The sequence below is a fragment of the Triticum urartu genome, chromosome 2, assembly GCF_003073215.2.
Source record: "Triticum urartu cultivar G1812 chromosome 2, Tu2.1, whole genome shotgun sequence".
Classification (NCBI taxonomy): Eukaryota; Viridiplantae; Streptophyta; class Magnoliopsida; order Poales; family Poaceae; genus Triticum; species Triticum urartu.
In genome coordinates this window covers 445,441,310-445,512,968 of record NC_053023.1, presented here as the reverse complement: position 1 = coordinate 445,512,968, position 71,659 = coordinate 445,441,310, and the positions used below count along the sequence as shown (strand labels likewise).

The window sequence follows — 71,659 nt, the reverse complement described above, 5'->3', positions numbered from 1 at the left end:
TGAGTCCAATCAACAATAGTACTACTATTTGTTCTACTAGCTTCATAGGCTTCGCGCATCGGGCGAGTGTTCTTACTGTAGCTGTGAATCCCATCATCCTAGGTCCTCAGATGAGTCCAATCAACTGTAGAAATTGCATTCTGATGTTTGGGTTCAAACTTTCAAAACTGTTGCACTATCTCTACGTCTACGTATACGTAATACAACAAGTTTTAAACTTGAGACCAGCCATCCACCCTCACAAAGAACACTTTCTAACCTAGCACAGACTCCAGGAAATTTGTCCATAGTGTGAGGTGGGCCATATGTTAATGTGTTCGCTGTACACAACCAGCACCTCGAATCCTCGATATATAGTAGGGTGGCATGGGCCAGAACAAGCATTCACGCTATAAGAGGGGCTGAGCAAAAGCGGTAACATAGCCAAACAACGGTTTGCTAGGAAGGTGGGTTAGAGGCTTGACATGGCAATATGGGAGGCATGATATAACAAGTGGTAGGTAGCGCGACATACCGATAGAACGAACAACTAGCAAGCAAAGATAGAAGTGATATCGAGGGTATGGTCATCTTGCCTGCAAAGTTCTCAGAGTTGTCGAAAGCTCGATCCTCGTTAGCGTACTCAACAGGTTCCTCGTTGACGTACTCGTCTCCTGGATCTACCCAAAACAATAACACAAGCAATGGAACAACAATCAATCATGGTGCAATACACAAGCAACATGATGCAATACATGGCATGATATGCGAGATATGATATGCAATGCATATGCGTGCTCCGGAAGGGAAAGAATGATCAAGGCATCAACTTGGAAAACCAAGTATGCTGCTGGAAATATGAGATGATTTAGGTTGAAATCTATATAAAGATCACTGGAAACAGATGCACAGTTTGCAAATGGCAAGCAAAACAAGAATGGTGCGAAACTGTGATTAACAGCAAGATGGCACTTAGAATGCAACAAGAAACTAAGCTACTGCACTCCAACATAGTAACAAAGCATATGGCAGTGATGTACAAGAGATGCTTGACAAAACATGAACACTGAGGTACGGCGAAATCACACTAGAACAGGTTCAAACAAGCATGGCAAAAGTGCAAAAGATATCAGCTTCACAGACTTGGTGAAAAAACTAACATGTCAAAAATAACATCAGGAAGCAATGTTTAGACCAAGCAAACAACATGTTGCAGGAACATATCATAGCAAATAAAGGCATGGCATGATTCTACTAAAAGCATGGAACTAAAGTCCCTTACTGAACATGAGCCAAAAAGGCACAGAAGATATGATGGCATCCATGTAAACATAGCAAGTTTTATTAACAGTTTCAGACTTTGAAGAAAAATAGACCATGGCATAAACAGATTTATGTTAGCAACTTTGCGAGCTCATGCCACTCACCAAAAGGCACTAAATGACAATATAAGCATGCCAACAGCAAGATTACATGTTCATGAAGCTAACCATGGCAAGAGCAAGTTCATAGGATGCATGGATCACTAGTAACAACCACGGCAATATTGATTAACATGTTAACAATCTGCCAGGAACATTTTATAGCAAAAGTAGAGCAAGAAAAAGACATGCTAGAGCACTCCATAATTTCAACCAGGGGCATGGGTGGATAGATCATAACCACATGTTCAAAACATACTTACTAAAGTATCTCAAAACAAGCATGGATCTCAACGTAGCATCAAGTTTACATGGCATGAAAATAACAGCAGGAAAAGGACTTAGCAAAAACCTAAGTCCCTGGAAACAGCAACATTATGAGCCTAGTTTGCATGATTGTTCTAGTCACCACATAGATCACAAAAATACAAGACTTGCACCCTAGAGTATGGATTGTTACATTTTGGTAACTCTTCAAATATACGGGACAATTTTTTCTTTACTACGGACCAAAGCCTAGGCGTGCATAATTAAAGCATGCCAATCCAAGGAAAGGAACCCTTAACGAAACTATTCTCCTTGGAAGATGTTTCTTACACATGTAATATAACATATTTCCTGAACTAAATTTTTTGTCTGTTCGAGCAAAATGACCGGGTTGCCTGGTTTCCGGACATAGTGAATGTTTATTTTTCATTCCACAATAGTATCTGGAAACACTCCACCATTTTGGTTTGGAGGTGAAAGCCGAAAGCCTGTGATGACAAATTTTCCACATGTTTGGCCAAAGATCCAGGTTGGTCACAAAGTACATTAATACATTAAATCAAATACCTATTCCTTATCTATCCCATCTATCAGATTGTCTAACCTACAGTCTTCCTGCGAATATTTTGCAGCTATCATTACTTGGTCATACACCAAGTTCAATGGAATTTCTTTACCGTTTGGTCCCTCTGGTCCTACTCGGGCCATATGATTCAGATCTAGCTTGGTGAAGCATGTTTTCACCATCGCCCGGGCTTCTCGTGCGCCTTCACGGTAGGCGGGCGTCTTCCATAGCTCAAAGCGGCACCAGGCACCTTTGAATAGGTTTGCCAAACCATCCATACTTTCGGGAGGGGTATCGGACGACCATAAAGCCTTGACCATACTCTTCATGGCTTTCCGGGGCCGCGCATGCACCACGGATAGCTCCTTCAGCATGTCGCCTTGAAATCCGGATACTTCTTCTTTCGGTTGACCAGTTAATAGACCTGCAGTAATAGCATCATGACATTCCAAACTATGGACTAGGCATGAGTAACTATGGTGGTTTTTACAAATCATACCGAACATGCTGCCCTTCAACTTTTCATTTTCCTTCCGGGCGGCTGATAGCTGAGCCTTCAAGCTCTCTATCTCTTCGGATTGTTTGTCCTTTTCATCCTCGTGTTTTTTCTTCTCGGACGTACTCGTTGCGGCGCTTTTTCATTTCTGCTAGTTCGGCAGTGACAGCATTCAACTATGTCTGGTTTGTTTTCAACTCCTGGGATAGCGATGCATTCTTTTCCTTAAGAACCTGCAAGATAAATCGATCCTTAAATCGGTTAGTCTCGCTGCTTCAAGTCTCGGGGGCTACGGCATATGTCTATCAAAACTGCACAAACTCTTACCTGTATATCATTTGAGAACAGTTGGGTAACTCTGGCAAGTCTGTCTCGAGCAGCTCGGATATATCCGTCCACCAAACTTAGTGTGATAAATTCCTGTCCAGAAAAAGCAAGAGCACGCATGGCCTCTTTTAGTCAATGGAGATTCATTACGCTCTCCACCTCAGAATTCATGATGGATACGTCATCTGAATCCTCATGAGGCGGTGGAATTAGCATTGCATCAACCCTCGTCCTAGCTGACGAGTCTGGCGTCGGATTGGCTTACATTCGGCTAGTAGAGAATTTTCCCACTGTCTGCCGCATGCTCCTGCTGAGTCAAAGATGGAAGGGAGCTTTAATAATCCGAACTCGTGCCTAGGCATGTATTAAACGAACATGTAAGTGCATCTAGTGCCACCCCTAGTTGGTTTTGGAGTATTGACGACAAACCTAGTTGAGGGACTAATGTGTTTGTGAGAATTGCAGGATAACACAGGTAGAAGTCCCTCATTGATTCGGTTTTCCTACCAGAGATGACCGCTAAAAATGTATGAAGACATTGAAGTCAAAGGTGGTATATGAAGATATTCACATTGAAGACTATGACAAGAGAAGACACCACATGAAGCCTATGGAGCTCGAAGACTTAGATCTTTCGTAGTTCTCTTTCTTTTGTGTTGAGTCATAGGAACCACCGTACTGTTAAGTGGGGTCCAAGAGAACCAGTCAGAATGACTGAAGTGATGCTTAAACAAAACCTATGTCTTCGAGTGAAGACTTTGAGAGCGAATCTTGTCCAGAGTCGGGCAAGTCAGCTTTGCTTGAAGCCCAAGTAAAGTTGCCGTGTGAGTTTGAAATCTGACAGTTGGAACACGTGTCAGTTCTTAGTGACCTAGGGTCATTTCGGACAAATCAGGTCGGGTTGCCAAGTGGCTATAAATAGCCCACCCCCTACAACCATAAACGGTTGGCTGCTCAGATTCAGAGTACGGCTTTTGCCGTTTGAGAGCAACCCACCTCGAAGCCTTTAAGAGAGAATTCCTTGCGAGGATAAAGCCCTAACCACCCAGAGCCAAAGAGAATTAGGCATCACTTAAGTCTTCTTGTCTATGTGATCTGAAGACTTATTACACTTGAGGACTGTGCATCCTCCAGCCGGTTAGGCGTCGCGTTCTGAGCATCCAAGAGACATTGTGGATTGCCGGTGAACGAAGTCTGTGAAGGTTTGGGAGTCTACCTTGAAGACTTACCAGAGTGATTGGGCGAGGTCTGTGTGACCTTAGCTCAAGGGGAATACGGTGAGGACTGGGTGTCCTGAGCTGCGTGTTCAGGACTGGGTGTCCGGGACTGTGTGTCCTAAGGTTTAAATACCTAGCCGCCCTAACCAGACGTATAGTTGTCAAAGCAACTGGAACTGGTCCAACAAATCATTGTCTTCATTGAGTCACTGGTTTCATCTTCCCTTCCCTTTACTTACTGTTACTCCTTGTGAAGTCATTGTATGTTCGCACTATTTTTTGTCTTCACTGAGTGACTGCGTGTTCTGTGTGGCTTCACAATATCTTCCTACCTGATCCTTACTACATTGCTTCTATTAGTCATTGTGCTTTCACTCTATTGAATACTTGACTATGGCTTGCCTAGTGTAGTCTACCTTCCACTGCAGGGTAATAGGTTTATTTCTATCGTTTGTCTTCATAACTTCCATGTTTTGAAGACTTTCATAAAAATCGCCTATTCACCCCCCCTCTAGTCGATATAACGCACTTTCAATTGGTATCAGAGTAAGGTGCTCCCTTGTTCTGTGTGATTCGGTTTAACCACCTGGAGTTTTAGCTATGTCGACTGCAGGGATAATTAAAGTCTCCGTTGCGTGCCCCGTCTTCGATGGAACTGAATATCCCTACTGGAAGAATAAGATGCGCATGCATCTTGAAGCCATTGATGTCGACCTATGGTATGTCGTCAAGAACGACGTTCCCAAGGCTGGAGAAGGTGTCACTGTTGCTGATGTCAAGAAGTTCGTTCAACTAGACTCTACTGCCAAGAATATCATCTGTGGTCATCTGACCAAAGGACAGTATGGCCTTGTGAGTGCTTTGGAAACATCTAAGCTGGTCTGGGACTGGCTCTCCAAGGTCAATTAAGGCGTCTCAACCCAGAGAGATCAGAGAATCAGTGTCCTTCGCAATCTCTTCAACCGCTTCAAGCGAAATGACAATGAGAATGTCCAACTCACATTTGACCGACTCACTGACATCACAAATGAGCTTCAAGCCCTCGACGCTACTGAGATCACCAAACATGAAGTCGTCAAGACACTACAGAGATCACTTGATAGTTCGGTTAACACCCTAGCCCTGATGATTCAAGAATGTCCTTATTTCAATACACTCGATCCGTCTGACATACTTGAGAGGCTCAACACACATGAGTTTCAGCTTTCTGGGAAAAGAGATATCTGTGGTCCAAACTATGGGCGAACTCGTGCCTTGAAGGCAAAAGTTGTCTCCTCATCTGAAGAAGAATCTGACAGTAGTTCAGATGATCCTGAAGACATTGGAAGGGAACTTGCTATGCTTGTGAAGAAGTTCCAAAAATTCACCAAGAAGAAAGGTTTCAGAAAGTCTTCCCGATCAAGCTCAAGGAATGATGAAGCTTCTGGTCACGACTACAAGAAGAAAACATGTCACAAGTGCAAGAAACCTGGCCACTTCATCTCTGAGTGTCCACAGTGGGACAATGAGAACAGAAAGAAGAAGAAGAGCAAGGAATATGACTCTGACGACAAGAAGAAGAAGAAATACTCAAAGTCTTCTTCCAAGTCTTCCTCAAAGTCTTCATCACACAAGAAGAGCTCATCTGGCAAGGCACGTGCGTTTGTTGGCAAGGAAATGGATTCATAGGAGGAGTCCGCTTCTGAGGAGGCGGAGGTGGAGTCTGAGGAGGAGTCCGATTCAGGCGTCGCAAGTCTGGCTACAGCATACGTTGCCAAGTCCATCTTCAGCACTGAAGACAATGACTTCATCACCGACACCGATGCAAATGACAAGGACTACTCCGCTTCTACCTACTGCTTCATGGCACGCGGTGCCAAGGTAAACACACGCACTACTCACTATCAAACATCTAGTGACGATGACTCTGATTGTGGTTCAAAACCCAGCTACAAAACACTTGCTAAAATTGCAACTGAACAACAGAAAGCTATGGAACATATTCAAAAACTGTTAGACAGAAGTGATGATCTGTTAGGTGCTGAAATGACTCGATCTGAATCCTTAATTGAAGACATAAAAAATCTTCACGTTAAGTATGAGGAACTTGAAAGTCATCATGAAACTCTCTCAACAACTCATGAAAAGCTTTCCTATGATTATCTTCAAAGGAAGCAAGATCTTGAGAAACTGAGAGCGGCTCATGAAGATCTTCAAAAGGAAAACGAGTCAGTTCGCGCCAAACAGATCAGTTCCGCTCAGGAAGGATTTGAACCACCATGTCTTAAATGCATTGAGCGTGATAATGCTACTTCTGTTGCTGAATGTTCTACTGCTACTACTGTTGCAATATCTTCAACTGTTGATGTGGTAACTAACCCCTCTACTGAGGATACCACTGCTATTGCTGATGAGAATGCTAGGTTGAAGACATTGCTTGAAACAGGGATGTACAAAAGTCTTAAAGGGCATCAGACACTATGTGATGTCCTCAAAAAGCAGATTCTGAACCGAAACCCGAGGAAAGAGGGTGTTGGGTTCGTAAGGAAAATGAATGCTGATGGCTCTTACTGGAAACCTGAGCAGTACCCCAAAACCACGTGGGTTGCTGCAAAGGAACCTTCAGCAGATCCATCCAATCTATCTGGCTTCACTTGTGCTAACCCCATTATCATTGATGAATCCCTTGATGCAAACTATAAACTGTTTAAGAATCAGAATGGTGAAGTGTTTGCCAGGTACATTGGTACTAACTGCAGGAATGGACCGCCTATGAAGAAGATCTGGGTTCCGAAAAGGTGTCTGGAGAATCTTCCTGTGAATGTCATCATGACACCTCACGTGAAGAAGAAAAACCTCAGACCAAAGGCTTCATACAGACAGAGGACTCACCTGAGTCGCACTAACGCAAATGTTTTGCAGGGAAACCATACTCAGGCATATGAATATGAGAGCGGTTCATCAAACCGCCATGTTCATAAGACCAAGAACTATTCTGCTTATTCTTATGAGTACTATTATCCGCCTGCAAGACTGTTTGCTAGGGCTCCAAAGCCAAAGTTCTCAGATGCTGCACTTAGACTTATTGCTTCTAAGCCACCCTTAAAGATGTGGGTGGCTAAGAAAGCTTAACTCTCTTTTGCAGGGAAAGGTCTCCAGCAGAAAACCAAAATTGTCTAACGCTATTGCTGGGGACCTTAAACATCTTGTAGGGCGCAAGATCAAATGCCCGAATGGTCTTACTATGTACTTCGTTCCTGAATCGCTTGCTACTCTCCCTATTAGTCCTAATCTGGATCTAAGCTTTCATAACCCACTGGTTTGTCAAATGTTTTTGCTTCACAATGCTCTTCGTGAAGCCTATCCCCCTAACTGCACTGTAGGGTACGACACCAGTGTCTTCAGAATGGATTATTGATAGTGGGTGTACAAATCACATGACTGGCAAAAGAAGCCTTCTTATGGACTCAACCTTACGTCCATCCGACAAGAGCCACATCACATTTGCTGACACTGGTAAAAGTAAGGTATTGGGTCTAGGTAGAGTTGCAATCTCAAGGGATCAACACATGGATAAAGTCATGCTTGTTGAATCCCTTGGCTTCAACTTAATGTCTATCTCAATGCTTTGCGATTTAAACATGATCGTAATATTTGGAAAATATCGTTGCCTTGTTCTAATGGAATCTGACAAGTCTCTAGTATTTGAAGGGTATCGAAAAGATGATCTGTACGTGGTAGATTTCTCAGCAGGACCACAGCTTGCCGTATGTCTTCTAGCAAAAGCTTCATAATGCTGGCTCTGGCATCGGAGGCTTGGGCATGCTGGCATGAGGAACCTCCACACCCTGGCAAAGAAGAAGCATGGCATAGGCATCGAGGGCGTCAAGTTCAAGAAAGATCACTTATGCGGTGTCTGTGAGGCAGGAAAGGTGACGAGGGCCAAACATCCCTCGAAGACAATCATGACCACTACTCGACCCTTCGAACTGCTTCACATGGATCTTTTCGGTCCCACTCATTACTCAACTCTTACTACTACTACTTGTCTCTATGGCTTTGTCATTGTTGATGATTATTCTAGATATACTTGGGTGCACATAATCCTTTACAAGACTGAAGTGCAGGATGTCTTCAGACGCTTCGCCAATCGAGCAATGAACAACTATGGCGCCAAGATAAAGCATATCAGAAGTGACAATGGCACTGAATTCAAGAACACTGGCCTTGATACATATCTTGATACCTTGGGCATCACACATGAATTTTCAGCCCCGTACACGCCACAGCAGAATGGGGTCGTCGAACACAAGAACAGAACACTCATTGAGATGGCCAGAACGATGCTAGATGAATACAAGACTCCAAGAAAATTCTGGCCTGAAGCCATTGATACTGCATGCCATACAATCAATCGTGTTTATCTTCACAAGCTTCTGAACAAGACATCTTATGAGCTCCTTACTGGCAAGAAGCCAAATGTCAGTTACTTCAGAGTATTTGGCGCCAGGTGCTGGATCAAGGACCCACATCACACCTCAAAGTTTGCACCAAAAGCACATGAGGGTTTTATGCTTGGATATGGAAAGGATTCGCACTCCTACAGAGTCTTCAATCTCTTTCATTACAAAGTGGTTGAAACAGTGGATGTGTGGTTCGATGAGACCAACGGTTCACAAAGAGAGCAACTGCCAAATGTGCTAGATGAAGTTCCATCCAGTGAATCAATCAAGCTAATGGGAACTGGAGAAATTATACCTTCTGAAGCTCATCCTAAAGAAGAACTTATCATTTCAGAACCTGATCAACATGAAGACAATGCTCAGCCTGAAGACATTCCTTCTAACAACGACAATGATCAGCAAGAGCAAAATCTTCGCCCTGTACATCCTCGCGTTGCCAATGAAGTGCAGATTGAAAGAATAATTGATAGCATCAATGCACCCGGTCCACTCACTCGTTCAAGGGCAACTCAGCTAGCAAATTTCTGTGGGCACTTCGCATTCGTCTCAATAACAGAACCCAAGAAAGTTGAAGAAGCCTTCATGGAACCTGAATGGATTCAAGCTATGCAAGACGAGCTTCAATAGTTTGAGCTGAATAATGTATGGGAACTGGTCAAGCGTCCCGATCCTCGGAAGCACAACATAATAGGCACCAAATGGATATACCGCAACAAGAAAGATGAGCATGGTCAAGTTGTCAGAAACAAAGCTCGTCTCGTTGCTCAAGGATATACTCAAGTGGAAGGCATTGACTTCGATGAAACATTTGCTCCTGTGGCTAGACTTGAAGCCATACGCATACTGCTAGCCTATGCAAATCATCACAACATACTTCTTTATCAAATGGATGTGAAGAGCGCCTTCCTCAATGGCAAGATTGAAGAAGAAGTGTATGTTGCACAACCTCCTGGCTTTGAAGATCCAAAACATCCTGACATGGTATACAAGCTCAACAAGGCACTGTATGGCCTCAAACAAGCCCCTCGGGCCTGGTATGACACACTCAAATACTTCCTGAAGAGCAAAGGCTTCATACCTAGTTCTCTCGACCCCACTCTCTTCACGAAGACATATGATGGTGAACTGTTTGTGTGCCAAATATATGTGGATGACATTATCTTCGGCTGCACAAATCAGAAGTACAGTGAAGAGTTTGGATATATGATGCAAGAGCAATATCAAATGTCTATGATGGGAGAGCTGAAGTTCTTTCTCGGTCTTCAAATATGACAGCAACGCAATGGCATCTTCATATCTCAAGAGAAGTATCTCAAAGATTGCCTGAAGAAGTTCGGTATGCAAGACTGCAAAGGCTTCACGACGCCAATGCCAGCCAAGCATCATCTGGGTCCTAACGACAATGGTAAAGAGTTCGATCAAAAGGTATACCGCTCCATGATTGGTTCTTTACTTTATCTATGTGCATCTAGGCCAGATATTATGCTTAGTGTTTGCATGTGTGCTCGATTTCAAGCGGCACCAAAGGAGTCGCATCACTTAGCTGTGAAGCGAATTCTTCGATATTTGGCTCACACCCCAACCCTAGGATTATGGTATCCAAAGGGCTCAGAGTTTGATCTGGTTGGATTCTCGGATGCTGATTATGCTGGTGATAAAGTTGACCGCAAGTCTACATCAGGCACATGTCACTTTCTGGGACGATCACTTGTATGTTGGTCTTCAAAGAAGCAGAACTGTGTATCTCTCTCCACTGCTGAATCTGAATACATTGCTGCTGGATCTTGCTGCGCTCAACTTCTATGGATGAAGCAAACGCTCAAAGACTATGGAATTCATCTGAAGCAAGTGCCACTCTACTGCGACAACGAAAGCGCCATCAAGATTGCCAACAACCCAGTTCAGCACTCGAAGACAAAGCACATTGAAATTCGTCATCACTTTCTCAAAGATCATGTTGTGAAGGAAGATATTGATATCATACACGTCAACACTGAAGAGCAATTGGCAGATATCTTCACCAAGCCCTTGGATGAGAAGAGATTTTGCAGGTTACGGTGTGAGCTAAATATCCTAGAATCCTCAAATGTCCTGTGATCAGGCACACATCCTAACCCTTATGCATATTGATGACTTAGATGTGCAACACACGAAGTAAAATATATCTTCAATCAATGAAGACATACATTCTAAGTGTGAATACATTAATGTGGAATTTGACTTCGGAGCGCCACGATAATTGTGCGCCGTGTCTGGGTCTAATACTTCCTATACGGTGGGTAACGCCACCACCAAATGTTCTATTTTGAAGTGTTTCACTCATGGTGTTACCTTGCTATGTCTTCACATTTGGTTTGGCTTCAATCTCAACATGTCTTCATGATTATCTTCACTATGTTGATTATATATATATAGTAGTGTTCTGTCCTCTACAGCATTCACTTATAGCTATGTCTTCTTGTTGAATCTTTTGAACTAAGTGAATGTGATCGGACCCTAACCTCTCTATGCTATCTATCTCAAACTCTATCTCTCCAAATCATATGCATTCTATTGAAACTGTCGAATGTCTTCTCTGCGTCCTTGTCAGCAGAAGATACAAAGACAAACCTTAAGTCCACTTTCAATGCTCATTCCTCCACATGAAACCCGGAGAAGTAGGAACGACCACCCGACAATCCAGGCGTGCGTGGGACGTGGAACAAACCCCAAAATTCTGCATGATGGCCACGTGTTCCTCAGATGCGAATCGCCAGGGGCACCTGTGTAATAACGCAGTGCCGCCCCTGTACCTATAAATACACACTTCACGGCGGTCATTATCTCTTCTTCCACTCTCGCACGAACCCTAGCGCCACCGCTAGCCCTCGACAACGCCGGTGACGAAGCGCTTCGCTGCCGCAACCTCTCCGACGCCGTCTTCACGCCGACCGCGGACATCGTCCTCTCCGCCGTCGCCGTAGGTGTCCTCCGTCGCCAAGTTAGGGCACGAAAGATCGAACTGCTCGGCCTCATCTTCCACTCCGTCTAGCAGTTCTTAGTGTGGTAAATAAAACTTCCTTTTTACGGCACCATTGATCCTATGGCTTTGTCACTTTCTACCACAAGGAGTTTCTATTCACACAAGTTAGATCTCTCTCATACTGCATCTCATAACATGCCTAGTATATTCACTTATGCTTCACAAAGTAGTTAGATTCCTCACTTGTACTGATCTCTGGATTCGTACAAATCTGGAACCAACTCCTTATCTATGAGTGAATGTCTTCACATGATGAGGTCAATGTCTTCTAAACTGATTTATATTCAAAATCTTCTGAGAATGCATATGACCTCTTCCCTTTCCCTCGCACCTTAATGCTGTCACGGGTACATGTCCGTGGGAGAATCCCTTGGTTCTCATTGTCTGCATTCATTTGCAGAATTCTTACAGCATCATATAAATTCTCCCGAAGCAAGTTCCTGTTTGTCCAGCAAGCGAAAATCTTTGAAGTCTTTGAACGTGTTGAAGCCTTTCAGTTTAAAGTTCATGGCTTCAGAGAAATCAGCAAGGAAGGGTGGCAGAAAGCGTCATGGAGAAACATGTAGAGATCTGCCAGATGACCTCTCAGAACTGTACAAGACAGATCCTGAAGAGGATTACAATCAGCGCAAGACCCAAATCCAATGGATTCAAAGATATTGGGCAGAACAATGGTTCAAATACCGATTTGTAACCCAGGAATATGCTGAGAAAAATGCCATCAAGAGACCGTGGGGAGACATCCTATACAATAATCTTCAACCCAGGTCCAGAGATGAAGCCATTGAACAAGGCTTCTATCCCTGCATGGTCCATGGGCCACAGCCTGTTGATGCACACCCATCGTCACTACTATGGTGTCGTGACGACATTCTGTTCAAGCGCAACTTCCAGTTTGCCCAGAACTCAGCGAAGCAAAACAAGAAGACATTGGGACTAGACTTCAACCCTGGTCCCTTAGCTCCAAGGGATGATGGCACACGAGATGCAGAACCCAATGTCGTCGGTCCTTTCTACAACCTTGAAGGCCTCATCACCCATATCTTGGTTCAAGGGACTGCAGTGAATGAGCCTGCAGCTGACGCTGAATCAGATGAAGCGCCTGCAGCGCCAAAGCCAAAGAAGTTGAAGAAGCCTAAAGCTTCAAAGCTTGCCCCTTCACCAAAAATCTCACGGGCGAAGCCACTGGCAACTGCACCTCCTGAAGACAGTGTGCAGTCCGAAGATTTATCATGCATCTCCAAGCCCCAGAAGGTCAAGATGCCTCTGCCACACACCGGCCAAGAGCTAACAGCTGCTGCCATTCTGCGCAATGATGCCATTGATCTGTCAAGTGATGAAGATCTTGCAGATGACGCTCTTGAGCAACTCATCAAGAGCAAAGAAGAAGCAGAAATCTTCAATGATCTGCCTCTCTTTGATGTAACAATCATCCACAACTTCATTGATGAATGGTTTGACACGCCAAACATCAGCTTCAACGATCTCCAACTACCCATTGGCCTCAGTGTCGCCTTCCATGGCGCCATTGCTTCAGAGTTAGCTATCGCCCAGCGCATTGTTGAACTGAAGCAGAAGATTGACTTTGAGAAATCTCAGTTCAAGAAGCATATGGCCAAGCTCAGCATGCAAGACGTGAAGAATTTCAAGATTATGCTGCACGAGCTCAAGGAAGCCTTTCTAAAGAAACGTGCAGAAGCTCAGGGTTCTCGTGAGCGCATGAAGGTCCTGGCTGATAGGTGTGTGCAAGCCTACAATGAGGCTGAGAAGCGCAAGGCCCTTGGGCGTCCTGGCATCGACCCCAGGATGGCTGCCAAGAAGCAGAAGAAGCCCGCTATGGCTGAACCTGAAGCACCAAGGCAGGAGGCAGATCCCCTTGTCTTCCCAACTAGCATGACTGGCCCGAAGCCAAAGGTCAGGTCAACCGCTTCAGAACTGAAGAAGACCAGGACTGCTGAGGCTGAAGCAAGGAAGAGAAAACATCCTGAAGCCTCTGCTACTGCCCCCGCCAAGAAGAAAAGAATGACCAAGAAGGAACGGGCTGCTCCCACAGAGCCCTTGATTGTTGAACCCATTTCCATGGTTCACCCCGACGCCGATCCACAAGAACGTCAACTGACTGTCCATGAGCCTGCTTTCACAGAGGCTCATGAAGCTGAAGACTTTCCAGCAGCTGATCCCATCGTTGCTGAAGACATTGGTCATCATGACCATGTTGAAGATGATGCAGCCCTTCCTCAGCTAGAACACCAACAGGTATCATTGCCTGTGCTAACGCACAGCGAACTCATCAGCATTGGTCGTCCACTGACGCCAATTGCACAGGATGCCTCATGGGCGGATCGCCCACAAGAGAATGAAGACCTTGAGGCCCAGCCAACAGCAACTCCACAGGCGTCACCCGCATTGCGCAGGCTTCGCAAAGGTCCAAGGCCTCAAGTCTCTGCTGAAGACAATCCGACTGCATCAGCCGCAGAAGAAGAAGTCCCACAAGTTGCCACTCCCCTGTCCCACCAAGAAGCAGTTCTCGAGGAGAACGTGATCGTGATCGATCCTCCTGCTCATCAAGTGGAGGTTCAACATCTTGAGGCTGCCACCACCAACACCACCGAAGCCACTGACGCTGTTATGGCTGAAGCTAATGTGGAGCCCTCACCAACAAAAGCACCAGAAGTCAGCGAAGCCACTGATCCTGCCACTTCTGTTCCTGAGTCTACTGCCGGTCCCCAGTTCGACTATCATGTTGAGCACAGGCCTCAGGTACAGAAGCCAATCCCAAGATTGCCAAGGTTCCCAGGTCCTGCATCAGCACCTGGCTCCTTCAATATCAATGGCTTCAGAGCAAACAACACATTCTTCAATAGCTCCAGGAACCCCTACTCCAGGGAAAGAATATCATCTGATCGGTTCTGGAGTTATCCGCAGCAAAGCTATTACTCATGCGTTCTTTACAACCAAGGTTGCATCTTCCCACACAAGCGCCTTGACATTGAAGCAATAGCTGGTCTGCCCTGTCTGGAAGAAGCTCTGGATTGCTTCAAAGAGGTTGGACTGCTGCCGTTCGTCACTGACCAAGAGCATTGGAATGAAGAATTGCTGCTCCAATTCTATGCCACACTTCACATCCGCGGGTATAGCAGAGATCCGAAGACTTGGGTCCTGGAGTGGATGACAGGAAACGTTCATCACGAAGCCAAAGCCTTTAACATCATTGAGCTCACTGGTTTGCCCACTCCTGGCGATCTCTACGAGCATGGCTATCAACTTCATAGTGAAGCTATTGAGAGCATCTTTCAGAAGATTGAACCTAATATGAGTCAGATGCTCAGTATGATGAAGCCATTGCCCCAAGATGCTGCTTATCCCACGGAGTTCTTCGTTGAAGACCTTGAGTATCTGCCAAGAACCATTTATCACATCATAAGGCGAACTCTCTGGCCAATCAAAGGACATTCTCCCATGCCAAGCTGGAAGGTGCAATGAAGACTTTGGTCTTCTACATTCTTCATGGAAAATGCTTCAATACACAGGATTTCTTCATTCACCAACTTGCTGCATCTGGCTCTGATCTGTTTGGTTTGAAGTTCTACGCCCCTTGGGTGATGCGGCTGATCAAACTTCACTCCGCTATCTCATATCAGCCCTCGGCCCGCAACCATCGGATCTTTTTGCCTGATGTGGATATGTCTATTGAAGCCATCTATCCTGAGCCTGCCAAGGAACCTCTCAGTCTTCAGAATGCAGAGCATCAAAGTTTCACTCAGAATGTTGAAGGCGTGGAAGCCGTAACTCGTGTGTATCCTTTGGCTAGCACTACACGTGCACTGCATCCTGCTCTCACTGAAGCCACTGACAGTACAACTGCTCCACGGCCCAAGAAGCGCACTCGTGTTCTCAATGACCGAGAGCTTCTTGTGGCTCTTCATCAGAAACAGGATAGGCATCATGACTGGCTAAAGCGTCAGATGCAAAGCCTCTTGGTGGATGTTAATCGCATTCGCAATCTTGCCACCAAGAATGCTTTTGTTGCCCATGAAACCTCTCGCCACACATGGAAAGGGCTAACGCTGATGTGTTCTGAATATGATCTTCAAGAGGATGGCTTCACTGAGCGATTCAAGTTTGACTCCACACCTCCTCGAAGGGCAGTGCTGCGACGAACTCCATCCCTTGAAGACTCTGAGTTCTCTTCCTCTGCTACAACTGTGAATGCCAGAGTGATCGAGGATGAAGACGATGCTACTTCACCGCCACCTCCTTCAGCACGCTTCGACTCTGCTCCAAGCTCTTCAGCACCGCCAAACACCACCAACGACCCTGCTGCTTCACCTACTCCTCATGGGAACGAGTAGATGCTCTATGTCTTCAAACCTTTTTGGCCCTTACTAACAAAAGGGGGAGAAGCATATGAGGTTGATAGTCTTCAAGCGGGTCCATATGGGCGGGAGCTTTATATTTTGCTTCGTGCTTACAACTCTCATTTTGCTACATTTGGTTCTTTGAGTTGTAACACTTAAACTCGATGGTCGTCTGCAATTTATCATCGCAACACAAAAAACCAAATGTAGCAAAACGAGAGTTGTAAGCACGAAGCAAAATATAATGCACCCGCCCATATGGACCCGCTTGAAGACTATCAACCTCATATGCTTCTCCCCCTTTTGTCAGTAAGGGCCAAAAAGGGGGAGAAGCATATGAGGTTGATAGTGGATTGTCATCCACACTTAGATCATTCCGCATGTGCGACGATAAATTCTGCACTTAGATCATTCTGCAGACGTCCATTTTCCATTATGCATGTCATTATCTTCATACACTTTCACATGCATAGTGGATTGTCATCATAAGTTGAAGTGGATCTCCACAAGTACAACCTGCCATGTGCATTTGCATTCCAAAAGCAAATTACTTATATGCACATCTTCAGGGGGAGCCCTTGCAACTTATGAAGACAATTCCTTATCCTTTACAATTTCACAGATTATATTCCCCGTTGAAAACTTCAACTAGTTTGTCATCAATCACCAAAAAGGGGGAGATTGTAAGTGCATCTAATGCCACCCCTAGTTGGTTTTGGAGTATTGACGACAAACCTAGTTGAGGGACTAATGTGTTTGTGAGAATTGCAGGATAACACAGGTAGAAGTCCCTCATTAATTCGGTTTTCCTACCAGAGATGACCCCTAAAAATGTATGAAGACATTGAAGTCAAAGGTGGTATATGAAGATATTCACATTGAAGACTATGACAAGAGAAGACACCAGATGAAGCCTATGGAGCTCGAAGACTTAGATCTTTCGTAGTTCTCTTTCTTCTAGGAACCACCGTACTGTTAAGTGGGGTCCAAGAGAACCAGTCAGAATGACTGAAGTGATGCTTAAACAAAACCTATGTCTTCGAGTGAAGACTTTGAGAGCGAATCTTGTCCAGAGTCGGGCAAGTCAGCTTTTCTTGAAGCCCAAGTAAAGTTGTCGTGTGAGTTTGAAATCTGACCGTTGGAACATGTGTCAGTTCCTTAGTGACCCAGGGTCATTTCGGACAAATCAGGTCGGGTTGCCAAGTGGCTATAAATAGCCCACCCCCTACAACCATAAACGGTTGGCTGCTCAGATTCAGAGTACGGCTTTTGTCGTTTGAGAGCAACCCACCTCGAAGCCTTTGAGAGAGAATTCCTTGCAAGGATAAAGCCCTAACCACCCAGAGCCAAAGAGAATTAGGCATCACTTAAGTCTTCTTGTCTGTGTGATCTGAAGACTTATTACACTTGAGGACTGTGCATCCTCCAGCCGGTTAGGCGTCGCGTTCTGAGTATCCAAGAGACATTGTGGATTGCCGGTGAACGAAGTCTGTGAAGGTTTGGGAGTCTACCTTGAAGACTTACCAGAGTGATTGGGCGAGGTCTGTGTGACCTTAGCTCAAGGGGAATACGGTGAGGACTGGGTGTCCTGAGCTGCGTGTTCAGGACTGGGTGTCCGGGACTGTGTGTCCTAAGGTTTAAATACCTAGCCGCCCTAACCAGACGTATAGTTGTCAAAGCAACTGGAACTGGTCCAACAAATCATTGTCTTCATTGAGTCACTGGTTTCATCTTCCCTTCCCTTTACTTACTGTTACTCCTTGTGAAGTCATTGTATGTTCGCACTATTTTTTGTCTTCACTGAGTGACTGCGTGTTCTGTGTGTCTTCACAATATCTTCCTACCTGATCCTTACTACATTGCTGCTATTAGTCATTGTGCTTTCACTCTATTGAATACTTGACTATGGCTTGCCTAGTGTAGTCTACCTTCCGCTGCAGGGTAATAGGTTTATTTCTATCGTTTGTCTTCATAACTTCCACGTTTTGAAGACTTTCATAAAAATCGCCTATTCACCCCCCCCTCTAGTCGATATAACGCACTTTCAGAACATACCTTTTTGAAGACGGTGAGGGTTCTACGGCACCCCCAGTCCTTTCGTTTTGAACGACTACCCTGCGAAGGGGCCGCCCTTGAGAAGGTGCAGTCTTCCGAGCGCCGATCCTATTAAGTACGGATTAGTACAATGGACAAAAGTGCAAGCAAGGACTTATTTTTTAAAGCTCTTCGGATACTTACGATGGAGAAGGGATAGGGGCGGGGGTAGTCGGTGGTGATAGCCACTTCTGAGCCGTCAAGGCTCGCTTGATAAAATGCCCCATCATCGAACTCTATGTATATATCCGGATCCTCGCAGAAACCAGGGTCTTCATCGCGATTGTGATCCTCTGGCTGCGGGGCAGGACAGTAAATGTCCTCGATCATATTCCTCCATGAATGTTTATTAACAACAAAAAACAACTGGATTAGCATGCCATGATAGCAATAAAGCAACACAGGTAATCGAAATCTTACCCGTTCAATGGGGTTGTACATGGAGTAACCTTCCCGATGGTTTAAGCGAAGGAAATCCTCCTTGTCACCCTTGCACAGGTCGGTCGGGATCATGGCCAGTTCGGTTGGGGTATCCGGACCCTTGCGTCTGTAACAAGACACATCGTCTTCTCCGTTGCAGCACCATAAGGGGGTTACTCTGGATTGGAGGGGTTGGACGCATCTTTTTATTGCAATGGTCATAACCTCAATTACCGAGAGCCCGGTATGGGCTAATAATCTGACCTTGCTGACCAGCCTTTTTATTTCTGCGCTGTCCTCCTCCTTGGGACTTTGGGGACACCAATTCGGGCGCTTCTTTAAGGGAGCGCTGGAAAATTCGGGAAGGCCGCGCCGAACTGGGTCCGGCAGTGGGACGTCATCCATGTAAAACCACTCCGAAGACCATTGTGGATATGTCTCTTTGGGAGTTCCAACGGGGTATCCGGATCCGGCTATACGCCATACTTCAGCACCGCCCACTTCAAATATGGAACCTCCTTGATGGCGGGGGACAAGGCAAAAGAACTTTTTCCATAGTTCGAAATGGGTGTCAATGCCCAAGAACAGCTCGTAGAGGGCAACAAAACCTGAGATGTGCATAATCGAACCTGGAGTGAGGTTGTGCAGCTGGATGCCGTAAAATTCCAATAGACCCCTGAGAAAGGGATGGATTGGAAAAGCTAAGCCCCACAAAAGGAAAGGGACAAAGCACACTCTCTCCTCCCTATTGGGGTTGGGAAAAATTTCAACCAGCACGTCGTTGCCTATTGAGGCCAATCCCACTCGAATGGAGACTAGATCTGCGAGGGGAAGATATCCCTGCGTCTGGATCCGACTCAGCTGAAGACAAGGCACTGAGCAGCTCTGCCAATCGCCCTCTTGAGGGCCATGGGGCCGCGAAGAAGAGCTTGGGGCGCTGGCCATGTTTGGAGGCTTTTTTGGCTGATCTTGGTGTTCCTCTACGCGATGTGGATGGCACTTTGAGGATTCGATCTCTTTATATAGGCACCATCCTTGCGTGGCCGGGTGTTTTCTTTTTAATAAAAAATGGTGGACCGTTCGCATTCGCCCAGCACGTGGAAATTGAGGTGACAGGGAAGGAGTCATGAAGACAGAACAAGGAAGCCAGAGTCGAACTATTGTTCGCCTAGTATACGGTGAAGAACTAGCCTTGCAAAAGCCGAAGACGTAAGATGGATACTGCATCGTCATTTGAAGACCAGTTCGGGGGCTATTGAGGGAGTCCTAGATTAGGGGGTCCTCGGGTGTCCGGACTACTGGATGTGGGCCAGACTGATGGGTCGTGAAGATACAAAGCAGAAGGCATTCCCCCGTGTCCGGGTAGGACTCTCCTATGCGTGGATAACAAGATTGGTGTCCAGATATGTAATTTCCTTCTTCCACGAACCGACTTTGTACAACCCTAGGCCCCTCCGGTGTGTATATAAACTGGTGGGTTTAGTCCGTAGAGATCATCAGGATTCATACAGGCTAGACATCTAGGGTTTAGCCACTTCGTTCTCGAGGTAGATCAACTCTTGTAACCCCTATACTCGTCAAATATAATCAAGCAGGACGTAGGGTTTTACCTCCATTAAGAGGGCCCGAACCTGGGTAAACATCGTGTCTCCTTTGTCCCTTGTTACCTTCGATCCTCAGACGCACAGTTCGGGACCCCCTACCCAAGATTGGCTGGTTTTGACACCGACAGCACATACCCCATCGGTTGAGAACTTGATGAACACCCATCCGGGATGTTCCGGCATTGTAGACACGCGGCGCAAGACCTTCTTTGGGCAGTTGTCGCACGTAATGAGTGGCAACGCTGCGCCGATGAGCTTTTGGGCCAGCACCGAGCGGCCGACCGCCATTCATGTATTTGCCATCGGACCGCCGACGGTGTAGATTCGAGCGGCTAGAGGAGGAGTCAGTACCTGTATGCGGCCTTGCGGCCTTGCTGGGGCCTTCCGGCCTGGTGCCCGGCTAGTCCATGGCGCGACGCGGCCTCCCAGAGCTGGGCAAGCTCAAGCCCAACCGGATCCGCTCCAAATCCGGCCGTCGGGTGCGCAAAACAGGTAGCCGTGGTTGGGTAGCTCGGGGGTGTCGAGGGAAAGGGGGTTGGGCGAGCGCGCATCCGAGTTGCACGCGCTGGAGTTGGCCTAAGTGAAGATGCAAGACATCACGTGTTTCGCTAGTGGCGTGGCGGACCAACCGTGTGGGGGTGCGAAGTGGCTTCGCTCGTGTGGGGGATGGAGGCCATCCCGCGCGGGCGCTAGGTCTGACATGATGGCCTTGTCATCAGTCTGTGACCTCTGTGGCAACCGTCCGCTCCCCACTAGCCTCTTCATGTATCGTGGCAACCATCCACCACCTCTTCGCCTTTCCCTCTCGATTTGGAACTGTTGTCGCATGCTCTTCTTCTCTCCTCCATTTGCCTTCACCCTTCCTTCTGCCACTGTCCGATCATATTCTCCATGGAGGGAACATGCCGGAAACAACCCGGTTATTCTTGCTCTGATCTGAAAGATGATGTGGTGGAGGAACTCATTGATCGATGCGACGTCATCACCTCGGCTAGCATGGCAGGTTCGTTCAAGTTCATTCTCGACTCAACTAATAATATCATTACCAAGAACCCTAGGGTCCAGGAGCGGTTTGATCTCCACTATCTTCTTCGCCATGACCCTGCTCACTGGCGCCTGGACGATGGAAGCCTCGCCTTGTGCAAGTTGATGCCACTTGATAATGATACATGTGATGTTAAGATGGCATCGCTTAAGGATAAGGCCTGGGCAGGCGCAAACAGAGATTGGGTTGTCTATATTGGGCACAACTGCGAGTGGGAACTTGTGAATGTGTACACTCATCACCGGGTTCCACTTGCAAAAATCTCAGAGTGCCCAGAGGTTGAGCACACATATGGTCTACGCATGTTCAAGTACGATCATGGTGATTGTCGTCTACAGAAGATAGCAATTTGTCGATTTCCCTATCGCTCTTGGGATTACACAAACTATCAAGTTGTTGCTATCTTTGACAAGCTTGTTGCTGTCCTTGATTCCACGCCTCCATGGATATTGCTCAAAAATCAGTTTCCGTACACGGATGTGCATGTGTACTGTGATGCAATTCAATACGAGGGTCTTGTGTTTGCTGTCACCACTCGTGGCACTGTTTTTGCATGGAATCTTGATGCTTTTGGTACGTTTGTCTTCCACCGTAATTATAATTGGTTCATCCACATGCAATGCGGGTTAGCTAGTTTTCCTTTACTAATTAACCTTCTTGTGTTTCCAAGGTGCTGTGAACATTCCACCACCTATACTTGAAAAAGATTATAACCAAGGAGGAGATGACGATGGTGATGATGACGAGCATGAGGACGAGCAGGGCCTATATACTCAGTGGCGCCTGGCAACTTATTCCGATGGATCACCTATTCTTGTCTGTATATAGGGCACTGCTGATGTTACCAAGGAAGCAGGTGTTGTCTCCCATGGTCGCACTCCCCGGACCTATTCCAACATCCGTTGTAGGGTATTCAGGATGGATACTAGTGTGCTAGCGCCAACACCTTCTCCCTGGTTCAGTATTGATAGTCTTGGAGAAAACTCGCTCTTCCTTCGACAAAACTGTCCAATGATGGTGAAAGGCGATTCAGCAGTTGTTGACACAACATTACTACCATTTATGAGAAGCAACTATATCTATACCTCGGACATTGGTATGGTTCCCTAACGTGGCTATCACAATATGCATCCTGATATAGGCCACTTTAGCCTGGATGATCAGTCATGCGTTGGTCTCGAGATTGACAATAGATGGCCTGTCCCAGAGGCTTTCCTATGGTTCAAAGCAAGCGTTTCCAACGCCGAGGATTGGTTGAGCTAAAGTTCATTTCATTGCTTGTTATTTGTTGTGTGATTAAAACTTTAGCATTTACTAGAATTTTTTGTGGGAACTAATCTATAATCCAACATGTATCCTCGTTGTCGTTGTGTGTTGATGAATTGTTGTATGTAATGAATGGTACATTTGCATATGCATGTCATAAACTCAATTTATGAATGGTTTTTGACTCACTTCTGGGAGTGTGAGTACCGTAGTAGTATAGCCAGCATCCATTTATATGAAGTTGCCACATCACATAGAGCCAACCTAATATTGGAGTATGCTAGCACAATAGTTAGTTCTAGTTAGATCAACTAGAGCTAGGTGTTGCACAGAGGCCGAGAAATATGGTGATAGCGTGACTGCGTGAGGTGGGCTTGTACGTAGTATGATGTAGGTACAGGGCTTGTCGTGTTTCCTACTCCTCCGGTCTAAATGTGGAGAAGATTTAGTCAAGTTCTTCCTCCTTTTACCGACACGTGGAACACCCAGTATCCAGGTTGTGTCATGCAAGAAAATGGAGTGCTAGTTGAAGCCACATGATGTGCATCTTGGGTTAAACTGTAAATAGAATCTTACTCTTGAGTAACTCCAAAAATGGCCACCAAAGATCTTTATTGGATTTTTTTTCATCACCAGCACGTCGAGGTGAAAGATGTGCAGGTTCAGTGGGTCATCTTATGTTTTCACAGACATATGGGACTGCATGTGAGCAAACAGTCGATGGGCTCCACGCGTCTGCTAGCTGGCTGAGAAGAGAGAGAGGAGGGCGGAGCACGGACTCCAGGAAATTTCGTGACAATGTGAGTAGTACTAGTGGTGTATCGTACTCTTGGAGAGATAATGTGTTCGCTCTGCGTAACCAGCACCTCGATATAGTGGGGTGGCATGGGCCATAACTAGCATTCACGTCTAGCAGTATGGCACATGCCACCCACATGAGTCCCATCTGACACCAATTTTCTTGGAGTCCGTGTTACAGCCATCTCTTCTCCCTCCTATTTTGTCAGCCATCACGCGATGGGCGGGGTGGGCGTTTTCAGATAGTCGGTTTGCTCAACTGCGGTCCCACTTGTAAGTGAATATGTAAGACAACACGCATTCCCCCTTGAGTGGCGTGCCGGACCAACCGTGTGGGGGTGCGACACGAACACGGCAGGTTTTTCCTTTTGAACTTGTGACTTGTAAAATTTGGTTCTGCTTCATGGCGCGACCGACAGATAGAAATAACGATATTCCCTAGAGTAATGAGAATTTTGGTTCTAGCGCGGTTTATGCATGGAGTACATACGAAAATTATGAAGTTGATGTAAATGGTTAGATAATTACTAGTAATACAATATACTACTACATGGATTTGACGAAAAGATAAAGATACATACGGATCCATCAACGACATCCTCACGTCCTAGTGCGCCGGGTCACCAACCGACGTGTGAGGAGGAACGGCGTTGGCGACGAACTCAACGTGCTTCTGAACAATGCCGTTCAAGGTTGCCATGTGGTCCAAGAAGTCCAGTGTCCTAACGTCCTTTTCTTGCACGTAGTAGTCCTTGTGGACGATTTGCGTGTAGACATGAGTGATTATGTCGATGGTGTTTTGTTGCACCAAGCACTGCGCGGCGAGCGCAACCTCGAAATGGACATTTTCCGACGCGATGGCGGGCAGTCCACTACTTGAAAAAAGTTTATACATAGACGCTTACTAGTAGCATGGGTTTATACACCTCGCGATACGCCATAGTAGAGCGAGGGGGAAAAACTCGCGGTACTAGTAAGTACTGGGCTTTTTAACAACCTGAAATCCCCATCTCGTCCAAATCGAGCTCCCCTCCTCGCTGCCGCCGCCCCACGAATCTGCACACACACTCCACATTCTTCGCCAATTCCCCAAACCCACCGCCGCGCCATCGTCGACCTAGGCTGCGACCACCATGGTCGCCGTCGTCGTCTCCTCCATGGAGGTCCGACCCGCCAGGATCAAGCCGCGGCCTGAGCCTGCCATGGGGAATCCGCCCCGATTGCAGCGTGTAGGCAGGCACTGTAGGAAGAGGAAGAGGGAGGAGGGAGGGGGACGGGGGAGGGCAGCGCCCGTAGCCGCGTGCACGTGGCCGTGGCGCCGGAGTGGCGGAGGAGGGGTAGGGCGGTGCTCGTCGCGGCGGCCTCGACAGGCAACTACGTGGTGCCACCTTCCTCCAACACCGGCCGCCTCGTGCTGCGGCTGCTGGCAGTGGCGCAGCGAGTCTCCCACCTTACCACCACCGCTGCTTGCCGTCCGTCCCTCCTTCCGTCCATGGCGGCGGCGACCTCCGGCGTCAGCAGGCTCAGCGCGGTGGCAGGCAACAACAACGGCGACGTCGGCCTCCAAGACTCCTGGCCTCTGTTGGAATATGTAGGTACCCACTCCTTCCCCTTCCCCTTCACTTGATGCCCGCTCTATTCAAATCTGTTTCATCCTCTGTTACAACTTGTTTGCTCTCTATTTTTTGGATATGTGCTAGTCTGTATGAATGTATAATTGGTACGTAGCTCAAAACAAAACTTGCAAATGGTTCAATACATTTACAGGCACCACCGGGATGGCATGGTTGAACGTAAAAAGCAAATACCATGACTAACGAAACTGAAAAATTAAACACTTTCTTCCTCGTCCTGGGTGAAAACCATGTGAGTGCTTGCACGATGCATCAAACGTAGTATCTGAAACAAGATTATCCTCCTGCCTGCCAGCCTGCAAGTGGATGTTTTGTAATGGCACTGCACGCCGTCTCAGACGGCTGTCGCCGGTGGCGAGGTTAAATATTCTTCTTGTGATTGGCCCGAGACAGTGTTTGATGGCTGAAGATTGCACGTGCTTGTGTTGGTAACTTAACTGTCCTTTTAGCTATATACAGAAGTATGAGAAGTTAAGTTGCCAGTTAGACTTCTTTGCATACACATAGCGTATGTATGATGTTTAAGAAAGGTCAACCGGTATGCTCGCCACTATGATTTTCTCATACTTCTGACGCTTCTGTAGTTTTCTCTGTCAGCATTGATCTGTGATTAAAGTTTAGTTTCATAAAATGAAACTTATCGCGTACTTGTACAAACTAGCCAGTAATTTTTCTAGCAGCATTGTTTTCGGCCAAGGACCTGAAAAGAGTTTTGGCTTTGCAAGGGTGGTCATGTTTCTAAACAGCTGAAACATCCTCCTTAACTTGTTTCTGCATTACTGCCAGAGAAGTAGTATCTGTGAACAACGTTTTTGCTGCATTTTTATACCTATGTATGGGTCATCCTACATTCTCAAGTAAATGAGGTTTGTGTTCCTGAACAAACGTCGGCAGTTTTGATGGAGCTGACGGTATTTTGTCGCTGGACATGCATCCATCTTACTCAATGTCAGAATGGACATGAAAGAATCAGCAGTAAAGTTTGTGATCTGCTGTGGAGCTCTACTAAATTAGTATTTTTGAAGGAAATATTAGTGGCATTTACATGTATAAGATACTTGCATCTTGCTAATCTAGTATTTTTTTGAGTGTGCGAGAGATTGTCGTTAATTCAATATCAGGATACTATTCATCATTGTTTCCGATCATTAAAATGTGGGCAGGTGGCTAAGAAGAAGAATAGCACTGTAGCAAGTTTGATGGGCACACTTGCTATATCTTCCATGAGTGTTATTTCGCCAGAAAAAAAAGTGTTGTAATTGGAAGGAACTGATGCTTGCACCTCATCCGATCTGGAATAACTATAATCCTTTGTCTTCTCCTGACATTCTCCTTGATCCCATCTTGTTCACGCGTAGAGGGGGGGGGGGGGGCTGGGACTTCCCCACCATACTTTTGTTTGTCCAAATTGAGACGACGTACTTTTTTCTTGAAAAGGAATGCTAACTTTAGATCAATTTGATATAGATTTTGAGCTCGCCCATCCTATTTTCTGTCACTGTCTAGATTAGACGATGCAGATATGGTTGAGCTCAAGGTTAATGGAGACAGAAATTGTCAGGTCTACCTACCGGATTCAGTTTTCTGTTTACTTTTTGAGAATAGTATATTTATTATCATTAGTACAGACCTGCTCTACAAGTACTTATCTCTTTCTGGATCATCCTTTTAAGCAGTTTCGGGCATTGTCTCATCAATTTTACCGAACTCCTGAACACCATAGATTTGTGCGGCAACAGGTGGTCAATCAGGTTAGTATTGTGAATTCAGGCATTCCATCCCCTCTCATAGTAAATTAAGTGTTATTTTAACACTGACCACCTTGCATAAACACCGGTGCAACACAGCCGTATGTACAAGAAGCAGAGCGCATCAGTTCATGCTCGAGCCCTGAAGAAGGTAGCAATGTTTGGGTTTTCCTCAAGGATGTTGGACACTATTTACATTATGTTAAATGCAGATAATATTGTTGATTTACGAGAATTATTTATTTACCTAGTGGATCCCCAATTATATATTTGTCCCTATCAATGCAAATGTTGAGCCATGTTCCACTTTTACTGCTCTACATTATATTTTCACTGCCTGAAGGGGTTAGTATGCTCCTTATCTTTTTCACTGATTGTCTTTTTCATCGACATGCACCGCATTATTTTTCCGTGTCATTCTTCTGAAGAATCTGAAGTTTCTGAACCTTTGTTGGTAATGCTGTAGGGTTCTGGTGGCGATGTCGATGGTCGTCGAGAGGTTCGTGGACTGGATGGTGTCGTGGCTGCTGATGTACGGAGAGGCGAAGCTGCTGCTCGTCATCTACCTCTGGCACCCCAGCACACGGGTAAGCAGTCGATCAGACACCCCGAGCCCGAGAGATGATCAACATTTCAGATAGACTTGATTTGGTATGTGGTCAATTCTGAATCTGACTCTTAATGGTGTTCGGATTTCAGGGTGCGGGCCATGTGTACGATGGCTTCCTCCATCTGCTGGTGGCGTTACACGAGGCCGACATCGACCGGGGCCTGCTTGAGCTGATGGCTAGAGCGAGGGACGTGACGACGTCACAACTCAAGGCGGCGGCTGCCATCGGTCAAGTGTGGCTAGTCGAGGCTGCCCGCTGTGTTTCGTCGCAGTTGCAGGCCGCGAGATCAGGCCGGGAAGGCGCCACGCATTGACGAGTGAGCCAATTTTTGGATCGGACCATAACAACGTGTCTCAATCTCTGACCTCTAGAAGTAGTGGTAAAGTTTTGAATTTGCATGGCAAGAACCACTTACGTAGGTAGCTGACACACACAACATTATGTTTACAGGGCCATGTGTACGATGGCTTCCTCCATCTGCTGGTGGCGTTACACGAGGCCGACATCGACCGGGGCCTGCTTGAGCTGATGGCTAGGGCGAGGGACGTGACGACGTCACAACTCAAGGCGGCGGCTGCCATCGGTCAAGTGTGGCTAGTCGAGGCTGCCCGCTGTGTTTCGTCGCAGTTGCAGGCCGCGAGATCAGGCCGGGAAGGCGCCACGCATTGACGAGTGAGCCAATTTTTGGATCGGACCATAACAACGTGTCTCAATCTCTGACCTCTAGAAGTAGTGGTAAAGTTTTGAATTTGCATGGCAAGAACCACTTACGTAGGTAGCTGACACACACAACATTATGTTTACAGGGCCATGTGTACGATGGCTTCCTCCATCTGCTGGTGGCGTTACACGAGGCCGACATCGACCGGGGCCTGCTTGAGCTGATGGCTAGGGCGAGGGACGTGACGACGTCACAACTCAAGGCGGCGGCTGCCATCGGTCAAGTGTGGCTAGTCGAGGCTGCCCGCTGTGTTTCGTCGCAGTTGCAGGCCGCGAGATCAGGCCGGGAAGGCGCCACGCATTGACGAGTGAGCCAATTTTTGGATCGGACCATAACAACGTGTCTCAATCTCTGACCTCTAGAAGTAGTGGTAAAGTTTTGAATTTGCATGGCAAGAACCACTTACGTAGGTAGCTGACACACACAACATTATGTTTACAGGGCCATGTGTACGATGGCTTCCTCCATCTGCTGGTGGCGTTACACGAGGCCGACATCGACCGGGGCCTGCTTGAGCTGATGGCTAGGGCGAGGGACGTGACGACGTCACAACTCAAGGCGGCGGCTGCCATCGGTCAAGTGTGGCTAGTCGAGGCTGCTCGCTGTGTTTCGTCGCAGTTGCAGGCCGCGAGATCAGGCCGGGAAGGCGCCACGCATTGACGAGTGAGCCAATTTTTGGATCGGACCATAACAACGTGTCTCAATCTCTGACCTCTAGAAGTAGTGGTAAAGTTTTGAATTTGCATGGCAAGAACCACTTACGTAGGTAGCTGACACACACAACATTATGTTTACACTCTTACTTGTGTAAAAGATATGAATTATATACGAGTTGCCTCTACAATGAGGAACTGTGATAGTAGATACTGCAATTGTGTGATAGAATGGAATTGATTGATTTTATTTTATTTTAATTTTCAATAAGTTAGTAGTAGGATGGAAAAAACTGCTCGCTACTAGTATTTAGGATACTAGTAGCATTGGTAGTATGGATACACTACTACTATTTCGTTACTAGTAGCGCGGGCACGAAATAGAATAGCATGGGTGGCACACGCTACTACTAACTATTAGCTGTAGCGCGATGCTGGTTGCGCGGGTACCCGCGCAGCTAGGAGCCATTTTACCCATGCTGCTAGTAGCCTTTTTATTAGTAGTGGTTGTAGGGTCACCAGTGCGTCGAAGAGGTTGTCACTATAGAGGCTGTTGAGGGTGGCGGGCATCGCAGAGCCTGGGCACATGGGCTGGAGGCATATGTCAAGGTCGTTCATGAGCTTCTTGAGAATGGTGAATTTGTCGAGGAAGCCGACGAGGACCTTGACAAACAAGGAGATGAAGTTGTCGTCCAAGAGGCCTCTCGCCCTGGCGGCCTCAAGCACGACTTGGACCTTGACAAACAAGAAGACGAAGTTGCCGTCCAAGAGGCCTCTCGCCCTGGCGGCCTCAAGCACGACTTGGAGATGTTCCTCCGTGTCGGGCCGCAGGCCGCGTCATGGACTATCTAGCACAGCCGGCTGATGCTCGCGCTCATCGTCTCCATGGGTCTAGCATCTAGTCAACTGATCTTGCGATTGGAGTGATCACTTTTGCCCTTGGTTAGGGTGCGTAGGTGCGTATGATTTCGTATAGATTGGACTGGCGGGGAGCCTATATATGAGAAGTGCAGACTGCGTTGCATACTTGCATTCACGTGTGTGTTGGCCATCTACTCCTCGGCTCTCCCTCCGTGCCGGTGCAATATAGTCATCTCACCGAGACCAAGTTGGGGCAAAACAAGAGAACTTTGATGTTTACTGATTTATTGGCCCCCTTTGCATTTTGCGTCAAGTTTTTATCTTTGATTTAACTAATAAAATGTTAATGCATGTAACAAAAAATGTCGTGCTATAGTCTCAATTCATTGAATGCATACGCACCCCATGTCTCCTATTGGGTGATTTCTTTTTTCGTGGCAAAAAAGGGAATGAGGTGGGTAGTTAATGTACTGTGCCTAAAAGTTTTCGAATTATTTGGTTTTCGTAACGTGACTAATGCACCAGTACAGAGGAAGTACAATAATAGTCTTTGATTGCAAAAAAAATTGGTAGCTTACCAAACTGAGCGCTCGGTGAGTACAATAGTAGTCTGATTGATGAGACTTAAGATTTGAGCCATCTACCGGAAGGGAGAGTGTATAATATCATCGGAAACTATGTTCAAAACTGAATAAAACAATACTCCATGTATTTATTTACAAAGGGAGTAGTATATTTTTATTGACATGCATTACTGGATATTGCTAGTCAAATACTAAATCCAAACTGATGTGGCAGTACTACTAAATCTAGACGGTGATGCTAGACTGGTAGTAGTACTACCAATGTAGTACTAGTATTGTACTACCCGCTGGTCAAATTACTCCTCACAGTGAAGTGACAAGACCCTGTGCCGGAGATGAAACCTGAGTGTAGGCGCCGTGTTCGGCATACCAAAGTCAGCCTCACCGTGTGCAGTCACTATCATCATGGCTCTATAGCTAACTTACTTACAACTAGCCGTGTTCGACCCGCGTTGCCACGGGTATCTCTACTCTTTTCTTACAGAGTATGAGTAAGATGCCCGTGCATTGCACGGAACACCAAGATTGGGGATCGATGGCGCCGGCAGCGGCCATCGCGCCAGATTGTTCCATGGCCTTCTAGATGTGGTGGGAAGGAGATAAGGCTGATTGTGAGAGACAAGGAGTTGTTTGTAAATAGGGAACAAGTGTGGGCATCTTTTTGCAAAACTGCAGAAGTTTGCTTTGTATGCGTCAGATCTAGATCCGATGGCTATTGGTGAAAGATGACAGGCACACCATCATCACCAACTCAGGGCCTCTTTGATTCACAGGATTTTGAAAGTGCAGGAATAGGACACGGTAATATTACAAGTTTCAAACTGATATTACAAATGTTAGGAGTAATGTTGCACCTACAAAGAGGGAATTATTAAAAAGTTTCTGTAAGAACTTCCGTTACATTAGGTGGATGCAACATTACCGTACAAACTAAAATCCACCGCCCTGACAAGTCACTAATGGGCAAATAAATTTTTGAGTCTCTGGCGACTTGATGTTTCAAAAACAAATTCAGCTTCCGCGGAGACTTTGTCATTTAGGCTTAGATGCTTGCGGTGATCAGCACGCCATTCATTGTTACGCCAGAGAATGTCAAACCTCATTACCTTGAGCACACTTGCCTCCAGAACAAAGAACCTGGCCAATTTAATTTCAGATGTGCTGTCTCGGTAGTCGATCAAATTGATTTCTGTATGAAGATCAAGGCATTCGTTGAAATTGTTATAGTGCAGCACATTTTTCACTTTCGGGTCTTTTTATCTGCAAAACGAGAGAACATATTAGAGCAGCTGGCTATATAAGATTGTCGTGTCATCAAGAGGTACCAATATCATTCGCCCATACGATAGGGTTGGCCGGCTAGTGTATTTTCTCTCTCTCTCTCTCTCTCTCCCCTCTCACTTACCTAGGATCATGTGAAGAGCTTGGGCATTTGTTGCCTTCCACTATGTGTCCATTGCCATATTTCTCAAAAGTATGCCACATAATACGCATCGATGTCAAATCAAAAGATTTTGGCACCGCTCTAGAGATGTGAGAGAGTTGGCACCGCTGTGCACACAGACCCACATGTATAAACAAATCAATCAAACCAACTACACCAACCTCTCACTCTCCCAAATAAGTGTTTTTATTGCCTCAGTCCTCTCCCTCTCCCACGCAAGTGTTTTTTCATTGCATGAGTTAATTTGGCACCGGAGCAAAGTAGGTGATCCGGATTGGGGCACCAGGTGAGCAATGGAGGGGCATCGATGCCAAATGCATCACAAGTGAATTTGGCACGTGTTTTGGCCTACATAGTGGAGGGCCGTTATAGCCCACTTTTGTACTACCTCGTATTTAGTGTAAAATTTTGACCATAGATTTACCTAAGAAAATGCCAATGCATGTCACCAAAAATTATACAATTTCAAATTATGTTCAAATACGAATCCAATGATATATTTTTTAGTGACATGCATTAACATTTTGTCAGTTACATCTGTGGTCAAATTTTGATAGTACTACAAAATAGGAAGAGTAAACCAGGACGGAGGTAGTACTTGCTCTTAGGGTAACCATAGAGTTACTAGTCTAAGTTACTTGCCACTATGACTAGCCTAGGCTACTAGTAGTACAACAAGAAACGATGCAGGTGATCACGTGAGAAAAAAATACTAAAAACATTTCTTTCGCTGCAGTGTGTACATGCAGTTTTGAACACTACACTTATCATCGTAATTTGAGAAAATTACGAAAAAATTGAGCTATGTTGTGATTACCGTTTACTAATAGGAAAGAAGTTTCACCTCGATGAGTAGCTTCTCTGTGCACGGAAAGCATGTAAGGAATCCAACAACTTGATCCAGATTGGGACCGATAGATTTTATTGCCAAGATCCTCACTGTGCGCACAGACTGGGTCAAGCTTGTGTGAATTATTTTCTGGATGACTGTCGTAAATACATCAAGAAGAAATTTAAAAATGTGAATTTCAAGAAGACGGAGAAGAAGATGAGTGTTGTACCTGAACGATTACGGATCCAATAAAGAGTTTGGAGAATTTGGCAGATACACCAACGTTGTTAATTTCGGCGTGTCAATAACCCTGACTTTTGTTGGACCTTCTAGATCAAATACAAGCAATCTCTCAAGGAAAGGCACATTCTCAATGACCATAACATGGAACAGCTGGAGTGATCTCTTCCCAATTGATGTCTTGTTGCAGGGCCAGCAAGACACATAACTCCATCGGAGATTCGTCAAGGCGATGTGGAGGCTAATAAACCCGTGGATCTGCCGAAGACTTAGGTACTCGAGCGCAGTACAGTTGTGGAGCAGGTGCTCCACGGCCTTCTTCGATATGCCAACGTCGAAGAGGTCGAGCTTCTTGAGTTGAGGGATAAGAAGGGCGGGCGTGGCATTAATCTGTAGAAAATAGCAGGAGCTGAAGCTCGCGCGGCGCAGTGTTGGCATGAAGCGGAGCGCGGACGGCGGCAGATAGCGACATCGTCCAGCTTCAAACCTGAGCTCCTCGAGCTGATCTAGGGCGGGGGATAAGAACCACCCATCGAACTTGGCTTGGACCTTGCAGTTGGTACTGAACATGCGGATGTCAAGGTGTCTGGCTGGCCTAGGGTGCGATTAAAGGATCTTGGAGACTGCGGCCATGCGTTTGCAATCCCTATCGCAGAGGCAGCTATCGACGGTGAGGTTTAGGAGGACGCGGTGCCAGAGGGGGCGCCACTGCCGGGAGAGCAGGGTGGACCGCACGGCAGATTTGGTGGGGAGGAGGCCGATGATGACGAGGAGCATGTCGCTGTTAAGTCTGCTGATGGAGTCCAGGCTCATTGGATGCGGGTTGGCTCAAGCCGCCTCTGCTTGTTGGCTGCCTTGCCATCCATCTCAGCCGGCGGCGACGCCGGTGTACGCATGTGTTGTGTTTGGGTCATGATAATTTGGTATCCATAACCAAGAAAAGTCACCACCCACTTCCTGCCTACAAGGTGTTCGACGAAATGTCGAGCTACCAGGAGTTGTTCACCGGCGACGTTCTCCACATCACAGTGCACCATGTGTACTACCATTCACTGAGGAGACGTTGTAGCAAGTGTTTACAGTGTATGGTGTAGTGAAGATATCCCTGTTCCAGAGAATCAACCGTGTGTGGTCGGTGGTTCAGCTTCGATCAAGATGTGGGGCAGAGTGGACTCTCGCTATGCATGGCCGGTGCATCTATGAGCATGCATGCCTCCTCGAAAGTCACGACGTGTCATCGGAGTACAACCTGTGCTTGTGCTCGCTGCTCGAGCAGAAGCAGACAGAAACCATGGTCAAGTACATGCCGGCGTTCTCGGAATGTGTACCTCGCGTGCTGGATCTCAACCCCAACCTGAGCATCAAGAGCTTCGTCCACCAGTACATCGAGGGTTTGCGGGAAGATATCCAATATTTTATGTGGTCACGATCACCATCAAGCATCACCGGTGCTTCATCGATCCCTAGCCCGGATAAGGGAGGATGAAATCATGTAGGAGGCTACGATGGCTGCAGAGAGACTTGACGACGACCATGGAGTTCACACCCTCATGCTCGCGGGCGCATTCCCTGATCTCGGTGCCTGAGTGGAGTGCGGTGCAGACCATGATGTCACCGCCATGGACAAAAATAGCCCTACTATACCGATGCCTATCACATGTTCGACAGAGTGCCCGAGTGGTAACGCCACCGTCAACATCTTTCCTGAGACCACAGCCTTCGTTGTGTGCGAAGAGACCCTCGACATTGAAGCCATCAGTGTTGTTGCACCATCACCTGTTGTGAGCTTGATGTTGGTCTAGCATATGCTTATGTGGAGGTGCCCCTCGTCATGGGGAGTGTGGCCCCATTCTCGACAGCTCCTCCAGAGGCCGCGCTAACCTCATCAAAGCAACAAGGACAAATGCTACGTCCAATACCATGGCCATCATTTAAATGGCATTCGAAATCAACCAATCCTCAAGATCCACGTCCGGTAACTGGTATATTTGGGAAACCATCTACATGTCAACCGCATGAGGATCTCAATTGTTGTGTTGCTAGTTTGGTCTTGCATCGGACTAGTTCTTTAGATGGACATTATTTACAAGTACTTCCTGCACTAAAAAGTTTCTGGTGTGAGTTCTATTATATTGGAGGGCCCGGTGGTCATTGGCAGTACCAATATGCATATCTGCAGCAGTGCCGTTCATCTCATCGATCAAATTATCTGAAGCGCATGAGCGCTAGTGATGTCACATTGATTTTGAAACAGAAAGCACAAGGTTTGTTAAGTGGCATTCTAGTGGAATATGTGAGTAATAAAACTGGTGGAGTTGGCTATTTCTTGCAAACTTATGACCAAAGATATGATTCCAATGGAAGGCTGTCACCTGCAGTGGCATTTTCTACTGCCAACATAGTACTTCTCCCAAGGGATACAACTTGCTTGCAAAATTGGCCACCACCTCTGTATGGTATAGAATATGGTGGTACCTTCAAATACAACACTAAAAGAATGATATGGTTTCCTATCCTCGTAAATCAAGTCCATTTGATTTGGAAGTCACCATGGCTCCCCCCCGAGCAAGGGCAGAAAAATGGAGTTGTAGAAATGTTTGGTATACTTATTTAAAGAGCGCAGGCTAATGCAGATGTTAGAGAAGGTATCCATTGCAAATCTCTAAACGACAATTTCTAGCAACTGGAAAAGTGAGGCTCGGTTCAACAAGATCGAGGTTCTAGCAGACCCTGGGTGGAATCCTGGAGTGAAGGGTTGTCAGTTATTATTTGCGGTACATCCGACTTCAGACTTGACTGAGTTGAAACCATGGCCCAATCCATGGATGAGTAAAAGCAGTGGAGGCGTAATGAACAAACTACAACATGATGGCTTTTAGATGCCTAATCTGGTTCATGTCTTAGTTTGGAGGAAGGCTGGGGCAAGCAATATCTTCAACAATTACACTGAAAAGCACTTGATGGTGGTTGTCCTCGAGCTTCATAGAGTAGCGGCTGGGTGTTATTCACATGTCGTAAATCTAGAACTGGCAATCCTGAAGTTGTATGAAATGGTGAGTGTCAGTCCGAACATAACCCCAAGAACATGGGATCCTCAAACTCTACTTTTTGGTTATGTGCTTCGCATACACCTCCCTTTCCTGGGTGTATGTGTTGGCCGTGAGGGGACCCATGACAGGACAAGCTTTCTCCTCTTGGTATTTGAGCTGATACACCATAGAGGATATGGAATTTCATTTCCCTCAATTGTTGTTTATCAGTTCCTGAGTGCCCTTTATGTGGTTCAACACATGAGTGGGATGATGCTTGATTTTTCAAAAGATTGGTTGTATTTACACTTCCTGGAGTCACATATCAGATGGTTGTCACATCTTACAACATTTCTACCTTGTGTTGACATAAAAGTTCAGCCCAGAGAGGTGTATTCAATTGTTGGAGTCACATCACTATATGCAAAAGGAAATGAAGTATTTACTAGAGGACCTCACCACATTATTCACTTTCACTTTCCATGGAAGATATTTGTTGTAGTGCATATCCTTACCAGCTTATCTAACTTCCTTGAGGGCAACACTGAGAAATTGTTGGTTGCTCCTCTATATTATTCTGAACACCTCCAATTGGTACCTGCATGGGAAATCATTAACGGTTTCAAGTGTATTCAATGATATATTCTTCTGTCGGTGGTCACCAACATTTTTGATACTTCGTACAATCCTTGTGTTGTTCCAATGAGAGAATGTGTTCCTACATATTGGGACTATAGTGTTCTCGTCACATTTTCTATTGATCTGCATGCCGATGCAAGTAGACAGATGTTAATGCTCATGGATATATGGTATGTTCATTACCTTGGTACTCTGATCGAGTGGATCGCGTGCTTGTCTGTTCCCGTGGTGAGATGCTCTCTTGGTCATGGATCGGACTTTACTATCTTAGGAACTATGTCCACGGCGTTGTCAGCTGAAAAGGAACCACGATTAAACTATTTTTGCCAATTCTTGTGTGGGCTAAGGCTGTAGGATCCGGGCATTAGGAGTGCAACTAAAACTGGTACAAAGCAGTTTGGTATTCACAACAACTCCTCTTCACCATATGCCGCTGCAGATTCTATTGGTCATGGACTTGAGCTTTCTGCTGCACCATAGTGGGATCTTAGAATTATGAATCTTCATGGTCGGGAAACGATTAAGACAAGGATCAAGTTTGGACATAGAAGTTCAAAGGTTGGTTATGATGTTGGATGTCTATCAGACAAGAGAGATACAAAGCTCCGTCGGCCATGGAACCCAGGTGGTTTTTCTGTTCTTTGGTACCGCCTCACCGGCTGGAGGTCAAGCCGTGTTTTAAGGGGGCGAGAATGTCATGCCCCAAGGGCCATGACCCTCTTCTTATCCAGGGCCTTCCCAATGGAATGGGTTTGGCCCAGCTACGCAAATAGGCAGAAGGCTTATAAAGGAGGAGAAGCTAGACAGAGGAGGCAACGAACGATTGAAACGTCTGAAGCATCTCATCCTCATCCTCTTGCTCTTGTTCCTCACCTTCCTGCTATCTGTATCTCACCCCCTTGTTGCTGATTCTCACCTCAATCTCTTTTCTTGATCCAAAATCGATACTGATCTGGTTGCTCATCCTCTGTATGTGCTTGGGTCGTGACAGATACGGGGCTTCACAGCATCAGGATTGTTGTTCTCCAGACTGGGAGTGGTGCTTCATTGCAGCACAACCTAGTCTTTTTTGTTCATTTTCAGAGCAGCAGCTGTAGGCAGCGGTAAGAAAGTTGTTCTCCAAACTAGGAGTGGTGCTTCATTGCAGCACATACTAGTGGGTTTTTTGTTTATTTTTTCAGAGCAACAATGTTGTTCTCCAGACTGGGTTGTGCCTTCTGTTTTCATTTTTCTAGTCATGGGCTTGATTCTACACAACTAGGGAGCGGTGTTTCATTGCAAAACGGACTCTAGTGGTTTTTGTTCATTTTATAGGACTCCTTTTGTCAAAAAATGAGGCTTCCACTTACATGCATGGTGCGCTAGATAACGTGATAATGATTTATTAGTAGCTTTGTTTCACCAGCAGGCCTCTTTTGTATGTTTGCTGCTAGAGGGAAGTCCAGCTCAAGCTGTTGTTGCACAAGATACACAAACACAAATATTTGAAGTCATGTTTAATTGATTATTATCCAGGTTGCTTGGACTGACAATGAGATGTGCTAGTCATTTCAATGCAGTGCAAATTTCCTATTGGCAGTACCACTGACATGCTATACTTTCTATATTTCCACGTATGCTCCACATGTGTTGATGAGATACCCATGAAAGATGATTTTGCCAAGTTGCCCAAGACACTGGTGCAGGGGGCTGCAACATGCTCACCCCTGTTGCCTCTAACAACTATAGTAGTTCAAGTAAGCTTAAACAGTTACATCAGAGCTATGATTCTATGCATTTTCCCTTCAGGAATTCCATGTTGCTTATGTGCATTGGGTTACTTTAAATGTACTACTATTGTAGTATGTTAAGTTGTCAACTTAATGTGTGTTGCACTGTTGTAGTGGTCTGGCAGTTCGGTTAGCCTGCTTAGCACTTACCACTTAATTGGTGACTCTGTACTTTTGAGCAGTTATAGCAAATTTTATTGTGTGAACAGAAATTTACACAGTTTTCTCTACATTTCAAAATAGCAATCATTTTAAAATACCCGCAATCAAACTTGTAAAACTTTGCCAACTAATACAGCTATACACAATTTTGGGGATGTGGTGAGTAATTTTCATGGCTATGTCTATTCTTCATTGAAGTTTATACATGTTCGATGCAGTTTGTTTAGAGAAGTAGGCTTCTTTGTTATTCTTGAAATTTTTGCTGCTAATGAAATGTTCACTCTCATCCAGGATCACAGAGGAATATCAAATGTAGCACCAGTTGACTGTCCACTCTGATCCCGCTATTGGCACCAGAAGTGGACCAATCAGAACAGGGAGCATTGGATAAAACAAGAATCCATGACCACATGAGCAATCTTCGGTTCTCTCTATCACCAACATCATTTTTCAGGCCTATCTGAACTGCAAACTACTTTGCCAATTGGGCTTTGTTGTTAACTTTGGTATTGACTCACAATTACATAGGTTAATACTCTTGCAGCAGAAAGACTGTACACCCTTTGCTGGTGAGTGTTTTTTCTTATCAGCATCTGCGCATTTTTTGTTATCAATGTGCAGTGGCTAATGGATGACATGCATGTAGTGGGGTTTTATATCCATGGTGGTGTTTTTTGTTTTATTGGTAACATGCAAATGTACTAATGTAGAGGTAGTGGTATTTTATCTAGCAATGTTGTTTCATCAAGTAGTGGCCAATGCAAAGATAGTGTGGTTTTTATCCAATCGGTCTACTGCTGTTGTTGCTTGGTTCATACAACAAATTTTTTTGTGATCTGTGTTTTCTCCTCGCAGAGCCTCAACAATGGATTATGAAGATTCTACTGATAGATTATTATCAACACGGCTTTCAACAAAGCCGGTTCCGTACAATTGCTGAGAAAAATCCAGGGCAGTCTTAGGTGATTGCTGCTAGCCAAGGGTGTGTCAGGCGGCCGTTGTGATGGGGATCGACGATCCTGCAAGGGGCCGCCGAGCGGCTGTTGCGGACTGGCCATGGACGCTGTGACCGTTGCGGGGAAGGGAACGCGTGGTGGGCGAGCTTATTGTTGGTTGCTATGACACTGAGTGGTGAGTGAGGTGGGAAGAGACTTGAAGCATCACCGAGCGCTCAGAGCATCAACAATGAAGCATTACCACTGCTGCAATGGAGCATTCGTTAGGCCATCGAAACATCATCGGTGCTGCAATGGAGCTTCTCGGGCAGTCGGAGCATAGCCGACACTGCATTGGAGCACCGTTGGGCCTCCAAAACATCATCGGTGCTACGGTGGAGCTTCTCGGGCCGTCGGAGCATCCCGGTGCTGCATTGGAGAATCGTCGGGCCTCCGAAACATCACCGATGCTGCAGTGGAGCTTCTCTGGCCGTCGGAGCATCGCCGGAGCATAATTGACGCTGCAATGGAGCATCGCCAGGTCATCGAAGCATTGCCCGAGCATCACTTGCGACAGAGCATCGCTGAGCCGCCGGAGCATCACCACCAGAGCAATGGAGCATCGGCGGTGCTTCAAGGGCAGCAGGGATGCTGGGTTGGTGGCTGGAAACACTGCGAGGAGACATGTGGCATGGGGGATGGAAATGATGGTGCAATTGTACCAGGGAATCAAGCGGCCCAAATCAAATTCTATAGGCTCAAATCAATGGCTGCCTGGCTGGTCAGGCGTCTGATCTTTTCCTAAGATCAGCCGGCTGACGAGTAGCAGCTGCCAGGAAATAATGCCGGGACAGAGCTTGTATGCCATCCAATAAGGTCTCGATGTTGTCTATTCATTCGTATCTTCTTGACAGGCTCACATCAGAACATTAATTTTGGTTTACCTCTATCTATTTTTTTGAAGCGGCGGCAAAAGTTTTGCCTCTTATTAATAAAGAAGAAGAGAATTGCCTGGTTAATTAATGAAAATCTGGGCGAAAATCGTTAAAACATGCCCACACAGGACACACAGGGTGATCTGGCAACCCACACAAGAACACACACACACACACACACACCGTCCAAGCGAGAAGCGTCGTCGAGGTAGCAATCTGCTGTCATCGTCATCACACCTCCGCAAGGGCGACTCCAACTCCGCCATCAACGTCCACCGATGAAGCCCTCACCACAAACGAGTGTCGAGGCATGCGTCGGTCGATGCCAAGCAGTCCACCGCACGCGCCGGTGACCAGGCAGCTCTGACTCTGACGACGAGCATTGCAGGGGGAAAGCGCTGGGCCTGCGTTGAGCCAGCGCCGGAATCGACCACCCGTCTTGCGTTATCGTTCCCGCAAGGGCCCCGCCTCAGAGCAGCTTCAACTCTAGAAAGACAAAGTGAGGCACGACAACCCCTCGAACACGCCGAATGAGACTAGCTATCAAAACACAGTTGCAACCCAACTCCGCCCGAAGCCGCTATCGTTGCCACACAGAAAGTTGTGCAGAACAACACATCACCGGACGGGCACCAGCCGACCGCAATGCCACGAGCGTTCAACCCATGGAGTGCGTAAATGGGATCCAGTGCTCTTCAAGGCGACGCCCCAAAGAGGGAAGCGACGATGCCAATACCGTCGCCTGACCCGACGAGCCTTAGGCTTTCACCCAAAGAGCTGAATCTGAGGATGTGCACGAGTGGACCCGACCGAACCTTAGTCTTTTACCTCTATCTATCCTTGTATTGTATATGTGCGCTAAAGGGCAGACTAGCAAAACTTTGTGCCTGTACAAACACGATGTGGGTTAAATTGTTCACGGGCTGGTAGTTTTGAGCATGTAATGTCTTGAAATGAATTAGTCCCTGCTTTTGTTGGACATGATATATGATTGTTCATGGGTATTTGCCCTATGCCCCTGTGTATTCTTGAGAGGAATCAGTTTTGCGTTTGTGCTCGACATGTCACCCAATTGGGTCAACAAATTGCGCCAAAAACTTACATGAATGAATCCTGCTTGAGAAAGGCAAAGCACACCGTTCTAGCTACTTAGAACATCTCATGGTTCATTACCTTATAAGGAAAGCATACGAGTTGTGTTTTACAAATTTCTGTGTCTAGCCAGTAATCCTCAAACCAGAAATTCCTAACAGTTTGGTTTTGATAAAACGATGCCAGACCTATTTAGCTTGTAGACCCCTTCTTCTTCTTTTTTGAGGGAGTTTGTAGACCCCTTTATCGATCGTGTTCCATACCATCAAACAAGGGGTTGTCGTGCCTCACTTTATCTTTCTAGAGTCGGAGTTGCTCCCCCTCGCGTCGCCTCCCCCTAGGCGACGCCAGGGGCCCCCCGAACCCTAGCGCCGCAGGCCTCCTCTCGCGCTTCCCTCTGCCGCCGCTACCGCCGGTGAGGACCGTGGTGGCGGCGGGCCCGACGCCGAAGGCACCTGGGCGGGTGGACGCGGCGAGATCCTGTCGGAGGCGGCAGTGGTGGCCCTTCTCCTGGGATCCGAAGGCGGCGGCTGGGGCGGCGATCCCTTGTCGTGCGGCGGTGGCCGAAGCGCCATCTGCCGGTGGAGCGGAGACCTTGCGATGGATGACGGCGCTGGCAGCGCCCCATAAGACGGGGTGCCTGATCTGCGCGGAGATGGTGGCGGTGGCGACTGCGGATCCAACCCCGATCGGATCCGCCGCGGGGTGGCCTTTAGCCAACCGGTGGCACGTGGAGGGACCAATGAGGAGACGTCGGATTTCCGCCGGTTTACCGACATCAGCGTTCGTCTTCATGGCGAGACTCCGCTCGGTTCCAGCCAACCGCGAGATCGGGACGACGTGGCTTCCGATGAAAATCATGCTTGACTGCGATCATGGCAGACGATGGCGGCGTCTCGGACGTCGTTCCCTTCTTAAGACATCGTCGTTGCAGGTCACGTCAACCTGATCAGAAGGTTCTGGGGGAAACCCTAGATCTGGATATACCGGATCAGACGATGGCGACTTTTCGATGTCGTTCTCCTTCCTGGGGGCATCGTTTTGGAGCAAGTGTTGGCTGGAGGGGACAAGAGGAGGAGCGACGTGGTATCTGACACGTCGACTATGGTGGGTCTCAGCGGCATGGAGCAGCGGAGTGTCGCCGGTGGGCGTGTGATGATGGACGAGCGCAGGATGGTGGCGTTGTCTGGCATCGTGGTGGCGTCGACGGCAGTTAGACCGGGCAAGGTTAATGCAGCAGTATGTCACTAAAGATGGATAGGTGGCAGATGGCTGCGGCGGCCTCATACCCGGCAGGCGTCCTGGTTGAGGAGTGCGCTGGACTGGTGGGTGCCCCATACGTACCCAGCAGGCGTCCTGGTTGAGACCTCAGCTCTTAGATGTTAGGTTTGGCTGCGAGGTCTGGTTGGCATTAGGCCCAGATTTTCAGCGTCCCTTCATCAATTGGATAGGAGTAGCGACAGATGTTGCCTAGACGGTGGCTTTAGTATTATTGTTGTATGACTTTGTAAGGTCTTGTGAGAATAATTAATAAAGTGACCGCATGCATCGCCCGGATGCAGAGGCCAGGGGTCATCCTCCTTTTTCTAAAAGAAAAATATCATCAAACAAATGTGAGCACTAGAAGGCCACGGAGAATTATTGGGAAAAAAGTAAGTACTCTTTATAAAAAAGGATGAGTAGTTAAGATGAGCATAAAGTAACAATCCTTAGGTTTTGCAGAGCCTACTTGCTTTTTCCCACATCTCCGTTACGGTATCCGGACAAGTTCTTTTGAGCCGATTGTACCCTTTGCTTGCCACCACATCATCTATTTTAGTAGATGATGATGCAATAAATCGAATGCAAGCATCTTGTAGCCGAGAACAACTATGTTGACTGGCCAAAGCCAATGTAGTTGCAAGGGACTCGGCATTGAGGTCTTTGCAGAGGATGCTTTCGCACATAAGCTTCAATCTTTCCATGCCATAGTGATCTGCAGCCACAAGCAGGTGTCTGGTAACCTCTCTCTTATTGTCTTCATCTAGCAAGTCGTCGCCCATGACCGCGGGCAATGAATTGTTATATATGAAGTGGAGCAGAAACTTGAAGACATCAGGTTGCATGTTGTTAATGGCGATGCGGCTTGAATCCTTCTCCATCATCGGTCCATAGAGCATCGCCTTGAAAACCGGAGACCGCATCGCTAGCACGAGCTTGTGGGCTGGAAATTTCACTCCTTGAACCTCGAGTGTCACATCCACACCCTCCTTTGCCTCTAGCAGCTTCCCGAGTTGGTCCATGATTTCGGACGGTGGCGCCTCCTCCTCAACATGGGCCTCCTCCTCGATAACATATGGCTCCTTGATGACAGTCAAGGCGCATTTGATAGTGAGACGATCGTCAACAACATAGCCCGATGCTTCCATCTCGCCTCTGTTTATATTGTGCGTGACAAAGTAGTCTGGATTGGGAAGATTGGCCGACAGGGCCACCGACAAAGAAAGAGAAAACCGCTTAGTTGTACAGTGGAACAAGCTGATTGTGAAGGATACCCGTGCCTTGAATGCCTTCTGGTCCAGCTCCATCAGCTCCAGAGCGACCACTATGTCGTCCTTGCCATCTTCCGTAGACCCGTCCGGGTAATAATGGAGGCACCAGTAATGGCCGCCAACAGTGAACCATGACGACTCGATGTAGCAGCCGACGCCCATGCCCGTGTGAATGCTGTAGTCGGAGATCTTGAACAAGTGCTCCCCCTGCTCCCACTCCGCTGTGCACGTCGATGCGCTCAACAAGATCGATATTAAATTACAATTTCTTGGTGCCCTGGTGTAGATTCGATTCTTGAGGTGATTTCTTTCTTTTCACAACCCACCCCTTATATTTATACTAGTAGTAATATGTATCTGTTTTGATCGAATTGAATTAGCAATCACATGATATGTACTTGATCCGGAGTCTGTCCAATGGTCGGTGGCTGGTTCCGTAACCTAGTCGAACATGATCCTGTCCCCCTCCCTGCCGGGAAACACTAGAATAGAAACTGTGCTTCATGTGAAAGAATAGAAAAATCAATCTGGGCCTTCTGGTTGAAGATGAATAGTACAGATTATGGCCGAGCGATTTGTACAGAAAATTAGCTAAAAGGCCCCTCGGTTCTGGTTACTTTGCATCTCACATCCTTCTTCTCCAAACGTGATCCCCTCCTCAGCGGTAACAAGCCTCCTAGACCAACCCCTCCTTAGGGACAAACATGTACAACTTCCTTGCATAGTTAGTGATGTTGTACAATCCACTAATGCACTGAAATATACTCCCTACATGATTTTATGCAATAGATGCGTGCAACGTTTTATAAGACTAAAAGGGTTGTGGGCATCATCGATGCGCAGATGTACGATAAATGGTCGCTGGACAGAATGATTGGAGAGGGAGATGAAGTATTTGAGGTGGTTATTGCAAAGTTTTGTTTATATCTAACTGTCACTAGGTTTTTTTCTTCATAAAATGTCCATTTAAGTGGCCTGGGATCGTGTTGAGACGAGTCTGGACGTTTCTCTCCCTCTCCCGTCCGAAGAAGAGGGGCGGCTTTTTACATCTCCCAGTCGACCCACCTCAACGCCGCTGTTGCGCCGGATCCCTCGCCCTCCGTCTGCCGCTTTGGCGGCGGGAGGGCGGGGGGTCCTCGTCTCGCGGCTGTAATGGCGGCGATGAGGAGGTGATGGAGTCGCTGGTGTGGTTTTTGTTGCATGTGCGCGTCCCCTTCGACTCCGATGCTCGATGGAGCTCCGTGGTGGTGCACCTGCTTCCCCAGCACTCGCGAATCAACGGATTTGTGTTGTGCTTCCTTCCCCAGTCAGATCTCGCGGGGCGGCGGATCAGGGATGTGAAGATCTCGAAGATGACGACATGGTGGTTCGCGGCGGAGCCGATGTTCCTGGGCGTTACCTCTCTAGAGGCGGTGAGTGAGGACTTTCCGGTTGCCATGGGGATGATTTCGTCGATCCAAGGCGCATGGACGAGCGCAGGCGGCAGCGCGTATTCCTCTCTTTCGGGATGCCGACGATGCTAGAGCTCAGAAGGACTCCTTTGTATTATCTACTATTTTCTAAGCTTTTCTGTAAGATCGAACTATCTATGAAATCGTAATCTTCTCGCAAAAAAAGTGGCCTGGGATCCCTCCATGAGAACCCATGCCATCCATCCATGATATGACGGCTAAGGACTATTTTTTTCTTCTATTTTTGCACTGCAAGTCCATCTTCTATTGTGGCGCCCGGGCAAGACAAATAGGAGCTACAACGCCGGGTCACGCGGCAACCTCTTCCTCGCAGTGGCCAGCTGGCCAACACGTCGCGTCGGCAGGCAGGCCTTTCTAAGACTGTGCGACGACAAGGCGTGGGCTGGCGGCCGGCGCCGGCGCTGTCTCTAGTGTTCGATTCGCGCCGTCCTCTAACAATCTCATACTTGCCTCCTAGGACTAGGTGACATCTCTAACCCCATCGTTATCTCTGGCTCCTGGCTTCCCAATTTGATGCATTTTTTTGAGGTGAAATTATCGTAGTTTATCTTTGCAGATTTGAGGCCTAACAGGTTTCCTGTGGATTTTTTTAAAACAAGGCAAAAGATTTACCATATTCATTGATTAAGGGAGAAGGTTTAAGACAAATAACCGCAAAGTGGGAGACAAATATCTACTCTCGCGGCATTACAATACTCAAGTGCGTGGCACAAGCAATAGCCCAAAGATGGGCCTCCTCTTTTATCTTCGCGACTAGCATCATCGTCGTAGCAGCGGTGTTACGAAAAACCCTTGCATTATGCTGTAACACCCTCGATGCGACTATATCTCCCACGTGTCGAGGCACGACTTAGAGGCATAATCGCATTGAAGGCATATGTAGCAAGTTAGGCAATCATCACAACATCCCATGTAATATAGATAATAAAAGGGGAGATAACATAGTTGGCTTACACTCGCCACATCAATCAAGTACATAAATAACATTACATCATCCAAACACTCATGGCCCGACTACGGCGCCAAAATAAAAGATAACACAACATGCGACACGGTCCCGATCACCCCAACTGGGCACCACTACTGATCATCAGGGAAAGACACATAGTATCGTTGAGAGTCCTCGTCGAACTCCCACTTGAGCTCAAGCGCGTCACCTGGAGCGGAATCATCAGGCCCTGCATCTGGATTTAATAGTAATCTGTGAGCCACAGGGACTCAGCAATCTCGCACCCTCGCGATCAAGATTATTTAAGCTTATAGGTAAGGCAAGGTAAATATGTGTGGAGCTGCAGCAAGCGACTAGCATATATGGTGGCTATCCTGTTCGCAAAAGAGAGCGAGAAGAGGAGGCAAAGCACGAACGCATAACTAAAGAGGGCAACCTGTGGCAAGCAATACTCCAACACCGTGTCCACTTCCCGGACTCTGCCGAGAAGAGGCCATCACGGTAACTCACACTGTTGATTCATTTTAATTAAGTTAAGGTTCAAGTTATCTACAACCGGACGTTAACAAATTCCCATCTGCCCATAACCGCGGGCATGACTTTCGAAAATTCAAATCCCTGCAGGGGAGTCCCAGCTTAACCCATGACAAGCTCTCACGGTCAACGAAGGAATAGACCTCCTCCCGAGACGTTCCGATCAGACTCAGTACCTTGGTTCTTCAAGACACTTCGACAGGTTAAAACAAGACCAGCAACACCGCCGAATGTGCCGACAAATCCCGATAGGAGCTGCACATATCTCGTTCTCAGGGCACACTCAGATGAGCTCTTCATACAACTAAAACCAAACCTTGAGTTTCCCCGAGGGGGCGCTGCACAGGACTCTAGTTCGGACCAACACTCAGAGGAGCACTGGCCCGGGGGGGCTAAAATAAGATGACCCTCGGGCTCCAGAAACCCAAGGGAAGAAGAGGCTAGGTGGCAAATGGTAAAACCAAGGTTGGGCATTACTGGAAAAGCTTTAATCAAGGTGAACTATCAAGGGGTTCCCATTATAACCCAACCGCGTAAGGAACGCAAAATCCGGGAACATAACACCGATATGACGGAAACTAGGGCGGCAAGAGTGGAACAAAACATTAGGCGAGAGGCCGAGCCTTCCACCCTTTACCAAGTATATATATGCATTAAGATAACATGGCAAAATAATGATATCCCAACCAGTAAAATAATGTTCCAACAAGGAACGGTCTCCAATCTTCACCTGCAACTAGCAACGCTATAAGAGGGGCTGAGCAAAGCGGTAACATAGCCAATCAATGGTTTTCTAGGGCATGGTGGATTAGAGGTTTGACATGGCAATTTGGGAGGCTTGAAAACAAGTGGTAGGCATCATAGCATTGGCATAGCAAAAGAGCGAGCATCTAGCAAAGCAAAGATAGTAGTGATTTCGAGGGTATGATCATCTTGCCTGCAATGTTGTCAGAGTTGACTGGATCCTCGAAAGCAAACTCAACGGGCTCCTTGTTAGCGAACTCGTCTCCCGGCTCTACCCAAACAATACAAACAAGCAACAAGGACACAATCAACCACGTGCAAGGATCAAACAATATGATGCAAACATGGTATGCTATGCGGGATGCGATGCGAGATGCATATGCAAGATGTGACAAGGAATGCATGAACCTGGCCTCAACTTGGAAATCCAAGTGTGCCACTGGAAAGATGAGATGAAATCGCTTGAAAACAATATAAAGAACGCCGGAATCGGAGTTACGGTTTGGAAATGGCAAGCGATTCAAATATGGCCATGTTCTGCGATTTACAGCAAGTAGCCATCTAAATGCAACAAGATGAACATGCTATAGCACCCAAACATGACAACAAAATACATGGCAGGGATGCATTCAAGATGCTTAACAAAAGTCTAGCACTGAGCTACGGCCAATTCATCCATTAACAGGTTCAAACAAGCATGGCAAAAATGCATATGGTAAACAGATCTCAGACTTATGAAATTAACACTTGTCTGGAATTTCAGATCAGATAGCACTCTTTGGAGCAACAAAACTACATTCTACAAGACCTGAACATGGCAAAGTAAAGCATGGCATGGAGCTACTCAAAGAGCTTAACAAAAGTCCCTTAGTGACCTTGAGCCAAAAGGGGTCAGAAAATACATTTGCAAGCATGTGAACATGGCAAAAACATAATCAGTTCTCAGACTTAGTGAAAACTGGAGCATGCTGAAAACAGATATCAAGTAGGCATGTTTACGAGCTCGATGCACTCACTACGGTGCAAGTCATGACCAACTAAGCATACATCCATCAAGAATACACAAAATGCAAGCTATACATGGCAAGAACAATAGCATAGCATGCACGGATCAACTACAACATCATCGGCAAAATCGCTAACAAGTAGACAATCTGCCCAGATTCACGAAATAGCAAAAGTAGAGCTCGATTGACTTAAGCTAGGGTGCTCCATAATTGCAAACAAAGATAGCATGGATAGAGCACTACAATATTAACAAAACATCCTTACTGATCATCCTCAAAAGAGGCACGGATCACTAGGAAACAACATGAACATATGGCCATATGAGATAAACAGCTCAAGGACTTAGTGGAAATGCTAAGTCCCTGAAATCAGCATTACCAAGTGCCTCACTTTGCAAGCTTGTGCTAGTCACCACACACATCACAAAAATACATGGGTTGCACCTCTGGAAAGATGGCAAAACCCTTAACAAAACATATGTAGAGCTCATGGGCATATCAAGCACACATCAATCATGGCAAAAATGACAAATATCTAAATGGAGTAGCAGATCTGACAATTATCTCAAGTAGCCCTCTTCTAACAACATTTCGGGCATCAAGATGAACTCAAATGAAAATGATGCAATGGAATGAAATGATGTACTCTCTGAGACGAACATTTTGATATGCTATATGCCCAAAACGGAGCTACGGATGCAAAGTTATAGCACGATGAACAAGAGCATATGAACTAGGGTTTCGGGAGAAAGTCAACCCCGAGATTTAAACTCAGATCCAGATCCGGGGCTTCACGCGAACCGAGGATCGCCGGGATTCCTGTAGCGGCCGGAGAAGTCGTCGGACTTGGCGGTTGGGGCGCCGGATCTTGGAGAGGCGGCCGGATGGCGCGGATCCGGCCACCGGAGCGGCGGACGGCGGGTGGCGGCGGTTGATGGCGCTGGCCTCGGTAGGCGCGGCGGGCGCGGGCGCCGGCGAGCGGCTAGGCGAGCGCCGGCGGAACGAAAGGCGGCGGCCGCGGCGGAGGTGCGGTGACCCGGGCGTGGGGAAGAAGGTACCGAGCGGCGCGGGCGGCGATGGGCCTCGGGGGCCCGATCCGGGCCTCCCGGGCCGAAGCGGCGGCGATGTGGGCGCGAGGCGGCGGAGAATGGGGGTGTGCCACGTGGCGGCGGTGGTGGAAGCCGGACACGTCCGTCGGTGGCGAAAATGTCCGGCGGCGGCGGACGAAGTGGATCTAGGTTAGGGATGGAGGGGATCCGGGATTTTTAGGAGGGGTTCTTTATATAGGCATAGAGGGAGCTAGGAGAGTCCAAATGAGGTGCGGTTTTCGGCCACGCGATCATGATCGAACGCTCTAGATGATGGAGAGGGTTTAGGTGGGTTTTGGGCCAACTTGGAGGGGTGTTGGGCTGCAACACACACGAGGCCTTTTCGGTCCCTCGGTTAACCGTTGGAGTATCAAACGAAGTCCAAATGGTACGAAACTTGACAGGCGGTCTACCGGTAGTAAACCAAGGCCGCTTGGCAAGTCCCGGTCCAATCCGGAAATGTTTAATCCCCACACACTAAAGAAAGGTAGAAATGGCCACCGGAGGAGAACGAAGCACCGGAATGCAAAACGGACAACAGGGAAAATGCTCGAATGCATGAGATGAACACGTATGCAAATGCGATGCACATGATGACATGATATGAGATGCATGACAATGATAGCAACACACGGAGACAAAGACCCGAACCCAAGAAAATAAAATAACTTAAGGCCGGAAACGGCAAGAGTTGGAGTACATATTGGGAAAGTCATATCCGGGGTGTTACATATGCTCTTTCCAAATCTCCCAAGACATAAGCATGAACAAGGAGGCGATAGCCTTTCTCTGATCTCCACGCTCAATCACATTTTTAATCCACCATTCTCGAACCATAGCCTCACTTCGCCAGCTCCTCACCACATCACCATGTATACCAAGCCATGTCTCATTTTTCGTGGTAAATTGAAAACAGTTGCATGACCTAGCCCCCCCCCCGCGAGCGACTCAGGCGGCGGCGCGGGCACCCCCCTCCTCTCCTCCTCCCCGCCCTCCCCCGCCCTCGCCGCCGAGGCAAAGCCCCCCGTGGTGGCTGGCAACGGGCCCCCTATCTCCACTGCTCGAGGGTGGCCGGTGCGGGGCGGCCGATCCTGGCGGCGGCGCCGGGCGTGCGTGGGGCTCGGCGACGGCGGTGGCTCCTGGTAGCGGTGTTATGGGCGATGGCGGCGATGTGGTGGGCGACAGCGGTGGCTCCGCGGCTACGTGCTCGTGGTGGCGGCGGTGGTCTAGATCCGACCACGGGCTACCACGGGCGGGTCCCGGTGGACCCCTTCTCTTCGGGCCATGGCTCGGCATCCTTCTCCTCTCGGTCGGGGTCGGAGGTGGGCTGGTGCTGGTGGAGGTGGGGGCGTGCTGGCCGGATCTGATGCGAGTTTTCCGGCAGGCGGCGCGGGTTGGGCAGCGGCTGGGCGTGGCGCTGCTCCGGCCGTGGGCGACGGCGCGAGGAGGCCTCGGTGATGGCCTCCCAGTGTCGTGGCAGCTCCATGGTAGCTCAACGAATCTGTTCGTGGCAGCGGCCGGCTTCTCCGGCGTCGGCTCGTCTACGGTCGGGCTGTCTCGACCTTCACCCCATCTCCTCGTCGCCCGGGCGTTACTCCCATCAATGGGCTGGTCCTCTCCCAGCTGTGGTCCACCGCTCGTCTTGCGCCCCGGTGCTGCAGGACCGAGCTCGTCCCACGCCCGATGCAGCATGACCGAGCTCGTCTCGCGCACGGTGCAGCAGGACTGACCTCGTCCCCTTCTCGATGCTGCTGGACCGAGCTCGTCTTGTGCTCGGGGCTACAGGACGGGTCGGTGGATGCCAGTTTTGGCCGACCTATTGGGTCTCGAAGCTGGGGGTCACCCAGGGGTGCGAAAGGTGGGACCTTTCTGCTCGTATATTTCGTTGGGGTGCGACGGGTCTTGGGTGAGGTGGTGTCGAGGTCTTGGATGCGGGGCGGCGACCCTGGTGGTGGTAGCGCGGTGCTCGTGGGCAGAGCCCGTGCCTTGGTGCTGCCCGGTCTCCATGGACGTGTGGTCGGCGTGGTTGTCGGGGTGTGGCGTTTGGTGGCGGTGAGTGTTGGCCGAGGTGAAAACCTGTTCTATCTTCGGACGGACCAGCGGCGGCGAAGATCGTTCCCTTCTTGAAGGCGTCGTCGCGGCTCTCATTGCCCGTCATGCGGCTCCGGGGGAAACTCTGATCCTTGGATCGGGCGGTGGCGGCGCGCCTATGTCGTTCCCTTCTTGAGGGCGCCTGTTGGAAATATGCCCTAGAGGCAATAATAAATTAGTTATTATTATTATATTTCATTGTTCATGATAATCGTTTATTATCCATGCTAGAATTGTATTGATAGGAAACTCAGATACATGTGTGGATACATAGACAACACCATGTCCCTAGTAAGCCTCTAGTTGACTAGCTCGTTGATCAATAGATGGTTACAGTTTCCTGACCATGGACATTGGATGTCGTTGATAACGGGATCACATCATTAGGAGAATGATGTGATGGACAAGACCCAATCCTAAGCCTAGCACAAGATCATGTAGTTCGTATGCTAAAGCTTTTCTAATGTCAAGTATCATTTCCTTAGACCATGAGATTGTGCAACTCCCGGATACCGTAGGAATGCTTTGGGTGTACCAAACGTCACAACGTAACTGGGTGTCTATAAAGGTTCACTACAGGTATCTCCGAAAGTGTCTGTTGGGTTGGCACGAATCGAGACTGGGATTTGTCACTCCGTGTAAACGGAGAGGTATCTCTGGGCCCACTCGGTAGGACATCACCATAATGTGCACAATGTGATCAAGGAGTTGATCACGGGATGATGTGTTATGGAACAAGTAAAGAGACTTGCCGGTAATGAGATTGAACAAGGTATCGTGATACCGACGATCGAATCTCGGGCAAGTATCGTACCGATGGACAAAGGGAATTGTATACGGGATTGATTGAATCCTTGACATCGTGGTTCATCCGATGAGATCATCGTGGAGCATGTGGGAGCCAACATGGGTATCCAGATCCCGCTGTTGGTTATTGACCGGAGAGTTGTCTCGGCCATGTCTGCATGACTCCCGAACCCGTAGGGTCTACACACTTAAGGTTCGATGACGCTAGGGTTATAGGGAAAGTATGTGCGTGGTCATCGAATGTTGTTCGGAGTCCCGGATGAGATCCCGGACGTCACGAGGAGTTCCGGAATGGTCCGGAGGTAAAGATTTATATATGGGAAGTCATAATATGGTCACCGGAATAATTCGGGGGTTACCGGTATTGTACCGGGACCACTGGAGGGGTTCTGGGGGTCCACCGGGAGGGTCCACTTGCCCCGGAGGGCCCTATGGGCTGTGTGTGGAGAGGGACCAGCCCCTTAGTGGGCTGGGCGCCTCCCCCCTAGGGCCCATGCACCTAGGGTTTGGGGGAACCCTAAAGGGGGGCGCCCCCCTTGCCTTGCGGGGCAAGGCAACCCCCCTGGCCGCCGCCCCCTCCTCAGATTGGATCTGAGGGGGCCGGCCCCCCTCTCCCTTGCCCCTATATATATGTGGGGGGTGGGAGGGCAGCCGCACCCAAGTTCTGGCGCAGCCCTCCCCCTCTCCCAAGTCCTCCTCTTCTCCCGCGGTGCTTGGCGAAGCCCTACAGGATTGCCACGCTCCTCCTCCACCACCATGCCGTCGTGCTGCTGCTGGATGGAGTCTTCCCCAACCTCTCCTTCTCCCCTTGCTGGATCAAGGCGTAGGAGACGTCACCGGGTTGCACGTGTGTTGAACGCGGAGGCGCCGTGGTTCGGCACTTAGATCGAAATCAACCGCGATCTGAATCGCTACGAGTACGACTCCTTCATCCGCGTTCTTGCAACGCTTCCGCTTAGCGATCTACAAGGGTATGTAGATGCACTCCCTTCCCCTCGTTGCTAGATTACTCCATATATTGATCTTGGTGATGCATAGAAAATTTTAAATTTCTGCTACGATCCCCAACATCGCCGCCTTCGAGCGCATGGATTGTCATATGTAGCTTCATCTCCACGTGGTAGTGCTAGGGGTGGTGTTGCTGCGCTCAGCGCCTTTGTATCTTGTCCTGGGTGTGTGCGTGTGTTGCGGTGGCGTGGCGTGTGTTTGTACTGGATGCTGGTTGATTGGTGCTTTATATATAAAGCGGGGTGAAAGCCTTTTTCGGTTATAACAAGCCATGTTGCGACCGCGATCCAGACACGCTGGGAGAACCTGCATTGGAAGAGAAGGTGTGCCGCAGTTTCCTGGACTTGCTTGCAAAGCGGGCAGAGGTTGCAGTTCGTCCATCCACGACGGTGCAATCGATCGGCCGTCCAAACTCTGTTTTGAATTATCAATCAAGCAAAATATTTGCATTTTGGAGGAGGCCAACCCTTCCAAACAGCAGCAGGCATGATGATTATCGTGTGTCTCGCAAACTGTGCCATATAGGCAGTCGATGCCGAGTATTCTCCATGGGACGTGAAATTGCATAGGATAGAATCATGCACATCATTGTAACAAAGGATAGCTTCTCCCGAAGTAAGGCAAACTCCTGGATATGCTCCATGGTAAGCCCATGGTGGGTATCTTGTGAAATTTTGTTCTGCAGGGGCTGCGGATGTACGATATGGACAAATACATTGTCCGACTAGAGGTGGATTCTGAAGCAGCGCTGCTACTTCAAGGATGAGTCTGGCATTCGCCCGCTGGATCTTGCATATGGTATCAATAAAATTAGTTGTAGCAATCCACGAATTCATGTTGTTAAGCATCACAGAAACAGAAACATCTTATAGTTTTGTGGTGCCTAGGCTTTATTATTGGAAGCAGGGTACTCCATGTAGTTCTTTGGCCCCATCTATGCTTTATTGATATATATGCATCGAGTAAAAGTTCTTCATTTTTGGCTAATGGTTCATTGGTTCTTGGGTTTATTATTAGAGTCTTTTATCTTCATACTCCCTTCTTTTCAGTTTATAGGGCTCAATCCAAAAATCTCACCAACCAAGGTAGATGATAAGTGGTGGAATAATTTTGGTAGTTTGCAAAAGTACTCAATTAATACGCTCGTTTTTCTCAAACAATTGTGTTTAACAATGCATTAATTACAATGCATGCCTGCGTGACCAATCAATAACTAAGAATTTTAACATGCATTGATGATTTTTCTATTAATCCTCTCATGCAGTGATTTAATGCACCTCGATATCTCAGCGTGTGATAGAAAGCAATAGAAATGAGACCTACAAAATGGGAAAACAAACGTTTTGAGATAAACCTATAAACCGAAAAGGAGGTACTCCCCCCGTTTCAGTTTACAAGTCCTGTGTGTATACCTAGGTTGCCAATTTTATCACTGTAATACAAACTATATAACACAAAAATTATACCGTTTGAAAATAGAACATCTGAAGTTTATAGTGGTATGTTTTTTGTAATATATGACTTATATTAGGTTGGTCAAATTGACGACCTAGTGATACGCGCACGCCTTATAAACTGAGAGAGAGTGGGTAGTATATACATATGACCGAGAATGCCTAGGTACGCGACACCAAATTATGCATTAATTAAAATGCATGCATGCGTGACCAATCAATAACAAAGAATGTTTACATGTATTGATGATTTTTTACCTCTCATGCAGTGATTTAATGCACTTCGATATCTCAGGTGTGATGAAAAGCAATAAAAATAAGACTTATAAAATGAGAAAACAAAAGTTTTGAGATAAGTTCTATAAACCGAGAAGGAGATAGTATATACATAGGACCGAGAATGCCTAGGTATGCGACACCAAATTTAGTTTGACTTTGTCTACACCTTTGTTAATTTTTCTTGAAATTTAGAGCATCTATAGTTGGACTTGGCAAATCCGGCCCCTCAAACGCCAGCGTACACGCCACTAACCGGGCACTCCTCAAAAAATAAAATCCACATTCAGACACCTTAATTGCCATATCTCAAATCCATACAAACTCATGCGACTATATCGACGCACACGCATTGCTCGGCTACTCCATCGCACTACACTAAATATGCCATCAGACTACCAAATTTTGGCATGTTTGACTATGATGGAGTTCATCCACGGCTGCTCTTGCCCTTCCCGGCGCCCTTGCAGTCCTTCTTGTAGAAATACTGGTCGAAAACGCAGTACGGATCGAGTCGAATCTGCTCATCGCCGGAGCTATCCTCGTCGTCGCTGTCCTCCTTCTCCTTCGGTGGCAGTTCGACCATGGGGCAGACCGCCCGGTTCTTCTCACGGGCGAGGGCACACGTGTTCCTCCGCTGCCGTTTTTCACAATGCGGACACGGATTGCTTCCTCCTTTGTGGCCGCCCGCGCCGCCGCATCAGCCGCCTCCGCCGTCATTTCCGTCGCGAGACGGGCCGCCGCCTTGGCGGCCCTTATCCTCTCCTTCCCACGGCGGCCACCCGTTCCCGGGGGGATTCATACTCTACCCGGCCGGTGATGGGCAGGTGTTCCGGCCAGGACCACAGGGATCCAGCACCAGAGGATCCGAGCGCCCGGTGAGCCAACGCTATGGCGTCGCGGCGGACGAATCCGTCCGTCGGCCGGGCACTATCCTTCTAGGAGCGGCGGAGTGCAATGCTGACTGCCATTGCCTCCTCCAACCTACATGATACGACACCCTAGTCAACGGATCCGGACTGGTCAGAGCCCGATCCACTGCCTGCCATGGTGGAGAAGGTCGCAAACTGCCGGAGGTAAGCTCATGTGGCGGAGGGGAGTGAAGTGAAGTGACTTGGGTTTGGCCTGAAGAGAGGATGAAGACGAATATAAATGGGTCAGATGGGCCAACATGAGCCGGGTCACATCATAAATGGGGTCAGGTGGGCCAACATGAGCCGGGTTCGATGTGACGAACGTGTCCGAATGTTTCATATCCGTCCTATATTTGAGCTGGATATGGGAGATGTATATTCAGTCCGAGTGTTTGAGGACCATTTGAGAGACCAGTCTGCGTCCAAATTTCGTGTGCGGCTTGCCCGGGCATTTGAGACTCCACCAGTGCGGCCTGCCCGGGCATTTGAGACTCCACCGGTGCAGCTCCACCCCTTTCTCCCCCATCTATCCCCAACACCTCCTCTCCGTTCTCATCCTATGTTCGCCCCTGCGGCTAACCCTAGCCGCCAACTCGTGTTGCGGGCACTGAGGATGGGAGCGGGGCGGCCGCCTCACGGGGTGGAGCGGCTGGGGCGTCACCGCTTGGGTGCAGAAGCAGTGGCAGCGGTGGCGCTGTGCTGTGGCGGAGGAGAAGGATAGCGATGTGGTGGTTCGAGCCTGGAGAGTAGCGCTGTCCTATATTGAGGTGGACTCCGATGAGAAGCGCCTAAACAAGCTTGGTTACAAGGAAGAGCTCCGGAGGGAGATGGTACGTACATTATCATTTCCTTCATATATTTCTACCCTGCAAATCGGCTTTGTATTGCTCTGTATGTCATATTTGTGGCAAAGAGAATTAGGCACTTGCGGATTGCATCCACTTGTATTTTCTGATGAGATATGAGATCTGGTTACGTTGCGTGTTTTAGTAAAATTGTGGCAACAGTGGCTAGTTTCTTCGCCTGTAGAAGCTTGATGCGATTGTGCATGACCAGCTTGCGAATTGCGTTTTGTTTTGCCAATCGTATTTTTCTGGTTTCTCAAGAGATGGAGATCTTTTGTTGCATGTGCTGCAAACGCTGTTCAAGACGCTGGCCATCACTTTCTCCAAGATGACGATCTTCACTGGGATCACGTCTTTGTACGGTAGCATCCTCCAGTTCGTGAGGCCGGCCAGCCTCGTGCGGGGCTGGGTCATCGTCTCCTTCTTCACCTGGTTCATCGGTGTCGTCATGTTGGGGATTTCTCCTTCCCTGTAAGCACGCACCTTCCTAGAACTTGCCAGATTCAAGAATCAACCCTATCTGTGATTGAAATTTGGTGCTCTGTTTTCCGTTGCTTATAACATTCAGTTTGGTTTGGTCCATCTCAGTCAAAATGATGCCATTGATATACATAATTCTTGCAATTTAGTTCTGACTCTCGAGTGGCAATATATGTGCGACAATTACTGAATCTTGAATGTACTGTTTTCTTGTATTTGTGATGCATGAATGTGTCATATTAAGTGGAAAAGACTCATGGTTTCTGATCACGGCTGGTGTGCTCTGTTTTAAACTTTTTTTTATTTTTTGTTTGACAACAGACAACTGGTTCCCTATATTCCTGGGCAACTCATCTTGCTGCCCGGTCTGGGGTCAGCGTTGCTTGCTTGCTTTTCTCCCATAGCCCCATAGATGAGTGTCGACGCCGTCTTAGCCTTGGCTATCAGATGCGTCGACGTTGTCATCGCCTGTGCCGCGGACCAGTTAGTGGATGCTGATGCTTTGGCGAATCTGATGCGGCAGTAGTACCAAGTCTGCTCCAAGTCACGGGTGCAGTAACTACCCGTTTTTTCAATCTTCCTCCTCATGCTTGTGCGTTGGGATGCACCTTTTGCCTAACCGGTGACTTGAAACTTATTTGGGGATGGAAGTAGCAAACTGATGCAGATAGTTTCATAGTTTTGGCGTACTTAGTGTCAAATCTGGTTTGACTGCCTCAAATTTTAAAAGAGGCAACCACAGAGCTCTTCTTCTGTTTTTTTATTTAATATGTGTCTGATTGACCTGCTTGGTTGTGGCTTATACAACTTTCTATTCTCCATTAACCCTTTGATTTATGTATGTTGATCTTTCTCAGTTCTTTGAACCTCTAACTACTGAAGCTGAAAATGAGGGTCACGATTGTTTGTATGCAACAGTTCAGGGTACGTTTCATGACATGCTTGCATCTTGTTTGAAGCTTCCTATGTGCCTTGCTAACACAACTGAACATTGCTCCTTTTCACTTACAGTAGCAAAGTCCTGGTGCTGCATGAACCGTAACATTCAGGTTAGCAGGGAAAAAAAATCAGTGTTTGAGACCACATGGCAGGTTAAATGACGAGCTAAATATTCATCTTACATGTACTAAACCATCCTTATTGATTGCAAACATGTAAACTTTGCACTAGTGTTTTTATACATAATGGGGAAAGTGGGATCCCTTGTCTTCAGGTCATTAATTTTTACCTTGAATTGTTAAAGGAGAGGGGAATAAAAAAACCCAAAAGGTTCTCTAAATGCAGCTTCTTCAATACATTTTCTTGACAGTTGATGGACGGATCCAGTAGGCCTTGGTAGTGCTAAGCGTGTTTGAATCCACTATTGCTAAGCGTGTTTGAAACCACTATTGCTTGAGTCATTCTTCCGTTCTCTCATTGGTACGTGGGCCGTACCCCACATAACATTATGTTTCTTTGATAAATTTACTGATGTGCAGGTCGGACCATTCCGAGAATCAGACCTACCAATATGAGAGGTTAAATGCAAGAAACGAGAATAAGGTGAATACGCTGACAGCTGTTTCACGACTTCCTTTGATAGTTTTGTGGTATTTTTTCCCATTCACTCCTTGTGAAAATGAAATCTGTTATTTGAACTAAAATTCATATCCGCATCTACCATTATACTTATCATCGTGCAACATTATGGGGACAAATGCAAAAGTTGTTTCTGTTTTTCATCCATCTCTACGTTTTCTAAATAATATTTTTTTTCTTAGCATAAACAACAGAGAAGCCCTCTGCACTGAACAAAAAAATGTATTGAGTTAAAACCTATATCTGCCAAATACAAATAATTGTCACCAAATCATGTACGCTGCTTGGATTTTATTTACCGAGAAGATCGTCATTGTTGTGTATACACTTCGTCATTTTTTTCATTGATATTGGCTGCAAATGTTTGACATGAATTAAGATTTCTAATATGTATTCCATTGATGTTTTTTTTAACATTTTCAGGAAGTAGCTTTCTTTGATGACGAAGATACAAAACCCGCTGAATCCGTTGATGTCAAGGTGGCTAATAAACGGCAAATTGGTAACACGATAAGTGATAATAATTTTGCCTACTAACATTTCATCACTATATGTTTTAAAATAGTGACCAATCATAAAATGTAGTAGTAATTTACATTGTTGGATAGATAGGTACTATGAGGGTCGATAGGTATTACAGGTGGTGGTGGATGAAGGGGCAAGTATCACTAGAAATGGAGTTGCACATGAGAACTTTTTTCATAGATTTTGTTAAAGTTATTAAAATGTGTATGGTAAGACAAGATGGGGCTTTTGAACGACAATAGTGCTAGAGAATGGGTGGATCAAGAGAATGAAAGTGGAGGAAAAGTAAAGGTAGGGAGAAATATGACACTTTGTCTTCTTGTAGGAGGAGGATGGTTACCGATGCTGGACGACTACCAGGGAAGAAAGAAGCGGAATAGAGAGTTGTTATTGCTCATTATAATGACGACCTATTGTTAGACCATGCGTCGCTGCTCCCGCTAAACTGTGCTTCTCTTTTGACAGCAGAGAAGTCTCAAGGTGGAAGGTTGGGGCCGAGAAGCACTAAGTTCTGTGTTGGCTTATATACTGCTAGCTATCAAAGGTATTTTCATATTGGCTGCATTTTGGGGAGCCCGGACTGTCTAAACGGTTGAGGGAACTCACTGGGCGCCCTTTTGAGGTCTGAAAATGTCCATATGTGAGGGAGAAATGATCTTCGGCCTTGGAGACAACCTTAATAATTTGTTTGTTTCATTTATATGCATTGTAGCCCAACCTCTTGTTGTCTTTCTCCTCCACTGCCGCCCCTCCGCATCGCTGCCGCCTCCATCAGACTAATCGAGCGTGCCCTGGACGAGGGCCCCGAATCATGGGACGATAGCGCAGACCGCCGCAATGGCATGGCGGCGTAACCCCAGGGACAGGCGTGGCGCTATTGCGGCCAGCGAGTAGCGTTGCAAGGGCGCGGAGGCAATTGTGTAACCCCAGCGCAGGGCGTGGCGGCGTTGCATCGAAGATTCGTTCTTGATTTGATTTGGCGGTGTTGTCTTGGAGTGGCGAGGGGGGCTTTCGATTGGGGAGATGGGTCGAACTCCAATCTGGTGCGGTCGCATATGGCCACGTCCGAGTTTTCTTTCGTTTTGCTAGCCTAATCTCGGGTTGAAGGGAAGGGATGCGTTTCACTGACTGTAGATCGTGAAATGGTAGAGAGATAGACTGAGTCTGCTCAGTAACAACAAATAAACCAACTTCATGCACATTTTTGGTCAAGCAGTCTGACAGTTGAGTCGTCCATGGGTAACTGCATCTGATTTTTGTTGGAACTCTGGGTGAATTGCTTTTGCAGATTTGACAATTGAGATGCTAGAGAACACAAGAACCGGGTGCTATCAGCGACTGATGCCTGGCGAGCAGTTGAGGTAGCCAGGAACCATCCTTGAGAAAAGATTGGTGCTGGAATACAGTGGAAGGAGCCTCTGTCGCGGGGATGACGATCAGGTGACTGGTGTGGGAAATGACAGCTCTCAGTCAATGCAGGATGGCATGATAAAAGAAGTTGTTAGCACCGAGCCACCGACAGATGAGCAGATGGATTTCGTTATCCGGGTGATAGCACAGACGAGCAGATGGATTTCGTTATCCGGGTGATAGCAAGGAAGCTGAAGAGCATGATGGACAAGGGACAGACGGAAAAGAGTTGCAGGATGGACAAGGGATGAATGAAAAGGAGTAGGAGGAAGCAAGTTATAACAAATATGGATCTGGTGCATCAGAGAATAACATTGCTGGAACACATATTACTGCAAGCCTTACATCTTCTTTCAAAAAGGTAAAATTTATTAGAGAAGACCAATCTATTGGTTGACAAAGACGATCAAGCCCTTTCCCCTTCTAAAGGAGGTGGTATATTACTGGAAGTCTGTGAATCCCCTTCTAAGCGGGTAAATTAGTGGAAGACTATGTATCATGGGTACATACCTGACATGTCTGGGTCATCTTATTTAAATGTAGGACACAAAATTAACCTAGGAACTAACCTTGTTCCAGCACATCTATATTACTACTACTCAGTATCTAACCTTTTGTGTGTGGGAAAACTCAGGATGTAAACTGATACTTCGTATGAAGGTAAAATATTTGTGCACTGAATGAACTGAGAATAGAGGTGATATTATTTTTTGTAAAAATCTAAGTTTTTCGATGACTTCTCCCAAAGACACCGCAGCCATCTTAATAGGAAAACTTGATCAGACTTACCCAGAGTATGCTATTCTCTCTCTAACAATAATTAATTTTTGTAAGGAGACATTACCGGGATGTAAGGAGACTTGCCCATGGTATGTTTTCTCTCTCTAACAATAATTATCTTGTGTACTACTTAGATAACTTGTTAAATGTTTTGTACTGCTCGATCACACATATCATATTTATGTGGTAAGAAAGGAATTGTTAGCTGAAACAAATAATGTTGTGTGTTGGTGTCATGTAGGTGACGGCAATGGATGTCATGTAGAAACTACATATTGTGTGTTGGATATTTGTTTTCTGAATTTAACTCTTTGTTGATAACTTCTCTTTTTATTTGTGAAGAATTTCTTCACATCCTGTATCATGAGCAAATTATTTTGAGATATATAAATATATTTTCTAGACGTGGAATATATTTCAAGATCTATGATAGAAACTGCTAGAGCATCTTTGACAATTGGATTTTTTCAGTTACTCTTTTTACGGGTTTTGTAAGCTCTGTTGATAGTGATGGTGAGTTAGGCTCATTCGGAGGTAAATACAGAAAACTGAGATAAGATACTATCACTTGCTTTTATGGGTATTGGTTAGGGTTATGGTTTTTATGTGACTGATTAGGAGGGTGCAAATTGGGACAACTTGCTTTCAACCATCTGAATGTTGTGATACATGACTGTGAAAGGATTGGATACACCACATACATCAGGTAAACAACATGTACCTATCTGATTACCACATACATCAGGTAAACAACATGTACCTATCTGATTTCACACTTGCACACATGCCATACGCTATTGTCCCATTTTAAAAATATGTTTCTTCACAACCTGGTTGACACCAATGCGCTCAAGTCACTTTATTTAGTCGAAACACAACTGAAGAGAAGAACATGATTTTTCCATAAGTACAACCCCAAGCATGTATATTAATGACTGGCGTTATTGAAATTATTTACATAGAAGATGGGCAACTATCTTATAATCAGTATCTAATTTTCTTGATTTATAATTTATCTTATTAATCTCTGTGGTCGAGCTTCTAGTCCCCCCCCCCCACCCCCCCCTCTTTCTCCGGATGAAAGTCTTGCCTTTTGGTAGGACGACGGAGGCGCTCTCGCGTCTCGGTCCTCCCTCGAGGCGCCGTTCAAGGGGTGGTTGGGGGCTGTGGTCCTGGTGCGTGCTGGTGGGTGGCGGCGGCGGTGCTCGGCTCCTCCCCTCATTCCCGGTGTTGGTGGTGGCGTGTTGGTCCTTTCACAACTTTCAGCAGCTCCTCGCCTTGTTTGCTGATTGGTTGCCGGTGGTGGGGGTCCGCCTGTTGGAACGGTCTGGACGAAGGGGAGATAGTTGTCTTCCCTCCGGCAGTGGCCCGAGGCGGCGGGTGGCAGAGTCGATGTTTTCGTTCAAGCTGTCTGGATCTTCACATCCACGCCAATTGATGTCGTCAGGTGGCTTCGGCCCTGCTGTTCTGGCTGGGCGAGACCTCCGGCAGCTTGATCGCAATTTCTCCTGGTGCTTTGTTCGTGCTGCCCCTGGGCGTAGTGAATTTGGCTTGTAATTTTTCAGTTTTTGGCAAGTCTTTGCCTTTGTAATCAGCACCATAGTATCCTAGCTGGTTGATGACTTTATTAACTTGAAGTCGGACCTCCGTGCCTTTTCTCTACAAAAAAATTCCCTCACATTCCATTCTTAAGTAATAATAAATTTCTTGAGGTCATCACTCAGTTGCAGAAAGGCATTGAGCTTCTGCAGGTGTGGGTTTTACACCTTGTCAGCAGTACTTTTAGTATGGTTCTGCATTACTTGACTACATTTTTTTACAAAACCACCTGTTTAATTTAGCATTAGTAAGGTAACCATGTATTCCTGGCGGGCAAAGATCAGCCATTTGATAAATGTGTAGTAGTGCTTGATTGAATGTAGAGCATGCGTACTCACGGATTTGTCTTTTTCTTGTGTTACCTAGGATAATGATAGGCTTCTCCTTCAACAAAGTGTGACTAATTTTCTTTTGTCTAATCTAAATAGGAGGGAATTTAACCATTATTCAAGCAATTCTTGGTAAGGTGAACACTTGGTATACAATTCTATTTGCTTGTCAACATGCACCATATTTGAGGACATATTTGATAGTATTCCAATATGGTCGAAACTGTGTTACTTCTAAGAATTGAATAGTTTTAGTTGAAATACTATGTAAACATTGAATAACAATGTTGGACAGGACCATCTACTTATTCGAAAGTATGTCTTTTGTGGCTTAAGCATAATATGCCAAAATTCACCGAGTTTTATACAACAATACGGGTATATATATGCGACTAGAACAAAAATTAAAAGGCCTATAGCAACGCCCGGGCATTCTACTAGTACTTATTAGTAACCGTCTACGATGAGTTTGACAGGATAAACAGAGATAACAAATTAATATGAGCGAACGGAAACAGAGATATGTACAGTCTGCTTACTTTAGTCCTTCTTCTTCTTCTTATTGTTGGATGGCCCCATGACATCGTCTTGGTGAGGATGCTTCTTGCCGCTGACGGTTGGCTTTTCATCACCGTCGTCGTCGTCATCATCGTTGTTGTCGTCGTCCTCCTCCTCCTTGTTCGACCATTCCTCCTCCTCATCATCGTCGTCCTCTTCTCTGTCCTCCGACGGCTCCTCGTCCGTCTGGTTGTCGTCTGACGACTCCGGAGGCGGCGTCCCTTGCATGATCTGGATATAATCGAGGTCTGGGCTTGACGCCGGACTCATGGAAGACGAGCGGGATGATTCCAATGTTGACCTATCATCGGGCGCCAGACTGCTGGTGTAGGATCGAAAGCATGTCTAGAGAGGGGGTGATTAGACTACTTGATCAAATAAAAATCTAGCCTTTTCCCAATTTTAAGTCTTGGCAGATTTTAGCAACTTATCACAAGTCAAGCAATCAACCTACACATGCAATTCTAAGAGTATAGCAGCGGAATGTAAATCATTGCATATGAAGGTAAAGGGGAGGAGTTTGGAGGGAGCAAATGCAGTGTAGGCACGGAGATTTTTGGCATGGTTCCGATAGATGGTGCTATCGTACATCCACGTTGATGGAGACTTCAACCCACGAAGGGTCACGGCTGCGCGAGTCCACGAAGAGCTCCACCCACGAAGGGTCCACGAAGAAGCAACCTGTTGTATCCCACCATGGCCATCACCCACGAAGGACTTGCCTCATTTGGGTATATCTTCATGAAGTAGGCGATCTCCTTACCCTTACAAACTCCTTGGTTCAACTCCACAATCTTGACGGAGCCTCCCAAGTGACACCTAACCAATCCAGGAGACACCACTCTCCAAAAGGTAATAGATAGTGTGTTGATGATGAATTCCTTGTTCTTTTGCTTCAAATGATAGTCTCCCCAACACTCAACTCTCTCTCACAGATTTGGATTTGGTGGAAAGATGATTTGAGTGGAAAGCAACTTGGGGAAGGCTAGAGATCAAGATTCTTGTGGTTGGATTGGAATATCTTGGTCTCAACACATGAGTACGTGGTTCTCTCACAGAAAATCAATGTTGGAAGTGTAGGCACGTTCTGATGGCTCTCTCCACGAATGGAGGATGGGTGGAGGGGTATATATAGCCTTCACACAAAATCTATCCGTTACACACAATTTACCAAATTCGGTGGGACCGAATACTGAAACTCGGTGAGACCGATTTAGTTCAAAATGTGAACGTTAGGCTTTTCGGTGGGACTGACATGTCAACTCTGTGGGACCGATTGTGTTAGGGTTAGGGCATAACGTAATCTCGGTGAGACCTATCACATGAACTCCGTGAGACCGATTTCTGTAATAGGCAAACAGAGAGTTGGTCAGGCAAACTCGATGGGACCGATCGCTCATTTTGGTGAGACCGAAACATTACGAAAAGGAAACAGAGAGTTTGCATTGCAAACTCGGTGGGACCGATCGCTCATCTCGGTTAGATCGAAACGTTACGAAGGGACACAGAGAGTTTGCAATCCCATCTCGGTGAGACCGAGATCCCTATCGCTGAGACCGGACTGATTAGGGTTTCTAGCTATGGCTATGTCAAATGAACTCGGTGGCGCCGGATAGATCAAATCGGTGGGGCCGAGTTTGACTTTTGGTTTGGGACATATGTGGATATGAGAAAGTGGTTGAGGGCTTTTGGAGCATATCACTAAGCATTTTAAGCAAGCAAGCCATTAAGCAACACCTCATCCCCTTTTAATAGTATTGGCTTTTCCTATGGACTCAATGTGATCTTGGATCACTAAAATGAAAATGTAGAGTCTTGAGCTTCAGCCAATATGTGTCCTTAGCATTTTGAGGGGTCCACATCTCTAGTCCATGCCATGCCAGTCAGTGAACTTTCTGAAATGATTATCTTGAAAGAATATTAGTCCAATGAGCTATATGTTGTTAAGAATTACCAAAACCACCCAGGGATTAGTTGCACTTTCAATCTCCTTTTTGGTAATTGATGACAATATATAGATCAAAGCTTCGACAAATGATAATAAGAATGAAATATATCGTCGCTTTGAGAAGTATGTGATAAGCAAGAGCTCCCCCTAAATTTGTGCATTATTTAGAATTTGCTTTTGAATGCAAATGCACAATCGATTAGGATCATGAGTTACTCTTCCCTGTCACATACATCTTGGTGGAGCGCTCAAAATGATAGTATATGAAATATGCACTCATCACCAAGGCGAGATGTGAATGATCATACATGAGAGATAGATAATATCATCATCCAAACACAAGAATTAATGTATGATATGATCAAACACATGACCAGACAAGTATCTCACACACACATAAAGTATCATCCAAGCAAATAAGTAGCAAAAGAGATAGCAAAAAGAATCAAAGCTCTCTCTCTCTCTCTCTCTCTCTTGAAGCCTATGATCTATACACTTTCTCCCCCTTTGACAACAAGTTACCAAAAAGCTTGAAAATGCATAGTGCTATGCGGCTCTCTAAGCTTGATCTTTGGGAGGCGGTGTGGAGAGGACTCCGGCAACAAATGCACCTGTAGAGGTAGTAGGAGCTAGTGGAGTTGCAACCGGAGGGGCAACTGAAGTTGTGGCTGCAGGTGCAGAAGTAGTAGCTCTAGTGTCTATCACTGGCACTGCTGCAGATCTCTGTGCCCTAGGCACTCTCTGAAAAGCTTCAGTGATAGCTTTCCCTTTCCTCTCTTCAACTTCATCCTAGAGCTACTCAACAGTTGTTTGCATTTCTGTGACCTTCAAATCTAGATCATAAAACTTTGTTTCAATGATCCTTTCAGGACTCTCTTGATTATGAGTCAGGGTGGCAAATCCTTTCTCAATCCTCAAAGTGGCTTGAATAAGATATCCAGATTGATCTTGTTTTGACTTGAGAAAAACTTGTGAAGCCTCTTCAGCACTTGGCATCTTGGCTGCCTTCTCTACTCTTTCCTTCTCCCTCTTCTCTTGAGCCTCCGATGATGTAGGATCTTCATCATCCATGACAACTATGTTGTCCTCACGATCAGGCCTCAAGGGAAGGTGCTCTTTGTCCAAGAGATACATGCCTTTGCCCATCCTGGAGTTAATGAGCATCTCAATGTGTGGAGCATACCCACATGATCTCTTTTGGTCGGCAGCTGTCCTCTTGATTGTCTCTACAATTAGTGTCATCACCTTAAACTTTTCTAGCACATCAAACATATGCAGGAAATTTATGGAATGTCCTCTTATCATTTTGTGATCACCATACATGGGAAACAATGTGTGCCTGAGGATGGTATTGATTGTAGGCAAACCTGACATGAGATAATAGACAGAGCCAAACTTGTGATGTTCCAAAGCTGCATCTGGAATCTCCTTGTACATATGTGCCATGGAGTTATGTCCCTTCCTTGGCTTGGCATACACATCAGTGTCATCCTCATGCTCTTTAGGGGCATTGATCAGCTTGGCCCACTCAGCAACTGTTGACCGATACCTTGTACCTTCAGACATCCAAACAATCCTTCCATCTAGGTAGAAGTGAGTTGTTGAATAAAACTACATAATGAGCTCATCATTCCACTTGGTCAATTTCTGGCCCACAAAGGTGTCTACTCCATTAAGTCCGAAACTTTCATGCACTCCAGGGAAGTGGTATTCATTGTTGTCGATGTACTTTCAATCAACCCACTTCATGTCACACACTATGGGTTTCTTATCCAAAAGGACCGTCTCATAGAAGTCTTGTTGTTCCTTAGTGTGCAACCTGTAATCTACAACAATTCTTCTTCTTGAGGCATAAGGATTTGACTGTCTCCACAGTCCGAGACCTGCATCCTTCCTTATCTTCATGTTTTCAGCCATTAGATGTGTATCATTGTGATCATGGATCTTGGGCTTTAACTTTCTGAGCACTTGGGCTCCATCTTCTTCTTCTACTTTAGGCACTGGGGCCTTATTCTTCTCTGCAGCTAGTATATTTCTGGTGGATCTCTTGGATGCAGACTTGGTGGCTGGAGCAGTAGCTTTGGGGGCAGTCTTGGGCTTTGATGGAGCACCCCCAGACTTGATGGCATCCCCCATCAGCTTCTGAGCTTTAGGTGCTGGTGCAACATCCTCTTCTTCCTCTTCCTCATCTGATTGAATCATCATTGAGGGCTTTCCAATAAATCTTGCCATAGTTTTCTTGGCCCTTTCCTTACTCTTCTTGCCTTCACCAACAGCCTCTTCTTCAGTTGTTTTGGAGGCTTCAAGAGTTGAGGCTCTGGCCTTTGACATGGGCGCTCTCTTGGCAGGAGCCTTCTTGTGCATACCAGGCTCTGTTGAAGCTGTTGTGCCAAATTCCTTCTTGACAACCTTCTTCTTAGAGCTGACCTCCTCCTCAGCAGCAACATAGTCTTCATCCTCTGAGTCTGAGTTTCTCTTTCTCCTTGTCCTTGTAGCTTCCTTGTGAAAGTTGCTTGGGGTGCTTCTGCTACCCTCATCATAGCTGTCAGAGGGACTAGTGCCCTCACTCATGTTAACTTGCTCCTCAGACTTGTTCTGGCTGTCACTCTGATCAGACATTTCTGACACTGCAAACTGAAAGATGACCCTGTGAATAGATGTAGATGAGATAGAGTGGATGAGCATCACGAAGTGCAGAGATTTTGCAAAACAATTGAGTCAAAAACTTAGTTTTAGTTTTCCACAGAAAGCATTTCGGAGCTACCGATTTGTTAAACTCGGTGCCACCGAAGCAATATTGGAGTCTGAACTAGTGAGATCGGTCAGACCGAGACATAGTTCGGTGAGTCCAAGATTGCTAGGGTTTCACTGAGAGTTGAACTCAGTCACACCGATTTGCAAGTTTCGGTCAAACCGAAAGTTACAAGTGCAATGGCCTAAGCCAAATCGGTGAGACTGATTTCTATAATTCGGTCAGTCCATATGAGTTCGTTGGAAACCTACCCTAAATTTTCAATTCAAAACTAATCTAAAGGGAGTTTTGCTGGATAGGATAATCTCAAACTTGGTAAGAATCATGGCATTGACTTTGTGCTAAGAATCGGAGGTAAAGATTGCACAAAGGATCGAACTCATACCCTAACTTGGCGATGAGCTCACTACGGCGGCAACACGGTGAAGATTCCCGTTGACGGCGGCGGAGACCAGTGGCGGGAGGTCGCCGGTGATGAGGAGATGATCCGGAGACCCGAGTCGGCAGAGCGGGACACGCGCGGGCGAAAGGTTTCGGAGGAATTTCCAAAATTTGACCCGTAGGTATATATATCCTGACCCTGTCAGTGTGACCGAGTGGAACAACTCGGTGGCACCGAGATGCAGAATTGCAAGTGGTTACTGCAACTCGGTGTGACCGAACGGTTCTAATCGGTTGCACCGAGATTGAAAACCTAGATCAACTCAATGAACTCGGTATGACCGAAAGGGATGAATCGATCAGACCGAAATACACAGAGAGGTTTTGGAAGTCTAAGTCTATGACGAATCGGTGACTCCGAGTGCTCCTCACTCAGAGAGTTCGAATCTGACTTGATCAAACTTTGTGATGTAGCATGAATAGAGTTTGAGACGAGAAAATCATAGATAGCTAGAGGAAGTTCTTAGGCATTCTTGTCCATCCATTTGGCAAAATAAAAACCCAAACAATCAAAAAAACAAATGGATGTCCTTGAATGAGAAAAATATGCAATCAACATGCTCACACAATAAGATAGCAAATGAAATATGTGGCAAAGCTTGCACAAACACTCTAGCATCTATCAAGCAATTGGCGATGACTAGGTCATCTATATATGAGTATATTGATTGAGGAGTCAAATGAGAAAATTTGATCGTAGGTCATACTCATCGTTTAAGCACAAGTGGGGTTACCACTTTTACATAAAGCACTGTTGTGTTCACATAATTAGAGTTGCTTTATCTCAATTCTTAGAGTAAAGCTCCCCCTAGATGTGATATCCCCCTTAAGAGGGATGAACTAACCTTGGGTTTTGTCGATGATGACTTCATGTAGATGTTGAAGATGTGGATGCTCAATGTTTATGTAGATCACTTGGAGCAATCCATTGGAGTGAGTTGCACTTCAATACCTACATGGGTTAGTCCCAGAAGGAACAAACAAGGATATCCATAGACATAGAGTGAAGTACACACAAGATGATGTCCATGAAAGCATTAGATTACCTTGTCCCTTGTCTTACCAACAAGAGGGTTTGTGACTCCTTGAACTAATGCAAGATGTGGAAGTTGTTTGCACTTGTTCTCGCCAAAATAATATGAGTGAAGTATATTAGTGGAGTCACCCTCAAGAACTCTCTAGTTCTTCTTCTTCGGGATCCACATCAACTTGATGGGAATCCTTGGAGTTGTAGTCGTACTTGATGAAGTAGAAATTGATGTAGTCTTGGGAACCCACTTTACCAAGGCCTTGGGAGCTTCTTTAAATGCATCAATCTCCTCTTGAAGCTTGTTCTTGCATTTTTGCTTGTGGTTTTGTGGTGGAAGATCATCTTCAGCTTGTGTCCCTTTGAAGGAAGTAGGATCATACTTCTCTTGTTGAGGAACAAACTTTGTCTTGGGGTATTGATCTTCTTCCCACTCAACTCCATTGGCATTGAACTTTCATTCAAAACCAATACCTTGATTCTTCCGGTGCCTTCCTTGCTTGCATACAATTTCCTCAAATTGCTTACTTCCGGCAAGGCTCTTGTAAACACCTTTCTCTATAATTCCCTTCAATAAGCTATTTTCTTGCTCAAGTGTAACTTGGCTAAAAAATAATTAGTGGAATCAAGAGAACTACTAGAAGCAAGAACATTGGATTTAGCATGATTATTGTTACTACTAGAATAAGAATCTTTCTTACTCTTGTTACTAGATTTTACTTGTGGCATGTAAGTAAACAAGAGCAAATGCTTGGCAATGTAAGAAGAACTTTTCTTACGAAGATCATCATTGATTGCTTTTAAGAACCCATGCTCTTGCTCTAGGTTGAGCTTTTCAAACCGTAGCTTCTCATGAGTCTTTAAAAGCTCTCGATGATCTTCTAAGGTAGTTTCATGAGCTAACTTAAGAGTGTTTAGTTCTTTAGTTAGACGCTCAATATCCTTCTTATGATCGTCATTCGTTTTATCTTGATTAGCATGATTAATAGCAAGTTCATCATAGTTTTCATCACTAAAGTTGTCAACACGTAAATCATCATCACCTAGCAAATCATCTTCATCACTATTGAAATCAACATACTCGGGGTGTGATACCTTTGGGCCTTTAGCCATGAAGAATCTTCCAATTCCTTCATTTGGTGAGTCAAATATGTCATAGGAGTTGGTTGACACAAGTGCTAGACTCACAACACCTTCATATTGAGTATATTCGGAGTCAGAGTGATAACTTCTCTCGGAGTGGTGGTCGGAGTCAGAACCGGATACCCATTCACCAACATGAGCTTGATGTCTTCACTTTGT

General features: G+C 46.6%; 3 protein-coding genes across 20 annotated transcripts; 2 read left to right on the top strand and 1 right to left on the bottom strand.

Annotated features, from left to right (window-relative positions):
* The first annotated feature begins 24,264 nt into the window (after positions 1-24,264).
* On the top strand, positions 24,265-39,076 carry LOC125537791. Of its 6 annotated transcripts, XM_048701104.1 has the most exons (8): positions 24,267-24,912; positions 26,632-26,706; positions 27,170-27,290; positions 27,403-27,630; positions 27,765-27,986; positions 28,121-28,342; positions 28,477-28,698; positions 38,540-39,076. In XM_048701104.1, the coding sequence occupies exons 1-4, from the start codon at positions 24,455-24,457 to the stop codon at positions 27,625-27,627; spliced, it is 879 nt and encodes a 292-aa protein (XP_048557061.1). In that variant the 5' UTR covers positions 24,267-24,454; the 3' UTR covers positions 27,628-27,630; positions 27,765-27,986; positions 28,121-28,342; positions 28,477-28,698; positions 38,540-39,076. The 6 variants fall into 6 exon arrangements, with proteins under 6 accessions (XP_048557062.1, XP_048557059.1, XP_048557061.1 ...); XM_048701102.1 differs by lacking the exon at positions 38,540-39,076 and having other exon boundaries at positions 24,266-24,912; positions 27,403-27,693; positions 28,477-28,897; XM_048701099.1 differs by lacking the exon at positions 38,540-39,076 and having other exon boundaries at positions 28,477-28,897.
* Positions 39,077-42,919: 3,843 nt separating this feature from the next.
* Positions 42,920-43,903, bottom strand: LOC125537012 (BTB/POZ and MATH domain-containing protein 2-like). The gene has a single exon (XM_048700295.1). It carries the CDS (start codon positions 43,901-43,903, stop codon positions 42,920-42,922), a length of 984 nt encoding a protein of 327 aa, XP_048556252.1.
* A 12,634-nt stretch (positions 43,904-56,537) lies between these two features.
* On the top strand, positions 56,538-62,107 carry LOC125537789. 13 transcript variants are annotated; one of them, XR_007296103.1, is made up of 8 exons: positions 56,542-56,915; positions 57,235-57,401; positions 58,268-58,334; positions 58,422-58,533; positions 58,889-58,952; positions 59,412-59,468; positions 59,839-60,057; positions 60,802-62,107. XR_007296103.1 is itself a non-coding variant. In XM_048701098.1 (5 exons), exons 1-5 carry the CDS (start codon positions 56,913-56,915, stop codon positions 59,914-59,916), a joined length of 369 nt encoding a protein of 122 aa, XP_048557055.1. In that variant the 5' UTR covers positions 56,540-56,912; the 3' UTR covers positions 59,917-62,107. The 13 variants fall into 13 exon arrangements, 2 of the variants coding, with proteins under 2 accessions (XP_048557055.1, XP_048557054.1); XR_007296105.1 differs by having other exon boundaries at positions 56,543-56,915; positions 58,422-58,459; XR_007296102.1 differs by having other exon boundaries at positions 56,543-56,915; positions 58,422-58,501.
* The last annotated feature ends 9,552 nt before the right edge of the window (positions 62,108-71,659 follow it).

What these genes read in the sequence shown, in the direction of transcription:
- LOC125537791 (XM_048701104.1), top strand. Translation starts at nt 24,455, where the DNA reads ATGGTCGCCGTCGTCGTCTCCTCCATGGAGGTCCGACCCGCCAGGATC. An exon ending in CCTGGCCTCTGTTGGAATAT is followed by an intron (nt 24,913 to 26,631) that starts GTAGGTACCCAC and finishes CCTTTTAAGCAG; the next exon opens with TTTCGGGCATTGTCTCATCA. An exon ending in TCTGGCACCCCAGCACACGG is followed by an intron (nt 27,291 to 27,402) that starts GTAAGCAGTCGA and finishes TTCGGATTTCAG; the next exon opens with GGTGCGGGCCATGTGTACGA.
- LOC125537012 (XM_048700295.1), bottom strand. Translation starts at nt 43,903, where the DNA reads ATGGGCGTCGGCTGCTACATCGAGTCGTCATGGTTCACTGTTGGCGGC.
- LOC125537789 (XM_048701097.1), top strand. An exon ending in TTGGGGATTTCTCCTTCCCT is followed by an intron (nt 57,402 to 58,888) that starts GTAAGCACGCAC and finishes ACTGATGTGCAG; the next exon opens with GTCGGACCATTCCGAGAATC. An exon ending in ATGCAAGAAACGAGAATAAG is followed by an intron (nt 58,953 to 59,411) that starts GTGAATACGCTG and finishes TAACATTTTCAG; the next exon opens with GAAGTAGCTTTCTTTGATGA.